General features: G+C 38.9%; 1 protein-coding gene across 1 annotated transcript; it reads left to right on the forward strand.

Moving 5' to 3' along the window:
• The first annotated feature begins 544 nt into the window (after positions 1–544).
• Positions 545–57,099, forward strand: MRPS9 (mitochondrial ribosomal protein S9). Its single transcript, XM_050754208.1, has 11 exons — positions 545–703; positions 10,740–10,919; positions 28,576–28,638; positions 28,722–28,752; positions 36,913–36,992; positions 46,183–46,268; positions 47,119–47,194; positions 49,586–49,754; positions 50,721–50,829; positions 54,307–54,476; positions 56,805–57,099. Exons 1-11 carry the CDS (start codon positions 569–571, stop codon positions 56,894–56,896), a joined length of 1,191 nt encoding a protein of 396 aa, XP_050610165.1. The 5' UTR covers positions 545–568; the 3' UTR covers positions 56,897–57,099.
• Positions 57,100–72,089: the final 14,990 nt, after the last annotated feature.

Raw genomic sequence — 72,089 nt, forward strand, 5'->3', positions numbered from 1 at the left:
AGTTAAGAAACAACGCAGGAAAGTGCCAGTTTGACAGCTGCTGCAGGAGAGTCTTGACTTGGATCCAGAAGAACGTGGAAAGTTAGAGGAGGGGAAAACCCCTACTAGGATAAGACACACAGGAAGCAATGCTTGGAATCCATCTGGGGCCCCGGCCGCCCTGCCAAGGTGGAGGAAGAGCCCGCTCGAGATGCAGCAAGGGGGCTGGGAGGGAAGGGCTGGCTTAAAGTGCCACGTGGAAGTGAGCGCCAAAGAGACTAGGAGAGCGTGGAAGTGAGTTCCAAAGAGACAGAATTCAGGACGTGAAGAGAAAGCGCCCGCGATAAACTACCCACTAGCGCTCCTTGTTGAGGGCGACAGCAGCCAGGGGTGGAGTCGGATACGGCCCGCGCACTCCATGCACCCAATCAGCGACTTGCCGTCTCGGGTCGCGGGACACGCCCCCCGATCCAAAGGCCCTAGAAGCTCTTGCTCAGGACAGCCTCTGGAGCCCCGCGCCCATTAGCGCCTGCGCCGTCTCTAGGCCCCGCCCCGTCACCCCTGCGGCCCTGGATCTCCCACAGCTAACATGGCGGCCCCCTGTGTGTCCTACGGCGGAACAGTTTCCTACTGGTTTCTTCTCTGGGGTAGGGGTACCCTCGTCCGGAAGCAAAGCCTCTGGAAAACCGCGGCAGCTGAGTTGCAACCAAATGTCAGATCCCAGGTAAGGCCTGGGAGGACTGGAAGCGGTTTATCTCTGCCGCGCGAGGATGTGGAGCCAGCGCGGACACCCCCCAGCATCTCGTGCCTTCAGGCAGGGTAGACATTTAGTGGAGATCTGAGGTTGGGGGTGGGGAGGTGGGTGTTGGCTTGCAGCGGCCGCTCTGGAGATTGTTACTTGTTTTTTCGCGGGTTGCAGCCAGGGGAACTTACCTGCAGGTGGAAGTGGAGCGACCTCTTCTTTCATTTGGCGGCTGAGCTAAAGGTCAGTGCCCTAGGTCTGGTGTTGGGTCCAGTCCTACCCTGCCCTGTTGTCCAGAGAGGAGGAGAGCCGCGCCAGAGAAGAATGACGGGAATTGGATTCCTGCAGGGGCCTGGAAGACAATGGAGAAAGTCACGTTCTGTAGAGGACAGTGACTTTTTAGAAGTGCCTTCAATCTGCGCAATTTCTGTCTTCTTAATTTTCCCGAATCTTTCTCTATGGAAAGATGCAGGCCAGAACTTGTACATTTCGTTTAATCCAGAGGGAAGTGGGGAGTCAACAGCTGGTAGGCTGATGATGCCAATTTACTGACATGCGATCTCAGAGGAGGAAAAAGATTTGAGAGGGAAGAAACGAGTTTAGTTTGGGATTATGTTTTAGGCATCTGGGATTTCCAGTAGGTCTATAAATAGGCAAGTCTATAGCTCAGGAGAAGAACTGATTTCGAAGTGCCCTGTTATCTTGTAGATGGTAATTGAGGCCTTGTAAACAAATTAAATTACCTAGGGAGAGTGTACTGAGAAGTAGGCAGAGGGACAGGGCCCTGAAGGACAAATAAGAAATAGGAGGCCCCAAGATTGAGAATGAGGGACCAAACAAGCAGGGGAGAAACCAGCCAGTGTGGTATCATGGAAAACAGGTGAATGTTTCAAGGAGGGAGAGTGATAACCAGTACCAATTATTGCAGGGAAGTCAAACACCATGCTTTAAAAACTATATTGAAAAAAAAAAACCCATCTTTTTTTATGTTCTTTCTTTTATATTTGAACCTAGATCAACCAATCCATTCTATCTATTCATGTGGATATTTGCTTTTACTTTTTTTCTTACTGGAAAATGTGCTAGAAATTTTTATTTTTTCATGCATCTCTTTGAGTATATCTTTGCTGTATACACATGATTATGAGAGGGACTGTGTCATACAGAGTATTTTTATTGTTGACATTTAATGTGTGTATTGGGGGATGGCTAACTTTCTGTCCCTCCTGGTATCTATTCTATGCTTTTTTCGTGTTCTTATAATCGTGTATAAACATACATGCATAGGTGTACTTTACAAAAAATGGACCATATTTGATTGCATTTTACTTTTTTGCTTTTCTCTTCTACATATGCAGTATATTATAAAGTAGAAATTTTTCAGGGTCCCCTATTATGTTTTTAAAAGCATTTTTAACTGCTGCATACTATTCCATGATAAGAATATATCAAAGTTAATGTAACAATTGATGGACTTTTGCTTTGTTTCTACTTTCTTTGCACCAATAAAGTTTCAGTAAACATCTGGTCTAGTTGTTAAGTACTGGTTTAGTAAAATGGATGAAGAATGATTTCTCCTTGTTACTTTAATTTTCATCTCCTTGACCAGTCTTGAAACAACCCCTTTCTCCCATATGGCAGATGTTTACTGAGCACTTTGCCAGGCACTGTGAAGTAAACAATTTAAAGTCGAACAATTACAAGACAGTATCCACCCTTAGCACTCTTAAGGGATGGTCCTGAAATGGCTGAATCCCCAGATTCCTGAATACTACTACAGCATGTGTTTTACCACATGAAGTACAGCTCAGCTATAACTGAAACACTTAGCTGACTCCCCTTTAGATTCTTATGATTGCATACATATACCTAAAGACGTTGATAAAGATTTTTGTTTATCCTGGCGCAGAGCTTATCTGTCTTAAATATTAACATTTTTTCACTTCTGCCTACAACATTAATAGTTAGATTTCTCTTGGTAGCCCAAGAGAAGTTTTTTATTATTTTATAAAATAATAAAAATTTTAATCACTTAATGAGTGACAAAACACTATACCTGGTCTTTTGTTTGTTCAAAGTTTAATTTCCTTAATTAGAAAATCTCTTCAGAGGTTACAGCAAACTTGAAGGGTGTAGGAGAATAGAATAATAATAAAGTGCATTTCCTGCAGAGTATTTTTGCATTTTGTTTATATATGTAAATGTATACTAGGTGGTGATATAAACAGTAGATCTTACTATGGGTCACAGTTTAAAAAGTTTGAGAAACACTGATTCAATAAGGAAAAAGAAGCGAGTTTTCTTAAGCTATTCCTGGGTTCTCAGCTGAGACCTTCACTAGCAGACTACCTCTTGCATACCAGTCTTGTGGTATGCATGTTTTGTGTTAATACCTCAGTACAATTGCAAATGTCTGAGTGTCCCAAATTTGGGGTGGAAGAGGCAGTCTTACTCATGAATGGCCAAACTTTTCAGATTATATATCCATGAATATCAGGGATCTACAGTGTATTGTGATATTTACAGAGGTAAGTACAGAAGAGCACAGAAATGATACGCCTGAGTCAGACTAGAGTTTTTGACCAGGTAGAGGATCGTCATGGGCAGCTTCCCCGAGGAAGCAAAGGAAAATAGCGTCTTTAGCAGCAATTAGAAGTTACATGAAAACAGAAAGCTATTCTCTTCAAGGAAGACATAATAGGTGCACAAGGCTATAGAGATGTACTGAGTGATAGCGGGTTTTGTCAGCAACAATTGGTTATAGCATAGGGTTTTGGTGAGAGAATGGTGAGAGACAGGACTGGAAAGTTTGGCAGGAATCAGTATGGTCTGTTTTGCTATGCTTAGGTAGCTGATTTTTTTATCTGTCACAAATGCAAATAGTGTTAGCATTATTATGAGCAGTTGACAGTTCCCTTCCATGCTGTACTACAAAGTTTACCCATGAATTCATAAATCCTCTATCAATATGGCTAATACAGGAATGCTAATTTGGCTTTCTATAATATTTGTGATTTTTGTAATAAGGAAAAGCAAAAGCAATGCTATTTTGAGAAATATTTCTACAAAACGTTAATAGGGTGCTTCTTAATTATTCTCTACTACTGAACACTTTCTTAGTGCTTAAACATTTAGTTTTTGCCAAGCCAAGATTCCTTTGTTGATTTAGACCGTCTGCTAGAGAAGTGATCAATGGCATTAAATGGCTTGGTCCTTTATATTTCGGTTACACTGTAAACACATTCCTGTCTCTGTCTAAAGTATCTTTTTGTTTTGTTTTGTTTTGTTTTGTTTTTTCATCTCCCATGCTCCTGGAGGTTATAATAACCTGTATTTATCACAGCATTCTGTTGGTCTACTTTAGTAGGGGCTTCATAAATTTTTTTTGACAAATGGCTAAAAAACGCTTTGGAAAACAAATGGTATAATTGACTTGAATTTGTATCAGATGCTCTACACAGCTCTGTAAATTAGTTATGCCCCCGCCCCTGATAATTTTTGAATATATTTATTTTGAATCCCAGTTTATTAGCAACGGAAAAGAAAAGCCCTTTGGTAGGATAAGCTATTGCCTTTGAGATCTAATCCTGTCCTTGTAAGGATAGAATTGAGTGTGTTCCTCATTGTTTTAATTACAAAAAATACCTCTACATTAAAATTTACACTTTCCTTATTTGGCAATTTATAAGTGTCTTATTTAATAAGGGCTTGATAATAAATGCTACTGTCATTCCCACCCCTCTTTCCCTTATAAAACAAGATAAGTAAACTTTCTTGTACTATGCTTCGTTGTTGTAATTAGGATGATGAATGTATCAGTTATTTATTGCTACATAACTAATTATCCTAAAATTTAGCAGCTGAACTAACAGACATTTGTTTTCTACAGTTTATGTGGGTCAGGGTTCTCCAGACACACCTTGCTGGGTCCTCTTGCTCAGGGTCTCTGGTAAGGCAACAGTCCAGGTATTGCCCGGGGCTGCAGTCATCTCAAGGCTCCACTGTGGGTGGGGAGAGTCTGCTTCTAGGCTCACTCAGTGTTGTCATTAGCAGGATTTAGATTCTTGCAGGCTGTCAGACTGAAGGCCCCAGGTCCTTGCTGACTGTTGGCCAGAGCCCTCCCTCAGCTCCTGCCACATGTGCCTCTAGGGCAGCTCAGCACATCTGGCTTCCCTCAGGCTGATGAAGAAAAGGTAAGCAAGAGAGCAGAACAGCAGGCGGCAGATTCACTGGGAGCCATCTTGGAAGCTGCCTACAACAGTGGAAAACCCACATATACTTCTTTTCTTGTTATCTCAGTGTCTCTCTCATGTATTTAGGTCTTTCCTCTACGGTTCTGATGTGCAGGCATATATGAGTGCCTATGTGTGTGCACATGTGGGTACATCTGAACACCTGCTGTGTCATTCTTTCTGTCAGATAGGATTATTAGCTTAAAGAAAATTGCATCTTTACTATGTTTTGTTTTCTTATCTCATTATGGCAACATTCTCATTTTAATATCACTCATTTCTTTACAATTTTTTCTGTTAACACTTAATACAGAGCCTGGTCTATAATAATTGCTCAAATTTGTTAAATGAACTAGTAAAGTAGTTTATTTTTAGAATTTTATTCTGCAAAACCAAGCATATAAAAAATAGAATAATATAATGAACTCCACAGATCTGTCAACCAGCTTCAACAATTATTAGTATTTTCCCAGTCTTGTTTTTATTTCTCCCCTCCCACCCCCCAGAGTCATTTAATGTAAACCCCAAACATTCTGTTATTTTACTTATAGGTACTTGAATATGCATCTCTAACAGAAAGGTTTTTTTTAAAAAAAAAAAAAATAGATTCCTTGCCCCCACCGTATCTAACAGAAGGAACAGTAGTTTCTTATCATCTGTTACCTATTTCATGTTCAAATTTCTCTGAATTGTCCCAATGGTAGCTTTTTATAGTTGGTTTATTTTAATTCGGAGTTAAACAGGGTTTATGCATTTTATTTGATTGATAAGTATATTAAGTGTTTTAATTTATAACAGGTTGTGGAATTAACATAAATGGTAAATTTTGTTTAAATAAGTGGATTTCCTTATTTACTTAACATAGTATCCATTTCCCCTTCATAGTAGCATCCCGATTTCCCCAGGAGGAATTAGTTCTTTTTCATTGGTTATAGTTGAGAAGATCTGGCTATAGTCCGGAATAAATCTGGGACACCTGACTCAAAGTAATCCTATCAGATGTTCCTCCTCCTGAGATCCTGAGCATACAGGCAGGACAGCTGGAATGCCATTTTGTCTTAATGGACACATTCTGATTGAACCTGCATGGATAACTTTTAGTTGATAGACATCCATTGGACCCTGCCTGCTTTCTTTTCTCTTCTCTTTTCTTTTTTAAATTTTTATTTATTTTTATTTTTAATTTTTTGAGAGAGTCTCACTCTGTCACCCAGGCTGGAGTGTGCAGTGGCGCTCTCTCGGCTCACTGCAACCTCCACCTCCCGGGTTCAAGCCATTCTCCTGCCTCAGCCTCCCAAGGAGCTGGGATTACAAGTGCCCACCAGCTTACCTGGCTAATTTTTGTATTTTTATTAGAGACAAGGTTTCACTCTGTTGGCCAGGCCGGTCTCAAACTCCTGAACTCGTGATCTCCTTGGCCTCCCTAAGTGCTGGGATTACAGGTGTGAGCCACTGCACCTGGCTGCAAATTGTTCTTAACAGTGGCAAAGCAAATTCCCTTCAAGAATTCTTGGTGTTTTTAGGTAAAGATCTGTTTTTTTCACACTCTTAACCTCACCTTGTTTAATGGATTATACCAATGAACAATGGACTCCTTTGAATGTAAATATTTTTGTGTGAATTCATTGCTGGAATAATTCTGGACATTTAATAAACATATTCAATATCCAGATACTGATGCTGTGATAACTTTGTAAATTTAATGTTATAAGTTTCCAGAATGTCATACTCTTAAGCAATATGTAGAAATGTCTTTGAAAAAGATCTTAAAGACTTTTTATGAAAAATAGCAAATTAGGGCAATTTTTTAAACCTTTTCTAAATGAACAACAGTGAAAATGTTTATATATATGTTTAAACCTCAATCATGTTAAAAGTAGGAAAGCCACCACCTTATGTCACAAACTCTGGAGACTATAGACAGATGCAATTTTAAATCATGTGAAAAACCAAGTCTTCAATAATCAACTCTTTTGCTTGAGAAGATGCTAAACCATTGTAGGAGCAAAAGGAACAGTGTGGAAGAGACAGCTGAAGAAAATACAAAGGGATATTTACCTAGCAAAATGGAAGAATTATTTTACCACAGCTACTTCACACTGTCAAGAACATTTAAAAATCAGTTGAGTGAGGAAGAGCTCTATGAGATAGGATAAGACAAGAAGATGTGATTAAAAGAAACTGTTGAGGCGAGAATTTTGAGGATAGACCAATGATATAAAAAGCTAAAAATGCATAGTGGCTGCAGTAAGCAGAATTGACACTGCAGAAAGAGGGAAAAAACCATAGAGTCAAGATTTCAAAATCATACGGAATGCACAAACAAGGGATAAGAAATAAGACTAAGAGAAGCTGATCTAAACTGTAGAGAACAGAAGAACAGATAATTGCTGTGGCTGAAAAAGAGAGCTGAATAAGTCAGTCAGAATTCATTGGATATTTATTTTTGAAGTTGATAGGAGTACATTTAAACATTTTATTCAGAGACACATGTATTGTCACTGGTAAAATGAGAGCAAGCTCTATATGGTCCAAATTGCCAGCTCAAAAGCCATAAAAAAGAAAACGCAATTTTTTTTTCCTATAGCAAAATAGAGAAAATAGGAAGGAAGCATAAAAAATATAAAGATTAAATAAGATGAATGACAAGACAGAATAGCTGTTAAACCCCATGTGACTTGGGTATTCTCATCTACTAAAATCTCAGATTGGGTTAAAAAAACAAAACCTAAAATTGTCTAAAACTTAAATGAAAAAGATGGGCAGTGATATTCCAGGGAAATGTAAATAGGAGGTAGAAAGGGTTACAATATTATGACCCAACAGAGTTGAAGAAAAAAAAATATTACATAGGAGTAGAAAACTTTGTAATGCTGAACGGTACAATCTACCCTAAGATATAACTCTCTGGAACTAAATAGCACATTGAATAGACCACTGAAACATACAAAAGAAACCAACCATAGGGAAAGAAAATTGACAAAAGATTACAGACATTGTATGAATATAGATTCCTGTCTGTTTGGAATTATTCTCCTGGCTCACTAGTAATGAGAATTTTCTTAGTATGAATGGATACTTAAAATTTTTTTCTCTAGTTCCTTTCTTTCTTTCTTTCTTTCTTTTTCTTTTTTTTTTTTTTTTTTTTTTTTGGGAGACAGAGTCTCCCTCTGTTGCCCAGGCTGGAGTGCAGTGGCGTGATCTTGGCTCACTGCAACCTCTGCCTCCCTGGTTCAAGCAATTCTACTGCCTCAGCTTCCTGGGTAGCTGGGATAACAGGCACCCACCACCATACCCTGCTAATTTTTGTGATTTTTTGTAGAGATGGGGGTCTCACAATGTTGGCCAGGCTGGTCTCAAACTCCTGACCTCAAGTGATCCACCCACCTCGGCCTCCCAAAGTGCTAGAATTACAGGCATGAGCCACTGTATCTAGCCATCTCTAATTTCTTTCTTACAGTTTTTCTGTCTTTACAACCACTGCATCACAGTTCTTTGAATATGTGGTATTCCATCTGTTAAACCTACCACCTTTTGGTCTCAGCAGACCATCTTCTATTTCACGGAGAAAATAGTGGGCGTAAGACATAAGTAACCTTGCCTTTCTGCCTACCTTCCCTCACCTACAAACAATTTGTTTCATTACTAGTAGAAGACTGTTTTTTGTCCTAGCACTAATGCTTGCCATTTTTTCTGCTTCTCTTTGAGTGTCAACCTCATGTCTCAGGTATGGATTATTAACAGACCTGTATCTGAAGCTCAGGTCTGTCCATGCTCACACCCACAAGGCCACCTGCCTCCTGGACATCTGTCTTCCTGGGATGTCCATCAACATCTCACACACATTCTCAAATCTGAACGCATCACTTTCCTCCCTGATCTTGCTCCTCGTCTGGAATCCCTTCAGTGAGAGGAGCCATATGCTCCAGGAGGCACACTTCTCCTCCTCAGGGCTGTGGTTGGTGATTGGCAGGGAGTGTGGTTGTAGTGACCTGAAAGAAAGTCTTTGTGGGTTCACCTGTATTAGGATTGTTTTAGCTGTGAACAAAAACATTTTGTCATGTTATGTATAAAAACCAGCAATATAATCATCCTTTTGGCAATGGAACATTTGGGAGAATTATCTCTACTATGTGATTGCTACTTTTCGGCCCCCTAATCACACCTTTGCTATGATTCTTGAGGTAGAAAGATAATTTCTCTTCACTTTGAATATGTGAAGCAACATTCTGCATTGCCTAAAGAAGACGTAGACTCATAAAGAACACATTTTAAAATCCCCTGGAAAACAGTAAAAACGTAAGATGGGAACCACTATGGTGGGGAGTTGGTGCTGGTGGTGCTGGCCTGTGGCAAGGGGAGCAGGGGTGTACAGACAGGCTGTGCCTGTAAAAGAAGGGACCATGCATTAGCCAGTTGTGGTCATGCTTTTACTCATTGATGGCAACACTGTATCTTCACAAAGCATTGTAAGAAACGATAATGATTGGCTAGTAGTATGTTTTAGAAGGATGTGATCTCCTAAGTAAAAATAAACTCAAGTTTCAGGTAATTTTGAATTGCCCTTTTCTTACTCATTAAAGAGTAAGAAGAAACTATATTTTTACTATCTTAATTCGGAAGAGTTTAAAAACATACATTTTTTTCATTAATTGGGTATTGTTACATTTCTCCTGTATTTTTTCTTGTATTTTCTAGTGTAACTTTAGTGACAAATTACTGTAGAGGCATCTGAATTTAGGATTCTCGGAAGGGAAGGGGATGGAGATAGGAGGGATGGTGCCAGTGAATGATGTCTGTCTGAGTGAGATTTATGTTTATGAAAAAGGAAGTGAGTGGATTGCTAAGATTGTGGTTTTAAAGCCTGAATATTGCTTTAAGAGTGTTTAGAATTGTTGGGGCCAGGATGAAGGTTGAGAACTACAGGTTTAAGATCTTAAGAAAAGCCAGGACCAGAAAGATCTGTTCTAGTTATTTCCAGCTACCGGATGCAGCTGAATGGCATTTGAAAACATTTTTCTCGTTCTTTAGCATCTTTGATTGAAGGCGAAGTCTTAATGCCTTTGAGGGAAATTCCTAGTACCACAGCATAAAAGGACCAGCAGCAGCAAGTGTGATATAATTACTGATGCCTTTAAAAGATATGCGAGCCCTTATTTCTGCAGTTAGCATGTTGAACCAAATTAATAATAATAAATCTTCCCAATGTTTAGTCAAGCAATTTTTTCTTTTTATCATTTTAATATAAGGACCATGGAATAAAGTCTTAAGCTAAGCCAAAAGATGGTTAAAGATAGGCCGGATTTTTACCCACAAGTAAGGTGAATACCCGCAGTGTAAGGTGCTCTTCCCCAGGCCATGCCATTTGCTCTCATGTTTTCTGCCTGCTGGTTTCTGGTGCATCGGTATTTGCTTTTTTAAGGGAGTGGCCTTTTACTCTTTATCCCATGTGCCAAATATCAAAACTCACTGACATTGACCAATCATTATCAAAAGTGGATGTTTAAAAGAGATCAGGAGGTAGCATACCACTTACAGGTATTTTTGGTTTTAATGTATTGAAATGCTAGTAGCTTAAACTACATTGTAAGCAAGCTTTTGAGCAGGGGACAGATTCTAACAACTTTTTTAGCAGACCTTTTAAACTTTTTTTTTGGACTCTTGTCACTTGAATACCATAATAAAAGAAGACAATTACTCGCATATATTATTTTATTTAAGGACGGTGCCCTAGAAGATCACAGTCTAATTTATTTCCTTTTCTTTCCATCTGTATTTTCTGTTAGATATTAAGGCTAAGACATACTGCAGTTAGAACAACAAAGAAAAATGTTCCCTCCTCAAAACGTGAAACTTACACAGAGGATTTTATTAAAAAGCAGATTGAAGAGTTCAACATAGGAAAGAGACATTTAGCCAACATGATGGGAGAAGATCCAGAGACTTTCACTCAAGAAGATATTGATGTAAGTACAGTTACTCTGTTGGAAAAGTAATTGCTGTAGAGTTTTAGATATTAAAAGCACTTTTCTTCATGAGCCCCTTAGCTCTGTGTTTTAATCAAGCTGTCAGAATAAAGAAAAATGCTGCTATCCATTGCAAGTTGGGGCCACAGTTTCAAAGACAAATGTGCAGGATTTACATAGTGTGGTGAGTTTTAGGTGTTACCTAGAAATGAGTCTATAAATGCTCATACACTATTGGGAAATGTTTAACCTATTGTGTAGTCTTAGACTCAGCTTTCTTACAAAATGATAAAACAGATGATAATGAAAATAGAGTCAAATTTATATCAAGTCCCATAAGTAAACCTTGGCCCAGTGTTTTTGTCAACTTAAATATATATCTGAATTTTCAAAATGGGGGCATAGTCTAAGTGATTTGAAAATTAGGATCAGAATTCTATTCACTCTTGAATTATTATATTCCTGATAAGAGCAATAATTGTTGATAGTATTTTTGCTGGACATCCTAGAGTAGCTAGCAAAGGAAGTTGAATTTAACAACTTTGAATCTTGTCCTTATTTTAAAAAAGTAACATCTAATATCCCATGATGTTTTATATTTAACAGAAGAACAACATCTTTGTATAGATAATAACATTCTTACATGATTTTAATATTATTTTTAGTCATTTTGTGCATGTTAGTTTAATTTCAATCTTTTTGTATTCCTTTCCTATTTATAAATGGTACTGAAGTATCACTTTCAGGCCCCAGAGCAACATTTTTTATTCAACCAGAAGGATTTCTTTCTTTTTTTTTTTTTTTTTTTTTTTTTGGAGACGGAGTCTTGCTCTGTTGCCCAGGCTAGAGTGCAATGGCACAATCTTGGCTCACTGCAACCTTTGCCTCCCGGGTTCAAGCAATTCTCCTGCCTCAGCCTCCTGAGTAGCTGGGCTTACGGGCATGTGCCACCACACCCAGCTAATTTTTGTATTTTTAGTACAGATGGGGTTTCAATATGTTGGTCAGGCTGGTCTTGAACTCCTGACCTCTGGTGATCCACCCACGTCAGCCTCCCAAAGTGTTGGGATTACAGGCGTTAGCCACTGGGCCTGGTCCAGAAGGATTTCTTATTGCTCTTCTAGGTTAGGTGATTTGTAGTTAGGGATTTTGTAGCTGCTGTCCTCTTTTTGAATTTTATGGTAATCTGGACAGTATTGGGGGATATTATCTATGAAGAGATGCTATTCTTCAGTTATGTATAAAATATCATGAGATGTTAGATATTACTTTTTAAAAATTAGAACAAGGTTCAAAGTTCTTAAATTTAAATTTGATATTACTTTTTAAAAATTAGAACAAAGTTCAAAGTTCTTAAATTTAAGTTCCTTTGCTAGCTATCCTGGGACGTTTAGCAAAAAAAAAAATTATTGACCGTTATTGCTTTTATCAGGAATGTAATAATTGAAGAGTGCAACAGGAATAGAATTCAGGTCCTAATTTTCAAATCACCTAGAACATAGACTCTCTAGACTCTAGGTTTGCCTACCCCGGACTTTCATATAAGTAGAATCATATAGTATTTGGTCTTTAGTAACTGGCTTCTTTCACTTAGCACAATGTTTTCATGTTTATCTGCATTGTGGCATGTGTCAGTACTTCATTCCTTTTTAATACTGAATAGTTTTCGGTTGTATGGATATACCACATTTTACGAATTCAGTCATCAGTTGATGGGCATTTGGGTTTCCACTTTTGGTTATGAATAATGCTACCATGAATGTGCATGCTGTAAAGTTCTTGTGCAGACGTATGTTTTTATTTCTCTTATGTATATACCTTAGAAACCATTGCTAATCCAAGGTCATGAAAATTCACCCCTGTATTTTCTTCTACTAGTTTTGTAGTTTTAGCTCTTACATTTAGGTGTTTGATCCATTTTAAGGTTATTTTTGTGTGTGATATGAGGCAGGGGTCTAGCTTTGTTCTTTTCCATGTGGACATTCAGTTGTTCCAGCATCATTTGTTGGAAAGACTATTTTTTCCCATTGAATTATTTTGTCACTCGTATTGAATATCAGTGTAACTGTAAGGGTTTAATTCTGGACCTTATTTTATTCCATTGATCTATACATTTATCCTTATGCCAGTACCCCTTTGTCTTGATTACTGTAGCTTTATAGTAAGTTTTGAAATTGGGAAGTGTAAGTTCTCTTCTTTCCTTCTTGCTTTTCAAGATTATTTTGGTTGTTCTTTGCTCCTTGAATTTTCATATGAAATTTTAGGATCAGCTTGTCAGTTCCTGCAAGGAGCCACCTAAGATTTGGATAGGGATTGTACTGAATCTCTAGATTGATTTTGAGAGTATTCCCATCTTTATGTTAATTAAGTCTTCTGATCGCTGAACATGGAGTGTCCTTCTATAGATACAGATCCTCTTTAATTTCTCAGTGATGTTTTGTAGTTTTCAGAGTCTAAATTTGGCACTTTTTTGTTAAATTTATTCCTAAGTATTAATGCCTTAGAAACTTCTCTATTGTAAATAGATTTGTTCTCTTTTATAATATTTTTGGGTTTCTTATTGCAACTGAATACAGTTGATTTTTGTTTATTTTTTATTTTGAATCTACATCCTTGCTGAACGTACTAATTCTCATAGTTCTTAGTGAATTCCTTGGGATTTTCTAAATATAGGATATAGCAAGATAGCGCATATATAGAAGGGTGTAGCAGGATATCCCATATATTTATGAATCCCAAAGAATCCACTAAAAACTACGAGAATTAGTAGGATATTTCAACTGCAAATGGAAATAGTTTTACTTCATTTTTCCTAATCTGGATACCTCTATTTCTTTTTCTTACCTACTTTCCTTGGCTTAGAACCTCTAACAATGTTGAGTAGAAATGGCAAGAGTGGGCGTCCTAATTTTGTTCCTGATCTTGGGGGAAAGCATTCAGTCATTCACCATTAAATATGATGTTGGCTGTGGGTTTTTCATGGATGCTCTATCAGATTCAGTAAGTTTTTTTCCATACCTAGTTTGTTGAACTTTTTTGTTGTGGTGGTTAGTGTTTTTGTCACGAAATGGTATTGGATATTGTCAGATTCTCTTCCATTTTGATGATTTGGTTTTGTCTTTTGTTCTGTTGGTATGATGTATCACACAAATTGATTTTTGTATGTTGAATCAAACTTGTGTTCATGAAATAAATCCCACTACTTCGGTGCATATACTCTTTTTTGTGTGTTTCTGGATTTGGTTTGCTAGCATTTTCTTGAGGATTTTTATGTCTAATTGATATTGGTCTGTAGTTTTCTTAAAGTGTTTGTCTAGTTTTGATATCGGTAATACTGGCCTCATCGAATGAGTTGGGAAGTGTTCTCTCCTCTTCTATTTTTGGAAGTTTGTCAAGAATTTGTATTGATTCCTCTTGAAGTATTTGGTTGAATTCCCCAGTGAAGCTGTCTGGGCCTGGGCTTTTCTTTGTGCGTTGTTGTTGTTGTTGTTGTTGTTGTTGTTGTTGGGTTTTTTTAACTGCTTGCTTTTTAAAATGGTCCTACCTCTCTCCTTGTGGTTTATGTGTCCCTGAGTAACTGTTCTCAGCAGTAGGATTTCATTACCCAACTAAGTTTACCACTAACATGTTTTTGAGCAACTCTTAACTACCTTTTTGGTTTGTCTGTTTGTTTGATTGATAAAGGCAAGGTCTTGCTATTTTGTTCACAGCCTGGTTTGGAACTCTTGGCATCAAGTCATCCTCTGACCTTGGCCTCCCAAAGTGCTGGGAGATTAAAGGCATGAGCCACCATGCCCAGCCCCACTTAACTACCTTTTTGGATGTACATTGGGCATATGTAGCTTATTGAAAACAGAATCATTCAACAATTTTGTAATTTTGTCTGAGGGGATAAGTATTTTCACAGTGTAAGTATTAAACATGAATTTTGTTGTTTGGAGTAGTTTGTTCATTGCTTGGATGTTTACCCAGAATATTAGTTTGGGATGTTAATATTATTTTCATGAGGACTTAATTTATATAGAGTAGCCATGGTCTATAATTTAATTCAAGTACATAGTTAAAAGTCTAGGCTCACTATAATTTTCACATAGACAAATTATGCACCATTGTATTCAGATTAAGCTATTAGTTATATATTTTAGAAACTAGTTTTTTCATACTAGTTACCCAATTACTAAATGATCATGAAGACCATTTTTTAATTGCATTTGAGCAAAATATTTAAGATTTAAAACAATTATTTCATATATTAAAATATCTTTTAAAAATTTTATTTGAGTATTTACAAAAGATAAAAGATAAAAACTGGTGATTCCATCTAGAGTACATTTTTAATAGTTAGAGAAATCTAAAAGGATAGCTTAGTGAATACATTATCATTCAATCAGGTAGAAACAAATTTTAAACAATGTATTTAGTTCCGGTTCTCAAAATATAGAATTATTTTCAGAGTCTAAATTTGGCACTTTTTTGTGATAGAGAAGAGATATTTAACATCACTATGTAAAGATAAGTGGTGGCAGCTATTCTATACTTTTAAAACTGTGCGTGTGTATATATGATAAAAGCAACTTAATGTCATCTTGTGTGATTGTGTTAACCGAATATTATAAAAATCTACCTTTAGATTTAGCCAATTAAGTAATCAAATCATGAATTAATAGGAAAAAACATCCAATTGCTTCTTTAAAATATATAGACTCTTCTAAAATGAAGTTGAATTTCTTGTGAGGAATGTAAATGCAGAACACATAGACAGCTTTATTAGATTGATTTTTTTCTGTCTTTTTATTAAAAATTCACTGTAGTTGGAATGGTCTTGTAGAAAAATACAGGACTGGGATTAGGAGATTCCTTGCGATGTCACTAACTAGTGTTGTTGAGCAAGTCAGCACTCTCTGTCACTTGATTTTCTTATTATTTTCTTATCTCTAAAATAATAATACCAACTTGCCTACCTCAGAATATATCTAAAAGGCATGAGATTAATGCAATGTGTTGTTATTCCTGTTACTATTAACAGTAATAAATACCATCTGCCATAACTGGAATCGTTCCCTAGTTCTCTGCTTTGTCGCACAAGTCTTCCATGCCACCTGAGAATGAGTGCTGGGGAGAATCATCTGAAACACTGTTGGGTACATTGATTTATCACTGATTGACTAAAGGGGAGATTGCTTTATCTCCTGTAGGTTGACATTGTCTCACCTAGCTTGGTATCTAAAAAGCCCTTATGGAAGTTAGCGTTAACCATTTTCCTTGACACCAGTGACATAATTCTGCTGTGCTAGACTTTGCTGCAGGTGATTGATCGGCTTCACTGACTCTTGTGGCATTTTATTAAATGTAGTGCACCCCTTTTGGTATTGCATTTTATTAAATTTAGTGGACCCCCTCCACCTTTGTGGCACCTGAGTAGATGTAAAAGCAAAAGAGGACTGTGACAACCGTTACCAAAGAATTAAAATTAAGTACTCATATGGTTTTCTGTTTTCATTTATGTTTTTTAAACTATTGTTTTTATAAGTGGCTCAACAGTGTATATCAACTGAAAGAGACATTATGGCTGATAAGTCAGCATTTCCAGGCTGCAACAATCGGTTATTTCTGAAAACAAAAATAATTTATCTAAAATCAAGAAAATATTCTAAGCTTCCGTTGCAATTGCTGTTACATATTTAGAAGTTATAATGCTTGGCCGGGCACGGTGGCTCAAGCCTGTAATCCCAGCACTTTGGGAGGCCGAGACGGGTGGATCACGAGGTCAGGAGATCGAGACCATCCTGGCTAACACGGTGAAACCCCGTCTCTACTAAAAAAATACAAAAAAATAGCCGGGCGAGGTGGTGGGCGCCTGTAGTCCCAGCTACTTGGGAGGCTGAGGCAGGAGAATGGCGTGAACCCGGGAGGCGGAGCTTGCAGTGAGCTGAGATCCGGCCACTGCACTCCAGCCTGGGCGACAGAGCGAGACTCCGTCTCAAAAAAAAAAAAAAAAAAAAAAAAAAAAAAAAAGTTATAATGCTTTTAAAATATTTGGCTTTTAACATATTAATTAAGACTAGGTGCAGTAACTTTTCTCTAATTATTTAGTTTGATCAGGAAATTAGATATTCCACAAAAGTGAATTTTCCAGATAAGGGAAACCTATTTTTAAGTGTTATTTGTAATGAAAATTACTACCATATACTAAAAACCCTCTGTGTTATGTGTGAAATGCCATCTGGGAGCCTGATATACATTGCCACATTTTATCTTTGTAAAAACCTTATAGGGCAGGTATCTTTTTTTTTTTTTTTTTTTTTTTTTTTTAGCAATACTAAGACTACAAGATCTTTCTGTATCCAAAGACTGTTCTTTCTACACTTTCAGATTAATCTTTTAGGTGACATTTTCTAAAATAAATTTCAGTCTCCCCAACCTTATTTAGTAGGATATAGTGAGTATAATTTAACCTTACAGTGCTTTAGGATTTTCCTTTTTAGTATGGCTGTTAGCCCCTGACTGTGGCTCGTAGAGCACGACTGTCCCTGCGATGAATGGCCTGGCTATGCTGTATTACTGATTCTTGTCATCTCCCTTGCTGTCAAGATGTCTTAGTCTATGTGTCTGCCTCTAGCCACCCTCACCTGTCTTCCAACCTTCTGGCATAACTAAACTTGTTAAGTGTGTGAATGAAAACTAAAAGCCTTTGGACTCTGAATGAGGACCTATGTGCCCTCCTAGTAAGTAAATCCATGAATTTATGTCAGCTCTTGCAATTCTTTATAGGTCGTTTTCATTGATTTCTAGTTTTACAACTTTACTTCAGAGGGTTAAGTTTGAATAGAAATCTGGCCTCACCGAATACAGCATATATAATTTATGTGTGTAAATTACACCTAGCTAATCTAATATGCTAATGCTTCCTTAATAAGGTTTATTAAAGAGTACAATGTGAGTTAGTAAAAAGGAATATGACGGATAAAACTTTTGAATGAAAATAATTCTGCTTGTCACTGGTGGTACTTATTTTAAAGTTTTATCACTTAGAAGATTTATCATTATTAGGGCTACAGGATTCTATATATTTTGGATTTTTTTTTTCCAGGATTACTTAGCTTAAATTGGTGCTCAATCTTTTTATTAAATTTACAAGAAAAATATTATTTTTATTGGTGAAAAAGTAAAGTGCTATAACTAAAAAGGAAGTAGTCATTGGCAGGTATAGAATTTCATTTCAAAGTAGTTTAATTTTTGCCCAGTTTCTTAAATTATATTGAAACAAAATAAACTACCTATTGTTCTTACTCACTGAACCATGATGGTGCTACTGATAACCTTGGAAGATCTAACAGGAGGAAAAGCAGGTAGCCTCTAACAAAATTAGTAGTGTATATGGTGTTATGCTGAAAGGACTTTAAATGCAGACTAAATATTTAGCAAATAGACCTTAATGCTGTTACCCTCAACTCCTGTTTCATAAATCTTTCACAGGTTACTGCCAAATGTTGATCAGTGTGTACAAATTACTTTTGGCTGTAAGAGTATACATAACTGTTAGGAGGAATCTGTCAGATGGAAACTTGAGCTGAGTGAGTCTTGTTTTTTAGTGTAAAGAAAATTTGGTGTGTATGGAAACTGAAGCACTAAGCCCATGAGTGAGTAACAGAGGCAGCAGAAACAGTTTTCCTTATTGACCCCAAGACTAAAGAACAACCAGGTGAGGAGGGCAGCAAGTGCCATCTAACTTTATAGACCTTGTAACACCTCCTTGTGCTAGAGTGGCCGTGGGGTAGCAGTGATTGCTAACCTGTTTAGTGAAGTCTCTTAATCCTGTCATGTGCACCATCAAAAATTCTTTTACTCCAAATCATACTGTAAACACCAAAAAGTTGAGGACCAGTGATATTTGCATTTTCCTTTTCCAATGAAGCATGTAGTTGTTATAAAGTTTAGTTTGGAGACCTTTCAGTTATATTAAATATTATGAATACGGACTTGCACTTGCATTTCCTAATGTCTTTATTTGGGAATTAAAAGTTAAGTTCTACATTACTATACAATTTCAGGAAAAATGCCAGCAAATTGATATATAGCACTGCTGAAGTCTACCAATTACTTTTTAATTGGTATTATAGACCTCATTCTGAAACCAGAATGTTTTATTCTCCTAAGTGTGAATATGCTATATGAAGTTTCTCTAATTGATTTGCTGTGCCCATTCCATTTGATGTATCATTTTTCACAATATTTCATAATTTGTGCTCACTTCTAATGAACAGAGTCGTTAGGACAGGCATGTCTAAGTACAACTGACAGCTAACATTAGGTGCCAGATGCAGTTTATAAAGCTATGTAGAACTGTAGAGAACAGTTTAAATAAATTAGCACCTGTACATTAGTCTCACTTGCTGGTAATTTATAAGCGAATCAGTAGAGATGACATTTAGGTAAGTCATTGATCAAGTTAACAGCTGCAAACCCACTGCCCAGCTGGGATGCCTAATTAATAGAGATTGCATTCCTGACCCAGTGCTGCTGGGTTGAGTCTGCAATCCCTTTATACTTTGACTGAAGCCTAAGAATATACTCAAATACTTTGCTTTCATTTTAGGGAACTGTTGAATATCAGTATTCTAGTTAAAACCTAAAAATGGAAGAAATGTGTTTACTAATGAGGATTACCTTACTCCATTTCTTATTTGGATTAAATTTTTAAAATTTACATTCTTACCTTTTCTGTCTTTTCTCTCAGCACTTTTTTGTTTTGGATTCACATTAAGTATAGATGACATGCTGTAGTTCAATGGCCATTATTACCAGCTTTGTTGTAGAAATCCCCTATTCGGAGACCACTTGGTTGTTAATATTCTGTCTTGTAACAATAGATATGTTTGTTAATTTAGATCAATAACAATACAATACAGACTTTAACCTTGTAACCATTTAATGAAGTTTAAAAAACCTTGCTGAAATACATCTCAGTAACGTTAGTACAGTGCTGAGTGGCACGATTAAAATTAATTGACAGTAAATAAAATGAAATTGATAGTAAACAAAATGAAAATTTACTTCCTCAGTTGCACCAACCACATGACACTGGGCATAGTATCCACGTAGGCTACTGGCTATCATTTTGGACAGCACAGGTTACAGAGTATTTCCATTATCAGAGGAAGTTCTGCTGGACGTGTTAGGATTGCTCCTTCATTTCTTCCCATATAAGAATTTGTAATTTTTGCCTTGTGTTACTTACAGGAAAGAGAATACTTGGAAGTGTAAGTAATATTGGTTTACAGTTTCTCTTTTGTCTTTCATTGAAACAGTTAAAAACATCTGAAGAATTGGCTTTGAAAACAGTTCAAAAATACTACAAAAGAGAAAAAAGAAATTTAGAAGTATAGAACATGGTTGCTTTTATCTGAATAAAACAGCAATGGACAAGGTGCCATGGCACATGCTGTAGTCTCAGCTTCTTGGGAGTCTGAGGCAGGAGGATTTCTTGAGCCCAGGAGTCAAGGCTGTAGTGCGCCATGATCACTTCTGTGAATAGCCACTGCTCTTCTGGTCAACATAGTAAGACCCAATCTCTAAAAAACAAACAAAAATTTATTAAAATAGGCACAAATTATAGAAGAACAAAAGGTTTATATGACTTTCATATGTATATATATGTATTTATGTATTAATATGTATATTGCATGGATGTTGGAACCAGAATTGAGAAACATCAAAACACCCTAGTCTAATAGCAACAGCAGTCAATGCTAATTTGTGTACTTTTTCTTATGAAAAATTTCATTCAGACAGAAAAAGAGAAATTCTACAATGCGTACCCATATGACTGTCACCTGGATTAACTTCTTAACATTTTGCTGTATTTGCTTCAACTTTATGTTTTTTTGGCTGCACTATTTTATTTTAAAGTAAAATACAATTACAAACATCATGATGCTTCCCTCCTAAATATATCTTCAAAAAATTAGGACATTTGCCTGTATAACCACAATATCACTATCACATCTAAGAAAATTAATCTGAATATAGTCTGTAGCAGGAGGTGGAAAATGTTGTCTATGAGTTTGTATTTACATTTCCCTAGTTGTCTATAAAAGAGTTTTTATAGTTGGTTCTCTCAAGCACCCTGCAATCCATTTGGTTGTTGATTTATTCTTTGAGTATCTGCTATGTTCTAATTCTGGAGTGAGAAATTATTGACTAAGACAAGGTCTTTTGCCTTCAAAAACACACCTGCAGACATGACCAAGGTAAAATCAAAGATTTGGTAACAGCGCATGGGAGAAAAAAGAACTGGTAGAAAGCAAAATAAGTTTTTTGAGGAACAGTTTTGGATGTGCTGTTTGGATACGTAAATGGAAAAATCCCTAAGGAAGTTGACAAATAGTTTAGAACTACAGAAATAGATTTGGTCTCTCTCCCTACATAAATTTGCTTGAAAGGAAGAGAATCAAAGATGGAACTCTGAGGAAACAGCACTTAAGGGATGAGCAGAGGTGTGTTTAGGAGACATCAAGAGGAAACTTGCAGAGACGTCAGAGGGGAACGTGGCTACAAGAAGGAAGGGAGCCAGCAGCCTCCTGCGGATGAGACCTGAAAGGAGGCCACAGGATTTGAAAAAAGGCCTCAGTGACCCCTGACAAAGTAATTGCAGGACCAGAATTATGGTTAGGCCAGATTGAAATCTGGGGAGGAAAGCAGTGGGTACTTAGGGGAGTGGGTGATTGCTTCTCAGGACAGGAATGCGAGTGAGAATTGAGTTGTTTATGGGCCTGGATGCCACCAGGAGCACAGTCTTGTTTAGATGGGTGCTTCACATGATCCTTGAGGTTGTTCACAAATGTGGCATCATTGGTATGGAAGGGAGAAAGGTGGGCCTCACCCCTTCATGAGTGCTGTGAGCAATGTGGAGGCTGAAGGCAGTGACAAGGATGGGGAGGGAATGGAATGGCCAGATGGTGTGGACCTTGAAAGAGGCTCGTTCTCTGTTTGACTGAGGTGGCACCAAGAAGAGTAATGGAGAGCCCAGTGGAATAGGGAGGACTTCCAGATAAGGCTGCATTTGATCTATGATCTTGAAAGATCTTGAAAGACAAACAGCGATATGTTAAGTGGAGAAGAACAACAGCAGTATTCCAGGCAGACAAAACAATTTGCAAAGGCATTTGTTTAGAAAGCAATAAATGACTGGATGACTGGTAAAAAGAGACAGATGCAAAGTATCACTGGAAAGAGTAGATGACCACTCTCCTTTGTACGCTCTGTGTAACCTGTAAAGATTTCTCTCATAGGTCCTGTGTGGATTATTTTATCATGCCGTGTTGTTTTTCTGTGTACTATTACAGCAGCCCCTGTATTTGAGACTATGTGTGCATCTGTCTCCACTGATAGAATGAGGTCAGGAGCCATATCTTAATATGTATCTTTCTAAACTAGCAGAGTACCTAGAACTCAGGTGGGATAAATATTTGTTGAGTAAAATTTATTTAGGTAAATAATCTATTTCTTTAAGCACATTTGGCTTTTTCTCCTAATTTTACTACTAAATAGCTGGATGTCCTTGATGTCAGTGAAAAAGCGAATCTGTTACCTGAGAGAAGATTGGTTCCCTGGTATGAACAAAGGAGCGTATGTTATGAAATTAAATTTCAGGAGGTTCAGGTTCTGGCTTTGCCATTTATTTCAGTGTAAGCTACTTAACTGCTACTTCTTGCTCTGTAAAATAGAGCTCATGAATGCATGCTATTTTATGTCATAAAATAATATGGGAAATAATGTGTTTTACATAAACTGAACATTTTTGTATAGTTAATTAATATGTATTGAATGACTACTGTGTTGTATTTTTACAAATACCTTTGTAAATCCTCACAACAACTAGATAAAGTTGATATCCTCGCACATCAGAATCACTGGGAGCGGTAGTATTTGAAAAGTCTTATTATGGTTATAATAAGACACAATGAGGATTATGTTATTACTTACATTTTCATCATGTTTTCATGTTCACCGCTTCCTTTCTTTTGAACTCTGCAGTGTTTAATGAAAGTAAAGATTTTCCTGTTTTATAGCACATAATACTCTGCCCAAAACATATCTGTAAGGCTGTTCAACTCAGTACTAACACTCAAGATTGTCTTGTTATGTGTATTTGCTGTTTATCTCAAAAGGATATTCATCTACTTGTGTTTTAACAACTGTGGTAACTGAAAGTTAAGCAGACACAGAAAGCAACACAGTTTCTTTTTCATAATAGCCAGGTAGTCCTTTGTTTGCTTCAGAATTTGTTAAAAAAAAAAAAAAAAAAAAAAAACAGAAAAAGAAAAAGAAAAAATTCTGCATAGAATGCCCATAGGAGATAAATGGAAGTAATAGGTTAGGTTGTGTTAGTACTGTTCCACACATACTAAACAGATGGCAGATCGCGTGCCGGGAATATGCCTTTTCTGTTTTGTGTGTTTTGTTATTTGGTTTAAAACCAACTGGCCTATTTTATTTCCTATTCCCTCTTTTGTTCGTTTTTCTTTCATCTTTTGTTTTTCATTGTTTTCACCGAATGTGCAATATTGCTTTTTATCTGACATATCTTTTGCTCTGTGGACCTCTTCACAGTATTTGGTATAGTACCTAATATAGTGAGGGATTGTAATTTAATAAGTGTGTATTAATTTCCTTTTAGCTGAGAAAAATTTTTAAAGGTAAAACCACATTTTCTGATACTTTCAAAAGACTTCTAGCAAATTCTTTGTTGGCTTATTTCGTCTTTTTAAAAGAGAGATTGCCCATAAGCCCTAGACATCCTTTGCAATCTATGCTTTCTTTTCAGTTTCCACCCATTAGCTTCCTCCTGACTTTTCTGTCTTGGTCTTCGTGACAAATCCAGCTGTAGGTTGCAATTCTTCAATTTTCGTTTCCCTCTAGGATTCTATTCATTGGTCACGTAAATTAACAGTAATTTTCATATTTGGAAATGATGCCAATGACAGTTTGAAACTTGATTGAATTGTCTCCTTTGTGATTACAGTGTGTTCACTCTAAGTTGAAGAATTGTGCTTAGTCTTCCACGCCGTCTAGTGTTCTGATCCAGGCCCTGGCTTCAGTGGTCTCTTTGCTAAGATGCCAGCCAGCCTTGGGCTGCCCTGTACGACTGAGAACGAGGCCTGAGGTCTAGATAGGCCACAAGTGCTATAGGCTAGTGTTGGCTTTACTGAGACAGGTTGCGTTTGGGAAAATCTTATTTATTTTTAAATTTTTAACATTTTTTTCCCACCTTTTTATTTTGAAACTTTTCAAATTTCCAGAAAACTTCAATATGCATTGAATAAAAATAAACACATACCCCCATCACCTAGATTTGCCAGATTTTAACATTTCGCCACATTTTCTTTGTCTCTTTGTATATGTAAAACATTTTTTATTGAAAATTGCACATAAACTGAGCCCCGAAATATATCAATATGTATAGGTACATTCTTCATACCATTCTAAATGTGTACATTCTTCATACCATTATCTCCCACAATATCATTATCACATCTGATACAATTATAATAATTCTATATGCCATATATATAATCTTCCTGAACATTTCCTCAGTTTTCCCCAGAATGTCTTTATAGCTGACTAGTTGTTTTGTAGAATCCAGGCCACTTGTCTTGTACAATTGTGTCACATCCTGGCTTTCTGCTTGCTTTCTCATGATCAGATTTAGAATGTATAAAGGATACTACTTAGGTGATATCGTATACTTCTCATTGCATCCACAAAGTCTAAGAGGTACATAGTCAGTTTGTCCTGCTGTGACCACCACTAGACCTCTTTATTGTAGAAGTAGCCTTTTCCCTTTGTAACCAATCCATAGGGTAATATTTTGAGTTCATGTGAATTTGCCATTCTTCAGTAACCTTTCAGCCAGTGGCTTTAGCATTTGTTGGTGATCCTTGCCTGAAATTGATGGTTAATTTGGAAGTTGTAAAATGGTGATTTTCTACTTCTGTCATTACTTTTATTTTTATAACATATTGTTCTGTAAAGTAGTTTTCTTTTTCTTCTTGCCCCTCCTCCCAAGTGTGTGTGTGTGTGTATGTGTAGGTATGTGCATGCACATGAATGTGCATGTCACATATTGAGTGTGTTGTGAAGCATTATCATTATTCTTTTATTTTTAGAGACAGGGTCTTGCTCTACCACCCAGGCTGTAGTGTAGTGACGCTGTCATAGCTCACTGCAGACTTGAACCCCTGGGCTCAAGCATTCCTCTCGCTTCAGCTTCCTAAGTAGCTGGGACTACAGTCATGTGCCACCACACTTCTAAAAATTTTTTTTTTAGAGCTGGGATCTCACTATCTCTAAAAAGGGATCAGACTCATTTTGTGCTTTGTCTGCCTTATGCCTAGAATCAGCCATTTCTCCAAGGTACTTGGTTCCTTATACTGGGATATATGTAGAAACCAGTTGATCCTCCCACTGCTCCTAAAGTTCCATTGCTTTATGCTTTTTCAGGGAACAGAACTAGGAAATAATATTTTTTGAATATTACAAGAAACAGTTTTTAAGATAAGAGTTTATATTACTTAACATTATAGGGTTTTCCCTTTTACATTTGGATCTCTTCTATAATAAAATATTGGTCTCCATAAAATTAATATATTTATTTATTTATGCTGCAGTATACATAAAATATTTCAGAATTATAATATCCATGTTCTGACTGGCCATAAGCCTGCCAAGTAAAGATGAAGATTTCTTTGCAATTATTTTGTTGTTGTTATTTGTTTCTGGTTATATTTTTAATTTCTTTATAGACATGATTCTTTAATATATAAAACATTTACATGCTTCAGAGCTTAACTATACGAGGGATGCCCACAGGAGTTTGCCCTCATCCCTGTGCCCCTCCCTCTACTCTCACCCAGCCCTTGAGAAATGATTTTTATTGGTTTCTACTTATCTTTTTTTGTGTTTATGTTGCAAAAAGAAGCTTATGCGTATTTTCCCCCTATACTTTACATGCCTTTTCTTTTTCTATTTTTTACACCAAAGCAGCGTTCTAGGTACATTTCTTTTGTATCTTGGCTTTTCTCTGTTTTACAGCTCTATAGTACTAGATTGCACAGATGTGCCCTCATTTATTCAACCAACCTCTTATGTATGGGGATTTGTTTTTTTTCAGTATTTTGTTCTCATAAATCAGTGAATAACGCGTGCTTATGTTCTTTTGTATTCATAGGGGTGTATCTTCTGGGTAAATTCATCGAGTCAGATGGCTAGGGAAATATGTATGTCGTTTTGTTAGAAAGCTCCCACCTTCCCCCTGAAGAGGTTACAGCACTTGGTTGGCATTCCCACCAGCAAGGTGGCAGGGTGTTTTTTATAGCCTCACCAACGGTGTGCTGTCAGACTTTTGAACTTTTGCTAGTCCTGTTAGATAAAAAGTGTTCTCTCAGTAGTTTTAATTGCACTTATCTTGTTATGAGCCATATATTTCTTTTAAAAATATAATTTAATTGGTCAATCTTTTTTTTTTTTTTTTTTTTTTTTTTTTGAGACCAAGTTTTGCCCTGTAGCCCAGGCTGGAGTGCAATGGGGTGATCTTGGCTCACTGCAACCTCCGCCTTCCAGGTTCAAATGATTCTCGTGCCTCAGCCTCCTAAGTAGCTGGGATTACAGGTGCCCGCCACCATGCCCAGCTAATTTTTGTATTTTTAGTAGAGACGGGGTTTCACCATGTTGGCTAGGCTGGTCTTGAATTCCTGACCTGGTGATACACTCGCCTCGGCCTCCCAAAGTGCTGGGATTACAGACGTGAGCCACCGAGCCTGGCCTGTCAATCTTTTTTTAAAAATTACTTATAAATTTTGAGTCATAGTTATGAAAGACTTTCCCGTTTCTTAGTTATAAAGGAATTCGCCCGTGTCGTATGTATTTGTTTTTATTTTGTATGTGTAGCCCTCTCACTCATTTGGAGTTTACTCTGCTATGTGATGTGAGGTTTGGATTTCAGTTGTATCTTTTTTTCCCAAATGGCAATCAGTCGCAGTATCACTTATTAAGGCTTATGTGCGTAATCCCAATACTGGTAGGCCAAGGCCAGAGGATCATTTGAGCTCAGGAGTTCAAGACCAGCCTGAGCAACATGGTAAGACCCTCGTCTCTAAAAAAAAAAAAAAAAAAAAAAAAAGAAAAAGAAAAAAAAATTTAGCTGGGTGTGGTAGTGCAAGCCTATAGCCCCAGCTACTCCTGAGGCTGGGGTGGGAGGACTGCTTGAGCCTGGGAGGTCAAGGCTGCAGTGAGCATGATTGTGCCACTGCACTCCAGCCTCAGCGACAGAGTGAGGTCCTGTCTCTAATAAAAGAAAAAGTCTACCTTTTTTCCCTGCAGCGAAGGAAGGGGGTGGCTGGAGAGGGACCTAGTTAAAACAAAAAAGTTTGCTAAAGGGGCACACTGATGTTTGATCAGAGTTTTTTATTTGTTTGTTTATTTTGCACTTGAGCCTGCGTGACAAAGCTTGTTGCCCAGGCTGGTTTATAACACCTGGCCTCATCCACCCACGTCAGTCTCCCTCAGCACTGGGATTACCGGCGTGAGCCACCGTGCCTGACCTAGGTTTTTTGTTTTGTTTGAAGTGTAATTTTGTTCTGAAAAAAGCTGAATGAGAGAATGAAGCTTGACCCAGAGACACAATTAGGCTTCCTAATATGACTGAATTTATACCTCCAAATTATAGACCTCTCCTTTCGGGGGCAAAGTCTGGTCCAACACATTTACTATGTGGGCGGGCAGAGAAGGCCCACTCAGAACAGGCTCTCTAAACGAGCAGAAGTGTATTTAAATGCATTACCGGGTCCCAGGCCGTGGACTCTTCCTCTGGCACTGTTCAACAAGAAGGAAAGTGTACATTTTGTTGTTAATGGTGAGGCAGGGTATTGGAGAAGACACTATACAGGCTTAAGCTATTGTTCTCAGCTGGGAGGCAGTGCTGCTCCCTAGGATGTAGGGGCATTTGGAAAGGTGTGGGGATGAGATTTATCACGAGCACTGGGTATTACTGGTGTCGACTGGAAAAAAGCCAGGAATATTCAATGACCTACAGTATGGGAGAAGGGTGCCTGTGATGGAGCTGTCACACCCACAATGCCAGCAGCATCCCTATTGAAAAACAGACATGGAAGAAGAACTTGTTTGGGAAGAGTGTAGTTTAAAAACTCTGGAAAAAGTTGAAAGACCATCTGAAGACATCAGGGGTGTCATAGTGGGTGAGACTTAGAGCCTGCTCTTTGCAGCCTGCTCTTTGATATGTGCACGACCAGCTGGGAGCTGGAACAATTGCTCTTAAGCACATTTCCACAGAAGCTGGACAGGCACATCTCTAAGTGATCCTTTAAAAATAAAAGAGAGATTATTTGTGCTTTCATATTCAAGGAATGACACATTTAAAGCTCACACATGAAAATTGTCAATAACCAGTTTAATAGTTAAAATTTTTTATTTTTGGATGAGTGTGTAGTAATTTTATCATCCCATTGAAACAATTATGCAATAAGATAATGCTTTGAAACTCTAATTCAATGTTCAGCCTTTAGAAAGCACTCTATAACTATTAGTTCCAACCTTTTTTGTATAACAGTTGTTAACTAACCTTTGTGTATATTTTCAGAGAGCTATTGCTTACCTTTTCCCAAGTGGTTTGTTTGAGAAACGAGCCAGGCCAATAATGAAGGTAGTTATTTTAATTACTATTTTAAAAATTTCACTTTTATATGTTACGATAATTATCTAATACATTATTAATTTATTTTACAGCATCCTGAACAGATTTTTCCAAAACAAAGAGGTAAGTTTGTTCGAGAATGAGATCAACAGTTTTTTCTTTACCGTATTTCCGTGTCAGGTTATGTATCAGCAGTTGCTCACATATTGTAGGGTGGCCCCCCTGTGTCACGGTAGTTGTGAAGTAGGTCAAAAAATTTTGTAACTAACAATGAATGAGTGAAGTTTGCAAACCTTATCTTTTAAATTAAATACTAAAATTAGAGGGGGTTAGAGCTTGTGACTATACGAATGTCACTAATTATTTGCATTCCAACATGTCCTTTTGAGGGAGAGTTTGGTACAGAGCTGCTGGCAACTAATTCAACTTCTGTTTATAAGAAAATTTAAAACTTTCCTTGATTTCAGAAGCACATTTTCACTGACTATAGATTTTCTTTTTTGTTCTCTCAATACTTTAATGATGTAATTCCATTGGCTTGTCTTACATGCGTCTAGTGAGCAGTTAGCCATCTTCTAATCGTGTCTCCTGTTTTCTCTGGCTTCTATTAAGATGTTCTCTTTGTCTTTTAAGTGTGTAAAAAAAAAATCTTGAAGAAAATACACAACAAGCTTTAAGGTTGCCAAGAAAATGAATAATATATTTACTATACATTAGAAGCCTCTTATCCAGTGAGGACCAGTAGTTCTCTGTTAACTTAAAAAGTATTAAAGCTAGAAATCATTTCTTTAAAAAAACACTCCAAATGTAACTTGAACTTACCCATCAAGCTTTTGCTGTGACCCTAGAGGTTTGGTGGTTGTGAGTGTGTCTGCTCCTCCCCACAGCTTTTGTATAACCATGCCGCTGATGCATCATCGCAGTCTTTCACTTTTGATTTTCTTGCAGTGGAGCAGTGAACTTACACTTCCTAAGAAATCTGAGTGCAGAGTATTTTTGTATTTCTATAAATTCTTCCCATCAACCTCACTGAAGTTGGCATGACTTTTTTTTTTTTAGCAACTTGCCTTTCTAGAGCATTCAACCTAGTTTTCCTAGAAGTAGGAACTTTATGTTTGCACTCATATTTCATTTATTTATGTAATACTTAATTCATGTATTTATAGAAATAAGTACAACTGCAATAAAGTAGGCTTGGGAGTAAACACAACTACCAGTAAGCATGAAACTCAGCAGCAAAAATGTGTGGATCTACTTGAGAACAGCTGGGTGGCCACAGGTGCTCAATGTGCAGGCCGCTTTATCAGTGTGTTTAGAATTAAATAAAAATTGGTAAGATAGCAGATATTTCCATAGAAGACTTATTTATTTTTCAGTGGTATTTCTGCTAAGTCCTATTTTCATTCAAAGCTAGGAATTTATTCTCTCCAGTTCACTCTTGGAAATGATAACTTTTAGTTTGAATCTTGTTATAAATGTTTTGAATCTTTTTATAAGTATGCTCTATCATTGGTATTTGCTCGATTCTTAGACATGGTTGATTATAAATTATACCATCAATCTAACAATAGCTTTTGGGAAAATAATAAATGAAGACTATGTTAAAAGTGCACATCACTTTTGCAGATACAACTCAAGTGTTACAGAAGTAAAACTATGCACAGGGCACAGTAACTTATATTAAACACCTAGTAACTTTTCAGTAAATGTTTGTAATGACAGTGATTTTTTTCTTCTTCTTCTTTACTAACTCTTCTATTTTTTTAACCTCTCAGGCTCCCCACCTATTTCTCTGTCTCTCTCTTCGTTCTTTATATCTCTGCTAGTTGCATCTCTTCTTATACATCTGCCCCCTAAGACTGGTTTGTTCTTTCAAATTGTACCAGCTTCTCAGTATTAGAAGTTTATTGTTATCAGCAGCCAGGTTGTATCAACTGAAACTTCTATATATCCCTGCAAAATGCCCATGTGTTATTTTGAAAATATGTCACTTCTGGTAGGATTATCTTAAGTTGTCGTTTACTATATGTAGCTATATGTAAACAGTACTCCTTGAGAATTAGTAAAATATTTTTTGTTGCTTACGTACCTACCTCCCAATTTTGTTGTATTTCGTAAATAAAGGATAAACTGATTTTTTTGTATGCTAAAAAAGTACCAGTGAATTTTAGATTTGGGTAGATTATGACATTTATAGCGTACTAATACTTTCCTTATTAAAAGATGGAAGCTTCTAGATTGAGTTAACATAAAAGTCTTGCTCTTTATGGTTTAAAGCAAGTGATAAAAATATTAGGTGAAACAAAGATAACTACTGGGTCAACAGAAGCAAAGAGTAGCACCTCATATTAGACAAAATGGAATTCAAGGAGTGTGAATAATACTTCAATGAAACAAGAATGTTAATTTATGTTGATAAAACCTTATCTCCATTGAGTAGATTTGATGACCACAAACCTTTTTGCACCAACATTTAGCATTGAAATATTTAAAGCAAAAGCTGTTAACTAAGGCTCTAACGAATTTGAATAACACAGCATGATTTTATAGTTACAGATACAAAGAATACATTTTCTATGCAGAGGCCTATGGACTATTACTAGAATTATGATGTAATTGGCCATAAAGAAAACCTAACGAATTCCAAGTAGTAAAAATCATATCGTTAGATTTTTCTGAGTTAAAATCAGTAAAACCATATTACTGTTGAATTAAAGAGAAAATCAAAATTGAGGTTACAGACATGACAATGAAAACAGTTCCTATTAAATCCTATGGAATATGGACATTGTATTATACAGAGACAAGCATATATTTGTTAGAAATTAAGAAAGAATGAATATAAATGAACTAAATTTTCAGTTCAGGAAGCCAGAAAAAGAAAAATCGAATAGAGGAGCATAGCGAAGAAATTTAAAAGAAGGGGTATGATAAACAAAACCATGTCATTCTTTGAAAAAGCTAGTGAAGTCAATCAACATCTGGCAAATCTGGCCAGGGAAAAAAAGAGAAAACATAAGAGGGCAATATTAAGAATTGTAAATAATAATATTCAGAGGGTAATTTTAAAGTATACAATTGTTATGGGTAACTTTCTTCTAACTTGAAAAATCTCTCAAGTAAGAATTGTTAGCGTTTATTGAAACAGAGTAGACCAGGCATAATTCTAAGTGCTTCCTATGTGTTAACTTACACTCTTCACAATAGGTTTATTAAGTAGATACTGTAATTTCCCCCACTGCACAAATGTAGGAATGAAAAGCACATGGAGTTTAACTTACCAAGGACATAACAGCTAGGAAATAGTTGAGCCAGAATGGAAAGAGGCCCAGGCAGTTGTGGCACACACATATATATATGACCACCAGACTCAACTGACTCTCAGACATGTAGTTGAAAGAATAATATAATTGCCACAGATGTCTTAATCAGGAGAGTATTGGTTAAACTGGTGGTCCCCAACCTTTTTGGCACTGGGGACCAGTTTTGTGAAGGACGATTTCACGGACCAGGGGTTGGGGGATGGCTTCGGGATGATTCAAGCTCATTACATTTATTGTGAGCTTTATTTCTATTATTACATTGTAAGATACAATGAAATAATTATACAACTCACTATAATGTAGAATCAGCGTGAGGCCTGGGCTTGTTTTTATGCAACTACATGGCCCCATGTGGGGGTGATGGGAGACAGTGACAGATCATCAGGCATTAGATTCTCATAAGGAGCACGCAACATAGATCTCTTGCGTGTGCTGTTCACAATAGGGTTTGCGCTCCTATGAGAATCTAATGGCACCGTTGATCTGACAGGATGTGGCGCTCAGGCGGTAATATGAGCAATGGGGAACGTCTATAAATACAGATGAAGCTGTGCTGGTCTGTGGCCTAGGGGCTGGGGACCCCTGCTATAGAACCAAGTGCTCTTATTGTGAAACACCCACTCTGGTCCCAGTTGACCAGTCATGACAGCAAATAAAAATCAGTAGAACCTGGTACCTGTCCGTGGTCCAGGGATTGGGTACCCCGTGTTAATCTAAAAGCCGCAGAAGTTATCAAAGGGCACCAAAGGTCTAATGAAAGAAGCCCAGGCCCAGAAGGTTTTGTCAGGAAGTTCTGACATACCTTGAAGGAGGATGTAACTATTGTTATTTAAACTGTTACAGAGCAGAAGAAAAGAATGAAACTTCCAAATTCCCTTCCGAGGCTCACACAATTATCAAATCTGGTCACAAATTTCATGAAAAAGGAACCTATAGTCTATTGTCACCAAATAAAACACTAGCAAACCAAGTAAACTTTATATTAAGAGAATATACCAGAGGGCCTTTTTTCTCTCCGGGAAAATAAGGATGATTTATGTAATTCTCTGTGTTAATTGAGTCAAGGTTAAAACATTTCAATAAATAAAAGTTAATTAACAAAATTGAGCATTAATTTTTTTGGTAAAAACACAAACTAGAAATAAAAAGAAACTTTCTAAGTTTGAGAAAGCCTATCATGACAAACAGAAACACATCAAATTTAAAATATATCAATAGATCCTGGTTCAGGAATAAGACAGGTACGTGCATACTCACCTCTGTTATTTGGCATTGTTTTGGAAGTTTTAACTAGCGTGGTTAAAAAAAAGTGTGGCTTAAAAAGGTAAAAAGTATGAATTAGAAAACTGAAAGAAATTAGGAAAATTGATGATTATTCACAGATGTTATGACTGCCTGCTTAGAAAATGGAAAACATACACTAAAAACTGTATTAGAATTTCACTAGACTACCATTATTTGGGTCCCTGAATTCCAAGCATTTAAACCATGAATTGTTCTGAAAATTTACAAAATGATACCCTCTTATACAAGCAGGCCACAGTATAGTTACAGGGTGAAATGCTGATCCTGCAGAGATCATATGAGCATCCTGTCAGTTGATGACTCTGTGGCGGCCACATCTACACACAAAGAAATCAGTATGGGATGGCATGTAATGATGATCTAAGTAACATGATGGTCTTATTGGTAGCAAATGAATTGCAATCTTTCACTTCCTTTATGTATTTTGGCAGACAAGAACTGTTTTAAAAACACTGAATTCCAACTATACGAATACATACCTACATATTCATACAGACACATTCGTATGTATATGCATGCATGTGCCTCCTTTTCTCAATTCATTTAATGGTATGCTGAAAAATAGGCTGTATGCAGAAGATAACAGAGTTTGGTCAAGACTTTAAAAATTATTGTGTGTTTTTGGAGTTAAGAAATTCAAACTCTAGAACAGAAATAAAGTGGCTAGTTGAAGAATATACATACAGCTTTCAATACTTTTAAAGTAACAGATATTATGTCCTTAAATCACAAAAACTAAAGGACAAAGATGATAAATTATTTATGTTGAAGTTAAAAATTTCTGTTTGACGAAGACACCAGAAAATTTGAAATGTGCCGGAGGCCTGATACCTAGAATAAATTACTCACAAATTAACAAAAACAGCTTACTAGAGAAATGAGCAAAGGAAAATAAGCAATTCATAAATGGAAAAAATTAAACTACCAGTAAACATTTGAAAATATCAGAGGTCAGAAATAACATCTTGTAAAACAATAATGAGAGGCAATTATCACCCATCAGATCGGAAATTGTAAATATTGTATCAGCAAGAAATTGGAAAGAGTCTAAATGTTCATCACAGGGTGGCTAAATAAACTCATGCTGTGGAATAATATACAGGCCGTAAAAAGAGTGAGATACAGCTAGTTGTGCTAGTAGAGGTGCAACATTGTTGAGTTAAAAAAGCAAGTAAAAATGGTGTATGTAGCATAAATACAGTTTAATACCACTTTTATCTTTAAAAGACCCACACAGACAATCCTATTTCATGCAGGCATACATACGTAAATGCACAGAGAGTCCAGAGCAATAAACTCCCGCCTTGCTCTGACAAAAGAATTTTAACATATGATCTGGAAAGTATGTGTTACTTGTGTAAAGTTACTTTTATATTATAGATAACTGAATAGGGGAGGGCAGTATCAAGAGAAACAGAAACTAAAATACACAAATAAGACTTGCAAAATATATGAGATTTATATAGAGAATTATGATACTCAGTTAAAGATCAGAAGTGAAAATCTGAATAGTTGGAAAAATTCTATGGTTCTCTAAGGGAAGACAATATTCCAAAATTGCTGCTTTCTAAATTATTGATAAATTGAATATAATTTTACTTAAAGTTTTGGTACAGCTTTTGGGAGAAACTTGTCAAGTCTAATTGTGCAAGAAGCAGTGGTTAAAAAATTTTTTTTAAGTAATGAAGGGAGCTCATCATACCTGGTATCAAAACCCAGCAAAAAGCTCTGCTAATTAAATTGGCAGTTACTGACGCAGAGTAGACAGACCAATGAGCAACGTACTGGCGGCATATGTTTGTGCCTTACTTAGTTAATTCTAAGACTTTTTTTTTTTCCTCAAATTTTAATGTCTGACAGCAGGAAACACTTTACAGTTTTTGTGAGCTATGATACATATCGTGGTTTGACCGTATTTTTTCCTCTTTCTTTGTGATATATAAGATACATGATGCGGCATCTTAAAATCTGTGATACCTTAGGTTCAGTGAAGTCAAGAGAGAGAGAGTGTGTGTGTGTGTGTGTGTGTGTGTGTGTGTGTGTGTGTGTATACACATTCACATATGTAATAAAATCAATCCCATGATATGAGACTCAACTCAAACATATCTCCAAGCTTACCAGTAGAGTCTTGTCTGCAACCATGTTTGTCCTTTTTTTAATCACTTTCTGACAGACTAACCATACAGTGAAAATCAATTGCATAAGAAAAGAAAAATATTAGAAGATATGCTGGATTTGATTCATGAAGTCTATGAAAATGATTTTGGAAAAGTGCTGAAATCATCCATAAGCCATTAGCAAATAAGAATTTGGTTTTTCAAGCTAAGTAGCCAAGCAAGACTTTCTTTTCAACATTTATTATGAAAATGTGGTCTTTGTTTCAGAAGAAAGACATCCTCCTATATAATACAGGTGGTATTTCAATAGAAAAGCCTGTCCTATTCAAAAAACTGTGGAGAGATAATGACTCTTTGCTGGACAAAATAGTTATTGGATTTCTGCCTCACAAACATAAATTCCAATAGATTAAATATTTGAACATGAAAATAAATAAAAATTCCAGAAGAAATACAAGAAAATAATTTTAGAGAGCCCAAAGCCTTAAAGCATGTTTCCTCAGTGGGGGCAAAGATTGGTTCACGGGGGTGGGGAAACCTAGCTGTTACAATGGTTTGTGGCCCTCCGGTGGGCCACACTATACATCAGCAGATGTGTAGTGTGCCTGTGGTATTAACATTTCATGGGGGGGCTGCAATTAGGGAGAAAATGCCTATAAAGGATTCCTTCATGGGCTGAATCATGAAAAAAACAAGTCACACTGCCATAGAGGAAAAGCGACAGATTTGACTATTTACATATTTCAAACTTCTCAATTATGAAAGGTAACGTAAGTAAAAGTAAAAGGCAAGTGACGGCCTGGGGGAAAATAGTTTACAACTTCTGTAATGGACCAAGGAGGATAATCTGCTTCAGAGAAGCATCTCAACAGAGATAGCATGGGCAGAGGACACAGAGTTAGCATTTGTCTTGTTTCTTAGACTAACGCCACTTCTCAGTTTGCTTGGTGGTGGTTAGTTAGATGTGAATGGTCATGTGTATTCCAGAAGGAATTGCACCCAACACCTTTTTGAGGCCCTTCTGTTGTCGATGTTTTACACTCGGAGGTGGATGACCACAGGGTTGAAACAAATGATGTAGCATAGAAAAATACATTCGTTAGTTTTCATCTTTGTTTACCTGTTTTAGATTCTTTGAATGTACTGCATTGTTTACTTTATCAGTTTTCCCTTTTAAAAATATGGGAGGGCATTATGTATGTAGCCAAGCCTAAATTTTTTTATTCAAACAAGATGATTTTGGCTATTTTATAAGCTTTTATTTGAAACAAATTATAGAAATTCTCATAATTAATATTTAGTAATTTTTTAATTAAATGTAAACATTGTTTTATGTTAATGGTATGAAATATTAAATATCCTAAATAATTGCATATAAATATGCTAAACTAAATATCCAAATTTATCTAAATGTTGGTGATTTTTGTATTTTTTGTTACTCAATTATAAATGTGTCTCCTAACTGTGGTTAAATGCAGCTATTTGCTCTGTCTCTGTGTATATTTTTATTTGTTTTCATCTGGCTTTTTTATCAGCAATCCAGTGGGGAGAAGATGGCCGTCCATTTCACTATCTCTTCTATACTGGCAAACAGTCATACTATTCATTAATGCATGTAAGTATATTGCATTTATGATAAATAATACGAGCTGTAAGCTACAAAACTAGTTATACTGGATACTGTTCTCAGCTTCAGAATTTACCTAGTATTTTATAATGGGCAAAAATAAGACTTCTAGAGGTAAGACAGTGTGTTGATGAAATGATTTATATTAATTCATTTTGCTAAAGGTAAACTTTATAGAATTTATATCAGAATGGTTTGTCTTTAAAATGCTTTTACTTACAAATTGAAATCATGTTCGAAGATAGATGTTCAGCTCAATTATATAGTGTGTGCATGTGCTTCCAGGGTATGGAAGGAGGAGGCCAAGTGTATGATGCTGTCAGGGGCTCTGAGGCATTTGCCTTGAAAAAGAATCAAATGGTTACTTCTCATTTGTTTTTTGTTATTTATATACAATTTTTGCCTTTCATAGATTAATGCAGTGGACGAGCCTAGAATTTGGGCCCCGAAACAACCTAAGAAATGATTTTATTACAGTTTGACTTCCAACTGCATTTAGGGTGCTGTGAACAATTTTTGTTTTGTTTTCAGAGCTATAAGTATCTGATAGTGTGCAAATTTGGAAGAGTTCCCCAGAATTGCTGTGGAAAAAAAGGCCGGATGCCAATATTCTGTTTTTATTTTTAGAACATGATATCAAGTTCTATTTTACTCGTTATATGATTTTTTTAAAGTTTCAGAAATATTTATTGGGCTTCCCCCATCTACAGTCAGATTGCAGTGGCTTGAATCAGTGCACACATTTACTCTGCTTTTTAGAATTATCTGCTGTTTATTTGTGCTCCACAAACCCAAAGGACAAAATTCCCACTTGTCAGGTACATTTATTTCTTGGGGAAAAAAAAGAAAACCTTCTTTTCGCTTTTTGTTGACCTTGGGCAAATGAGCTTCTTGCCCTGGCAGAAATGAAATGAATGATAAATGTAGAGTGTGTCTTTGCTGAGTAATGGAGCTGCGGCTGGGCTCGTAGAGGTTCTCTCCCGCACAGCCTGAGGCTGCCCGAGGACCCCTGCTGTTCATTTAAATAGGTATGTCAAATCTGCCTCCAAACGCCGCCGGTTTGATCTGTGGTAATATTTGTGAAGGTTCCATATGGACTTGAGCCCCCTGCAGTGCTAAGAAATAATGTACAACGCTTCATGGTGCAGACGCAAATTTTCTCTGAAAAGGGATGCAATGCTGCGTTTTAGCTGTCGGAGGGGATGATGGAGCTGACGCGCTAGGCCTGTCAACTTGTTACACGGATGGGTTGCACGCAGCGAAGCTGTGGAAAATCTGTGCCTTTTAACTTTTCTACTTAATCACGGTTGTAGCATTGCCTTTAGACTGTATGCTACATTAATTCTCTTCCTGCCTTCTGCCTTTCATCCCAAGTTTCACGGAAAAAAGTAAAGCATGCAGGTCTTGTAGAGGAGCCTTATCAAACAGCTGTCATCTGACATGCCATTTGCATTTGTTTTGGCTGAAACTGAGCAACCCAAGGGCAAGATATTTTGTTGCATTCCATCATAATGAGGAAATTACACATCCTATAAGAGACCTAACTTTTTTTTTTAAGTTTGTTTTTATGTTTTAAAAAATATTGTTCAAGAAACTGATCAGTTTCTAAGTGGATAAAATGTTACCATACTCTCTGACTAAAATGTCAAATGATATCTGATTAATAAACATTCTTTGTTTTTGAGTAATTTAAGTTTTGTTATGGATCAATAGAAGAGTCCTTTGGACTTTTCTATTTTAGTGCAATGCAGTAATTTCTAAATGTATGCCCTATGCATACATTTCAGCATTATGTATAGCAGGTGTTATTAATTACAGCTGCAGTCACACCAGCCTAGTTTCCCAGATAACACATATCACGATCACCTGCTGGAGATACTGAGACTTTGAAATAGTGACAAAATGTTCATCATTCACCCTACAGAAGCGTTTTTGTAGCGGCCAGGCACTGCGTAGAAAGTCCAGCTATAACACTAGGAGCCATCTCGCCTGCCTGCACTCTCTTTGTTCTGCCTGGTCTTGATGGTGAGGGGAGCCGTCCCCTTCCCACCGTGAGTGATCACAGGACGGCCGTCCCCACTGCGGCACGGGAGGTCGCCCCTGAAGACTGTGGCAAGCTCTAAAGACTTGGAAATGAATCCTTGTTGCTACCATTTATTTTCGTTGATAGAATTTTTTCCCTATGTGACAGGGTAACAGACACTAAGCCAAACTGTTTTTCCCACGTCGTTGCCCAACTGTAATTGTGTGAGGCCCGGATGCCATTGGCCAGGAGTTGTGACAGGAAAACACATCTAGAGCCTGCGTGCAGTCGGCGTGAGGAGACCCTTCTGATGCCGATTAACCTTTCTTATCCTCCTTCAAGATGCCAGATCTTCTTTTGAGTATTTGGTGACTGTTTGCATACGAAGCATATCTATTACGTTATAGCAGTTAATAAAAGATGGCGCTGATGCACCTTGCAGTTAAGATCAGTGTATGAGGCTTTAGTGGATCCTGTTTCCAGTTGACCTGTATTTAGTCTGTCCACTTTCTGTGGAGAAATGGGGAGGTTTTTGAGGAAAAATGGCCATGAAATATAAGATACAGTTTATTGTTCCTGCCCAGAAACGAAGCGTGATAGGAAAGTATAAAGTGAAGGGGGATGTGCTGATCCGTGATGTTCTCACGTTTTGGAAACGTGCCACACTCCACAGGTTCACTTGCAGGGCACTTGGGCCCCCATTTTCCTATGGATATAATGATCCGCGTGTCTTCAGGTTCCTGGGAAAGTCGATTAAAAACTCATTTATTTTACACTAATAAGATGTATGTATATAATGAAAAAAGTATAAAACCATAGTAACAAATAATTTCTTAATAAAAAGTAATTTAAGAAGAATTAAGAAACTTCCTGAGTTTCTGAAAGCATCATTGAGTACCATGAAGGGATCCCCTGCATGGTGGCTTTTTCGCCAAAAATGGATGGCTTCCCATTTCCTTAATGTCCATTGAACTAGTAGAACTTGTTTGCTTTTCTGACATGATTTAGGGTTTTAGGTTTCAAGAAAGAGAGAGAGAATAAAGTTTCCTGAAACAATTGAGCAAAGGTGTAAAGGAGAGGGAAGAATGTTAAAGAGGATATAGATGTCTGTGTAAAAAATAAAATGCTATACAGCAAGATAACCGAGTTGTGGCTAGCCTAGGTGAAGACTGTGGGGAGTGGAGAAAGGACTAGGCTAGAGAGTGGGCTGCCCGTTGGATCCAAGGCTGTAAACCCCACCAGGGTTACCCCCTTTCCCACAGCAGCTTGGGCCTGTCCAGGACAACCAAGCTGGTGACAAAGGCCGCAGCCTTGGTGGTCATGGTTCAGTTTCTGAAGGTCCTTTAATTTGAAGAAAAAAACATTTACCAATATGTATGTTTCTGGAAAAAAAAAAAAAAAATTAAAATTCACTCACTAAAAGTAAGTTGAAAATCCTTTAAAACTCATAATGCGAGGGGATTATTTAACTCTGAAGTGGTAACCCTTTTGTAAAACATGACCCATTAAGTCAAGGCATGTCTGTAACCCAGCTCTTCCCAAAGTGCTTTCTGCAGAATACAAACTGTGAAATATTCTTCAAGAAAGCTCTGAAGTGTTCATTTAGGAATGTTACATATTGTGTACTGGGGAACTCTAACAAGGAGACACTTAGTAGAATCCAAGCTCTGTGAAGTCCTTAAGTAAAGAAACACGTTGCTTTCACACTCTGCTGCTCAAACCGAGTGGACTGTAGAACACTTTCTACTCCAAACCCCTTTTGATGTCCCACAAAACCAGTGCTTGGGAAGGACCGTAGTACAGAATATTGAAAACTCTATACATTGTCATTGTAGGCATTACTCGCCTTAGATAAATACATTTTCTCAAAAGAGAGGTTAATAAAGTCCCAGTTTTAAGACTGATATCAGCCCCAATACCTTAAGCATTTATTGAAGTTTTACAAAAGCTTCCCTCATCTCAGTCTTTAAGATAGGAAGGTATGCAACTCTAAACACTGCACTAGGAATTTAGCATTGTGTAGAAACTTCATTTATGTTTTAGAACCAGTTTTACAGTAAGCAATTCAATATTTTCAAACTTTTTCTTTAAACTGAAGGAGTTACATGGCCACAGATGAAATTTATACTGAAAAAAATAGATATGTATATGTAAAATGAAGGGATAAGTAGTAAAGTTTAAAATGTGAGAGAAAACCAGGTAATTCTAATCCTTATAACTTATGTGTAAAGAGGGTTCATTTGCCTTGTGAAAGAAGCTCCTGGCGTATTTGGAGAATCTCCAATTCATTTTAAAGGACTTCAGTAACCTACTCAGTTCTTTTTTTTTTTTTTTTTTTTTTTTTTTTTTTTGAGACGGAGTCTCGCGCTGTCGCCCAGGCTGGAGTGCAGTGGCCGGATCTCAGCTCACTGCAAGCTCCGCCTCCCGGGTTCACGCCATTCTCCTGCCTCAGCCTCCCGAGTAGCTGGGACTACAGGCGCCCGCCACCTCGCCCGGCTATTTTTTTGTATTTTTTAGTAGAGACGGGGTTTCACCATGTTAGCCGGGATGGTCTCGATCTCCTGACCTCGTGATCCGCCCGTCTCGGCCTCCCAAAGTGCTGGGATTACAGGCTTGAGCCACCGCGCCCAGCCACCTACTCAGTTCTTAAAGCCTGGAAGCAGCCCCAGAAGTGTGCTGCTTCGTTATGTGAAGATTCCTGACTCTTAGCAGAAGTCCTGGGCACTGAGTATCACAGAATTCTTACTTAGTTCAGATGTCTCTAGATCGTCTTTGTGACCTTGTTGAAAACTCTTGGATGTAGTGCTGTCTTTTACAATGGAATTAAAATAGTGACCCTTCTCACAGTGAGGTATTGCGGAATAACTACGACTATGTAAAGTGCTTATTTTTTAAAAAGCTACAAACTGGTGCTAAAACATATTTGCATGCTGTTTTAAGACTTTCCTTGACAGCAGGAGTTAATTCAGTAATTAATTCAGCAGTCGAAATTGCTGTTCTAGAGGTATCTTTAATGTACATTTTCCTCCCATATGAATAATTACCATTGTATATCTGGTATGCTCCAAGTGTACCAATTAAGAAAATTAATTTTTTAGAAAAGGATTCAGCATATTATTGTCTCTATGTTGGTTTTAATTAGATTATCTCTTTGTAATGGTATAATTATTATAATATATGATGGGGCTTTAATTTGAATAGTAAAAATATATGCTGTCTGAGTTACAAGAACTTTTCAGGTCATCACTCCTGCGTGTGGACTTCCCCAGAGTCCTTTTTCATATGATCCATCTTGAGATGACTTTCTTTGTATGTTGAATGGCATTTACATGATGTGCAATCTATATAGTATATTGTATTGTATTCACAAAGTAATACCAAGAGTCTACAACAGAAGTATGTCACTTGGAACTTGAGATATATAGTGTAAACCTCTCTTAGTTAATGATAAGTGGATTATATTTACATTTGTTGATTTGATTTTGTATATGCCAGTGGCCAAAAAATTGAGGAGATTATTTAAGAAATTGATTTTCTGTGATTTCTTTAACACACACAAATTTTAAGTCAGTTATTTTACTGTTACTGTATAGTATCTAAGATAATTACTATTAGTTACTATTTATGTTATGTACCAAAATACAACAGACTTTTTCTGTATCACTTTCCCGTGAAATGTTACTTGTTTACACTTCCTAAAATTGGAATTTCCACATGATTTAATAGAACCAAAACAGATTTCAGAAGGATACTAAAAATCATAGTGCTCATGCTCTCAGAAGGGTTTAGATTAAGCATTTCTTTTCTGTAACCTGAGCATCTGGTATTTTCAAATTAGGCACCTTCTAAATTTGACTCATACATTATGGAAATCTGATGACACGAGGGGTGGATAGGCTTGCTTTGATTTTATGAAATATTAATCATAGCTGTGATTAATGATTCAGCATTTCACATCTGGGTTATTCCTGTCATATTTGAAAATTACACTGTTAAATACAGTATATAAACTTAGTGTAGGTGGGTCATACTAATTCTCTAGTGTCCCTTAAAAATTAAGTGGAAACTTAACAATATACCAGAAGCTACCAGTGGTAATCTGTGATGTTGACAGTTCTTGGCATATTTTATACCCTTAAGGATTTTTTTGATGTAAATTAGTACACCTCCCTTCAGGGAGTTGAAGCTATAGAATCTACTTTCCAGAGAACTGTTGCCTCTAACTAACCAAGGTAGAATCTTAAGAGTGGTTTTATTATGCAAAATAGAATAAATGGAAATGGTGCACCAGTAAAATTGTTTATTTGACTCTTGAAAGCCATACCTCACCCCCGCTATCATTCTTGACCATTACTATAGGTCAGGCACTGTGCTAAGTACGTACTTTACATATATTTTCCTATTTAAAGAAGTGTATGGAGTGGTTTAATGGGCATTATGTGATTTGATGGGTTACAATCATCAAATTGTAAGCATTTGCCGCAAATGAATCGAATTCACCGTGTTTGAAATCTGACATGTCCTTTTCATGGGTTGTTTTCTCCTGTTCTACATTTTTTTCTGACGGTTTTATTTGTACCATTTATACATTGTTGTGGATCTCAGTACAACATTAGGAGGAAATGGCATCATGGAAGAATACTTTAAGAAAAATAAGGATTTAGAGTAAAAATTGCTCAAAAGTCTTTGGGAGATGACAGCCTATCCTTTGACTTAAAACTTACGTACAAGATAGGTTGATTGTTGTTATTTTAGTTGACTTAATTATTTCAGAAAATTAAGTAAGCCCTTGTAAGCAGAGGAGGGTAGTAAATTACTCAGCAGTTTACTACTATTGCTGGCATTCTTTTAAGTTCATATATTCTTCACTAGTTTGAAAAATAGACTTGCACTCTCTGAATCTCCGGACTCTGAACCCGGCAGCTGAGAGGCTCACTGCAGTGTCCTTACCAGAGCGCCCCGATGGAGCCACAGTCTGCCTGTGGTCCAGCCTGCTGTCAGGCTGTGCTGGGTGCACAGTGGCGTGCTGTTTGCCTGAGTCTGTCCATTTCATATAAGTGGGGAGCATTCATTTTTTTGGGGGGTGGTGGGGGAGTTCTTTATTTGTTCAGCTCATTTGAGAATTGCTTCTAGAAACAGGTGCATTGAAATTTTTCTGATATACTATCCATTTGAAGTCCCAAACCATTATTTTAGCCTTTAAAAGTGAGTTAAAAGTACCCTAACCACAATCAACAAGGCTTACCAATTCTTGGGAGATAAATTGTAAACTTTTACTTTCAGTTGAGTGACAGGGATATATGTATGTGGATATATACCCCTGTTTTTCTATATGTGGATGGTTTGTGGTTTTGCTTTAGGGTGGACAGTTGGCTTTTGTTTGCTTTTTAATTGTCAAATACATTCCTCTGCTGCTGCAGGTGATGGGTGTGTACTTGGAATGTAGTTGTAGGGACAGTTACACTTAATATGAATACTAGGATTAAATTAACTTCATTTGTCCCTTTGCTATTGTGTTGAACTAGATTCTCTATAGTTCTTAGAATGTATATTTCTAGCCAGTCTAGGCTTGGATGCTGCTGCTGCTGCTGCTGCTGCTGATCTAGGGACTGCACTTTTAGAATTGCTGAGCTAGAGTGATGGATTTACTTTCAATTTGAGATACTCACGTCCACTGGTAATGTCTAGCTCACCACCAGTTTTGTAGCTTCTAAGTGCTGTTTCTTCTTTTTGTCTCTGCTTCTTTTTTTCTTTTCTCTTCTAAACTATCAATTCTACTACCCTTAATGAAAAACAAAGCCAAAAACACTTACCTGAATCTCCCCAGCCAAAAGGAATGAATTTTTACGTCCTTATTCACTGAGGAGTCCTACCCATTGAGTATTATATCAGCTTTTCTCACCTATGCTACAAAAATTCAAAGGCTTAGTCTGTCCTCCTCCCTCCCTCCCTCCCTCCCTCCCTCCCTCCTTCCTTCCCTCCTTCCTTCCTTTCATTCCTTCCTTCAGTTCCTGAAAACAGGTTGCAGAGTGAAGACCGTGCTGAAATGCAAGCACTAGTAAATATGATGACGGGGCAAAGGGACGTTTCTCCTACACTTAGATAAAACTTTATCAGCAACATTATGAGGTAATATGGCAGTCTAATCAGAGCCCACAAGAAGTTGCCCCTGAAAACTTGAAATTATTAAGACTGTTTGAGATATGGATTGACATCTCTTATCAGTAACAAGGTGTATCTTCTGAGATTTGCTGATACTGGAAGGTATCATGATTAGCAAAAAAAAACAAAAACAAAAAGTAAATTTATGTCATCTCTAGCTCATTCTTTTAAAATGCCTATCTGCTCATTGGGTATTAGTATGGTAGGTTATGTGTAAATTATAAATGAATAAATACAAATGTATTGAGTGTTTCAAAAAGTTAAGTTTGCTCAGGCAAAAGCTGTACTGTTTTGCTTATTGTAAACTCATTGCCTAGAAAATACATTTCATTGATGATCCTTATTGCTGGATTATTGCTTTTTGCAAGTTCTAACAAAATGGCAAACTTCTACTTCCATTGTAATTTAACAAGTGACATACATTCACAGATTTTTTTAGGAAGTAAATTAATAGGAAGAAATCAAATAAATATAATAGAAGCTCTTTTTAAGATAAAAACTATATGATAAGGACTTAAATATTATTTAAATATTAAATAAGTAGTAAGTTGTATTAAATAATACATAAGTACCTGTAAATACCATATATTTTACTGGATAATTCTCTAAGTTTAACGTACACATTGCCATATAAATTAATGATTTTTCCGAAGGAAAGGGAAAATCGTTTAAGGTTTTTGGTTTTTTTTTAACCAACCTCACTGAAGTAGAGTTGTAAAATTTTTATAGAGTTATTTTAAAATCAGCTAAAGTTAAGTGTGCTGTGATGTATGACACTAAATTCTCATTGAAATTACTCTATCATCCTTTAGTTTAAATGAGAAATAGTGTTATTAAAAGCATTTTCAGTTTTATTTACTCTGCAGCTTGATTCTCTGAAGAGGAGGACACCTTAGGAAGTACTTACAGGAGAAAACTATAAAATATATCAGAAGCTATAATGTGTCATTGCTCTTAATTTTTAGTATGTACTGTATATTTTATTTGTCATAGGATGTATATGGAATGTTACTCAATTTAGAAAAACATCAAAGTCAGTTGCAAGCCAAAGATCTGCTTCCAGAAAAAACTAAAACCAGGTAAGCTCTTTTCTTGTGTTAAAATATAAATAAAATTTGAACTAAAAACATGCCACTCATTGGTATTTTTTTAGACATACCTGAAGCCTAAAATTTGTTCAGTATTTTATCATTAAGCATTAAGGTTAGGGTTCAAAATAATAGGTGGTTTTTATTTAGGAGAAAGCATGACTTGAAGTTATTTTTATGTCATTTTTATCCCAGATTTATATATGATAGGATATTTAATTACTATACCTGGATATGATGCCCTCAGAATTTTTATGTATATAGCTACACATTTATTTAGCATTTGCATGCTTTAATTTTTTACATTTTATTTTTATGTTTTGGTATATCAAGGTTTCTGCTTCCATTTGGCAAACAGCAATAGATCAGATCCATCAAACTGATCAGCCAGTGTTAAATTTTGGCCTATCTATTCAAGATTTCTTCCATAAAGGAAGAACACCTTGTTTAAGTTAAGTTAAATGCACTCCTGTCCCTTTAGTTGGACTTGCTACCACATTAGTCTATTGACAGGTTAACGTTGTATCCATAACATCTTCTTTGAAGTAAGTTATACGGGCACAATTTTAATCTTTAAGAAATCTGGTGGGCTTTTAATACCAAATGAGTTCCATAGTGGCATATTTAACTCTTAAAACATTTGCTAGAGTAGATACCTTTTCTAAAGTAGATTGAGGAAATGGAACGTATGTCAAAAATAGTTTAGTTGGGTAAAATTACTGCTGTATAACATAAAAACTTATTTCCAAATCACAAAATTGCTACTATATGTGGGATCTTTTGTGATATAACTCTAATTGCATGGCTGATTAAAAAAAGAATATATGTGATATTTTAACAGAAACCTGATTGGCAGCAGATGGCTGATTAAGGAGGAACTAGAAGAAATGTTAGTGGAAAACCTGTCAGATCAAGATGTAAGTAATTAATCTTTTTAATTTAAGGGGACCTGTGCCATAAGAATGTAGACAATTGCTGTATTTAGGATCCTAATAGTAATGTTCCTCAAAGCAGGTGTTCCTAAGATGATTTTTCTTTCTATCTTTAAAAAAAAAAAAAAAAATTCATCACTGATTTCTGCCTTGGGATGACCTTATCTGTGGTCAGGAGGTGCCTTGTCGAGTCTCCAGGTCCTCCTCTCATAAGTGCCCTCATGTCCTGTGCCAGTTGTTTTAGGGAAGCACAGCAGATGTTGTTTGATCTCCTTCTGTAAGGCCAGTAGCTAATTTTACAAGCTGATAATAGTGTAAGGAGTCATTATTGGTTAAGTTGAAAAGGGATGCAGCACATGGTTACCTTCATGCAATTTACTGTTTACCTTGTGTGCCATATCTGTAAGGTCAGTGGTTTTTATCTTGGGATCTGCAAACCACCTCTATCGGAATCCCTTGAAATGCTGGTTACAAACTACAGAGTCCTAAGCCTCACCCCAGATCTAGCGCAGTCTCTAAGGGGTTACCCAGGAATCTTTTTAACAAACTTTCCAGATGAATCTTATACCCTATAAAGTTTGTGACCCCCTGCTTTAGGTCTTATTTTGTTAAATGTTCTAATATATCAACATTATCACAGGACAGTTGATGTCTTAAACATTTCGATGTTCCAAATTTATTACTTTCTGGAAGATTGGGTAAATCTTCCAGAAATTTTTCAATTTCATAAATTTTTCCAAGATGGAGTTTTTCTTTGATGGTGGTGGCTAACATTGTTAGTACTTTGCCACCATATATAGATTTTAAGTCATGTACTTGAATTGTTCTTTTTCTCATTTAATGTATTATAGAAATTAATGATTTGGAGAAGTTGCAGTTTGCTTAAACAAAGTGTTGGACATTTGGTTAGTGGTGGATCCAGCGTTAATTTCTAATATCCTAACTTCCAAGTACTGCTGTACTTGAATTCAACTGAAAAATCTCATTTTTCGTTACGGAGTAATTTCATTATTTCCTCTGTTTCTGGCTGCTTTGATTTTTTTTTTTTTTTTTTTAAATAACTTAGGTATTCTTTTTTCTGCTTTGTAATATCCCAAGAACTTTAATGCAGGTGTACAAGTATGAAAACAAAGGAAACAAGTTATATATGATACTTTGTACTTTGGGGTACTGGATATCAGAAGAAATCCTGATGTTTATGGCTGGTATCGAGATGAGGGATGTGGAGGTGGTCAGTGACTTCTTAACCTAGTTCAGAAGCAAGGCTGAGTTCCACCCGTAGTGCCCCTTTGTAGGTGCAAAAGTAGTCATTGAGAGTCTGTGAGATGGAATCGAGAGAGTAGCTAAGCACAGAACGTCCAGACGGGTGACTGGAGAAGAGCATGGAGCTCCGTCCACCCAATATCCTAGGTAGCTAAATGTTTCACCCTTACTAGAAGAGTGCCTTCTCTTTCATTACGTCATAGGAAGCTGGAGTCGAAGTAGTTCTTTTAATATTAATCTTACTGGTGAGATTTTTAAAAATTTCAAACTATTAATGGCAGATTTTTACAATAAAGGCAATAGTGACAAAGATGAGTATGATATTTAAGGCTGACAAAAAACATAAAGAAGGCTATCAAAGACTGAGTTTCACAATCCATATTAACTAAGAATCTCAAGCATTAGTTGTTTCCTTCTCCATAAACACTTTAGAGTGATTATTCTGGCTTCTAATTTTAAGGGGTTAATTCCAAGTTGTTTACTTTCTAATCACATGTTCAAGAACTATTAAAAAAAATGCACACAGGAGCAAGGATAATTTATTTCAAGAGGTTGCCCTTTAAGTCAAGTATCTCTTGAATTTTTAAATAGCTTGATTGTTCGGTTTTAAAGGAAATCATAAACATTAAAGTAACACAGCTTGAACAGCCAAAGATATATTTGCCAAATGTATTATGAAATATAATTTAAGAGGTACATTTTCTCAAAATCAAACTCTTTCCATATTACTATACATAACTTACTTGAAATTATTTATAAAGCTCCACTTGATACAGTTCTAATAAAAGAGTGGAAATTACACTTGAAGATCATCTAAATACTTTTTGAAAGTGAATTTAAATCTAAATTTCATAATCATAATACAGAGAAACTGATTTTTCTTTGAATGATAAATCTCTTTGTTTCTTGAAAGAAAAGATTTGGCACTGAAGATACGCAGGAAAAGTGATGCATCTGCATGCTGTTTTAAAAGCAGCGGGAAGATGCAGAAGTGTCATCCTGTCAAAATTCATCAGGGAAAGCAACATTGGAAAGATCAAGGATGCAAAAATAGAAAAAATTTAGCAAATGCAATTACACTTGCACCTTCTAATGAATTTTTATTGTCTGCAGTATGTGAAACTCATTCAGCTGCTAGAAAAGTTATTGACATCGCGGTGCGGCGCTGCTGAGGAAGAATTTGTGCAGAGGTTTCGAAGAAAGATAGCTATTGCATCAAAAACACAGCTGATTGAACCTGTACAGTATGACGAGCAAGGAATGGCCTTTAGCAAAAGCGAAGGTAATGACGTTCTGTGGAGAGAAAATAAATTCAGTGAAGGTTGAAAAACTACAATTATTTTTTATTTGCTGTTGCTCTCTGTTATCCGTTAGATTTTTTATTTATTTATTTTTGCTACTGTTACATTGGATTTCCCAATTTTTAAGATTCTATTGAAGTTTTTCAAAACTGAACTTTATAATATCCCAAGAAAAAAAATGTGGATGCATACCTATACAGTCATATTAACACTTTTTATTTTCACACATTTATATTATTAAATCTTTTAATTTTCACATTTTAAGCTGCTAGAATTGGCACAATATTTATAATAAAGTTTTCCTTGCAAAAAATGAAAATGCTCAGTGAATCTGCATATCAAATGCCGAAACTATGTAATATGAAAACTTCACATCCCTAACTCACATTATTCTTGTTCAGAGCCGTTAGACGTAGTCCAGCTTTGAAGACTTGACCTATTAAAATGTTTACAACTCTTAAAAGATTTATCATCATTGTCATTTTTAACTACTGTGGTGTTTTCAAAGAAATGTGACCTTTCCTGAGTATTTTTTTATTTCTACTAGTAATATTTCATCGTACTATTTATATATTTCTAAAACTTATGTTGTTAGATATATTCTTACTGTTTATGAAAGAAGAACGCTGTGTAAATTGGTTGTGGATTCTCGTAAGTAAGCGAAATGAATATAAATTACTTTCTTGGTTGTTCAAACTAATTTAAAATCATTGTAGTGTTTCTAAAATGGAATTGAAGAACAAAATTACCCCACAGTGAGCTTTATTGCATCTGTTGTGGTGTAGTTTACCTGCTTTATTTTGGTTTGACTTGAAATAATAGTTATAGGACCTGCTTATATACAGTGTTGTATATTATTTTGGGGAAACAAATTCTAATGTAGTTTTACCTGTCTCAAAGCACAGGTCTTCAAGATATTTACTAATAGGAATTTTATATTTTTGAAGGTAAAAGAAAGACTGCAAAAGCAGAAGCAATTGTTTATGAACATGGAAGTGGGAGAATAAAAGTAAATGGAATTGATTACCAGCATTACTTCCCCGTCACACAGGACAGGTTCGTTTTGGGTTTTGGTTTTTTTGTTTTTAAAGGAAACATGCTTTATGATACATCATGATCATTTAAGAACGCTTGTGATCTTCTAATTCTGTTTATCTGAATGATTATTTCTCTTTACCAGTGTAACATATCAAACTAGCTAATTGAAGCTATTTTTTAAAGCAGCTTCCTGATTTTTTAAAAAGCATCTCTAGAATTCCTCATTAATTGACTCTTACTCCCCTTTTCATCAGATCCTAGTGCAGTTTGAGTAGTCTTATATGTAGCTTATGTTCTGAAGTGCAGACTGTGCCAAAACATAAGAAAGGTAGATTTCCACCTTCTAGTTTGGGGACCGGTGTGCACAAAACAATCACCACAAAAACCAGCCTTGGCACTTAAAACTGACCTAACCCACTAGGCAAGGAAAAGTGCGAGTAATTTCTTGTGGCTTGTGTTTGTTTTTCTGATCATAAATATTGGAAAAATTCTGCTTTATCATTTTGGATTTTTTTCCTATTCAGAGGAATGTGATTATATGTATTGAGCAAGCAAAGAAACCTGGCATTTATGGGTTAAAGTAAGAACTCATCAGGCTTTTCTTAGTGCTGGGTGCTAAATATGGCAGTTTTAATTTTTAAACTTTGTATCCTATGGAGAAATAGGCATTAATCATAAATAGATACTACAGCTCTTCTAATCTAAATATACTCATCTCAGAACTCTCTCTGACTTGCTATATAAAGGCCTCTTCTTGATATGGTTATTATTTTCCCAGTAGTTACTGTCATTATCCACGAGTAACAGAAGTTTGGTATGATTAGTTCCTCCTTTCCTAATCCTTCTCCTGTTTCCTGCATGTCTTACGGTATTTAAGGTCAAAAGGGCTAAAGCTCTTTTGATACCAATGCTGATGTAGGCAAAAGAGGAACCTCCTAATACAGTGTAAGCTTCTGGACGCAATCATTACTTCAGGATGTGTATGTTTATTTTATTTGTGTGTGCCTGTGTCAACAAGCAGTGGATTCTTAACTCCATTTAAGATGAATTAGTTCTGCTATTATCCTCACAGGGCAGGGGATGGAGGAAGCTTTTGTTTCCCTTAGGAAAAGCCAGAGAGAAACCCATACTCCGGGGGCTGATAACTTTAGCATTGGGAACTGTAGAAGGAATGTCCTTTAACCAATAACCTGTCTGTTGATTTGTATTCAGACATAACTCCTGATGATTTAACAGCAAGTCTCAGTTATGGCTTGATCTCATAATGAAATTACATTCTTAGATCTTATTCTTTGATTTGAATTCAGCAGCTATTTACTAAGGATCATCTGTTTCTCCAGTCTTGTTCTGGGCATTGTGAAGATATCAGAGATATTTGAGATATGATTCCTATTGGCAAGAAACTTCCTACATGGTTGGGAAGCCTAAGGCTAGTCTTGGTGGGAATGGGCACCTACAACTATTTTAAAGTAGTTGTTGGGATTTAGGGCAGCCACGTCAGGAACTTACAAATTAGCAGTGAGTTGACCACTGACTAATAGGAAGACTTGCGAACCTAGAATCAGGGATCTTGATCGGAGTTCTCTCATCACCTAACACACAGTTAAGTGGGTTAGCCATGTAAGTGAAGTTATAAGGGAGGCTTCTGGACAGCCAGTTGTTTGGGAGGTTAAACTCTTACTTGGCTTCATTTTTAAAATTTTATGATTCTTTAACAAATGCTTATGTAAATAAAGATAAATAAAGAGACTTCAATTAAAATCTAGAAAAATAGATTTCATGATGTAATTACTAGGTATATAACTGAGTCATGGACCCAGATGGTTACATAAATGCAATAGTGGAATTAGATTTTCGGTCTGTAAATTCTCTTTTTTTTTTTTCTTTGAGACGGAGTTTCACTCTTGTTGCCCAGGCTGGAGTGCAATGGCGCAATCTTGGCTCACCACAACCTCTGTCTCCCAGGTTCAAGCGATTCTCCTGCCTCGGCCTCCTGAGTAGCTGGACAGGCATGCACCACTATGCCCAGCTAATTTTGTATTTTTAGTAGAGACGGCATTTCTCCATGTTGGTCAGACTGGTCTCAAACTCCCAACCTCAGGTGATCCGCCCGCCTCGGCCTCCCAAAGTGCTGGGATTACAGGCATGAGCCACCGCGCTCAACCTAAATTTTCTTTTATATTCACTTTTTTTTTTTTTTTTAAGAGACAAGTCTCTTTATGTCACCCAGGCTGGACTCAAGCTCCTGGGCTCAAGCAGTCCTCCCACCTCAGCCTCTTGACAGCTTGGACTGCAGGTCCCCAGCTGAAATTTTCTTTAGTTATCATAGTATATTAATAGCTACTAATAATACTGTTTTTATAACTTATGGCTACTTTTTTTTGGTTTCTTGGAAGCATTTGTTCAAAAAGACAGTATAGGTTTATGGGTTTTTTTGTTGTTGTGGGAGTTATGTCATCCCTAGATCGTATTGTTATTAATTCCGATTTGCTGTGGCTTTTGAAAGTCATCTTTTACCCATCTGCATGTGATTATTTTACTAGTGTGGTATAAAGAATAGCACTTGCATGTCCTATCCACACCTGTCTCTCAGCTTAACTGTGTTATATAAACTTTATTTTGGGTCCAGAAGCTACAGTGTCAAAGAAAGCAAATACAATATAAGTGAGCTTTTCTGAATAAAAGTGTAGCAAGATATTAAGGCAAAATAGCAAAATCAAAGTGCTTGACAAAGGTAATGGTGAACATCTTCCCTAGCGTGAAAATGGTATTCAACAAATACTTGTTGAGTTGAGCAAGAGCAAGTCCAGGGCCATGTTCTGTCTGTGGTGCCTGCCCCAGGGTCTTGTGGGCCCTGACCAACCCTGAGAGAGCAGGCCTGCCAGGGGTTGTGTAGAATGTCAGCCTGGCCCCAGGAAGGTAGCAGGACCCTGCGCTTTAGAGAACTGTAAGAATATTGGGAATATGCGTTTGGTATCAGGGAAGTGCAAGGTCGAATACAGTTTTAGAAACTTTAAAAACTAACCATATCAAGATGAGCATTATACATTATACAGATATATTTATAGTATATTTAGGGAATCCAAATGACATTTGATAATTGTTTGGGAAGGCCTATTGATTTTATATCTGATCATTCAGTCCAGAGACATTAAATTCAGTTGATTAATGGAGTTCCCCAACTGTAAGACATCTTTACGAAGTTATTTTCAAGCTTTGCAAAGATCTTCTGAGATAAAGGGGATCAGCAAACAGTAAGATAGAGTGTACTGCTATACCCAAGAAAAAGAAATAAACCTTACAACTCTCAGCAAATCATTCAAAATGTCAGAAATGTGTTTCTATATCTTGGTAAAATGGATTGATTGAGAAGTATGGAAAGTATAACAGTGGCATGCAGAATATTGTTTTTATGAATATTCAGAATTTCAGTTGTTTACATAATTATGTATCTTTATAGTAAATGTAACCACATTTACTTGTGCTGTGCTTTAGAGAACAGCTGATGTTCCCTTTCCACTTTGTGGACCGGCTGGGAAAGCACGATGTGACCTGCACAGTCTCAGGGGGCGGGAGGTCGGCGCAGGCTGGAGCGATACGATTGGCAATGGCAAAAGCTTTGTGCAGCTTTGTCACCGAGGACGAGGTCGAGTGGATGAGACAAGGTATGAGTCTGGGTGGGATGGGCATAGTGGCCCAATACTGGCTATACATGTTCATCTGCTTCTTGTACTAGTGCCTGAAGTTCGTGAGAAAATACATAGTTACATATGTAATATTTCCCTTCGCTATCTTCTTTCTTGCTGAACCAACAGTATTTCTCAGGTTTGATTTCTACAAGGTGAGCTTGAATTAGAAAAAGGGGAGAACTGCCCGCACTGATTATTTGAGCCCTGCTAAAATGTTCAGTTCCAAGCTCAGGGAAAAGTTAATTTTGTCCTTAATGCATAACCTTTTGTCCAGCTTAACAAAGTGCTTAGCTTAGTTATATTTAAGAGACAAATTGCTTGTTTTTGTTTTGTCAAGAAATGTGTGGGTGTTTTGTTTTTGAAACAGTCTCTCTGTGTCACCCAGGCTGGAGTACAGTGGTATAATCATAGCTAGCTGCAGCCTCAAGCTTCTGGGCTCGAGCAGTCCTCCTGCCTCGGCCTCCCAGGTAGTTAGGACTATGACGTGCACTAGCAAACCCGGATAATTTTTGTGTATTTTGTAGAGACTGCGTTTTGCTATGTTGCCCAGGCTGTTCTCGAACTCCTGGCCTCAAGCAATCCTGCCTTGGCCTCCCAAAGCACTGACATTACGTAGCATGAGCTACCACACCTGGTCTGTCATCGAAATTTGTAATAATTGTTTGGTTAATGATAAAGTTCTTTGAGTATTTTGTTTTTGTAAGTTATTGGAGGTTTCAATTTTTTCCCATTGCGGTGTTTGAATTTTCTTTTACCCTACTCTGTGTAACCCTGTTACCTGAGCATGAATACAAGAGTCGCTGTGTAATGTGAAAAAGGATGGGCAGTTGATTCTTTAATTAGGGTACTGCTTTAGCAGTTAGAATAAATCAGGGAAGTTTGAGCTGAAGACTATCTTCGCACTGTTTATGAGAAGAGGAAAGCACCATGTGTGCTGTCAGCCAGCTGCATGGTCCTGAGCAAGTCACTTAGCACCGAAGTTCATAAGCTCCTCCTCTGGGCAAGAAGGATGGTCTCTGGGCACCAGACCTGCTAGTACAAGCCACTGGGGTTCAATAAAAACACTACCTATGGCTTAGGCTACTTAATTGCTTAAGGTTCTTAAAAATCCATTTGCTTATAAGCAATTTGTCATCATATGGGATTCATATCTAGTCATTGAAGTAATTTGCTAGAACCTTAACAATTTGATTAGTTTAAGCTCCTGTGCATATCTGAAAGTAATAAAGCATTCTTACTTACAACTGAAGCTAGAACTTAGGTCTTGTCTGTATTTTGTCAAATACCGCTGTTTTATTCCATGTATGTCCTTTAAGTACAAGCAAGTGTAAAATCTTACGGGCATGTAATAAATAATTGAAGTGTTGCTATATGTACATTAAATGGTCCTTAATAAAATACCCAATCCTTTTATACAGTAAGAGGAGTGCTAATGTTGGAAGAGTGAAAAAGACAAGGAAAAAGTACATTTACGTATTTATAAAAGCAATGTAAGAGCTTTCCCATCAGTGGTATTCTTGGAATCTGTGGTCTTTACTAACTTACTATAGCTGCTGCCACTGCTGGGCTCTTCCGTGTGGACCATAGCTAGGAGTCACCCCAGCAGTTGCCTAGAAACATACTCACTCCTGATGACTGGGAGAATGACAGTTTCCTGTTTCAACTGACTTTATTCTTCTAGAAGAAACTGCCTGTGCTGAGAATACAACTCTAAAACTTATCTTTTAGATTCTAAAACAAACAAACAAAAAAACAGGGAATATTATGGCATAAATTAAAATAATAAGTTTCCTTTTTTAAATGTTTGACAAGTCATATTTGTATGTATATGCATATTCATGTAAACTGTTAATAGATGATATCTAAGTACTTTCTCATACTTCACCTTTACAGTAAGTTTTTCTTCTCTGCCTCTTGTCTCCATTAAAACTCTGGCCTCTGCAATAGTAAGTGTGCAGGTTAAGTTCCTTTACAGTGAATAGTGACCGCCCCCACAAGAGCAGCTTTATCTCGCTTAGATGAGACCAGCTGAAAAGCCAAAAGGGAACCATGATTCTTATGAGATAAGGAAAGCAGGTTTAAATAACGGAACTGGTGTTTGTCTCAGAGGTTGGAAGAATATCCTCAAAGAGTGGAAGCAAACTGCCGTCACGAGGTTGATACTGGGCTGGTAAATTACTGGTCTGGTTGCTTTCCTCGAATTTTTTTTCTCAGACAACAGTACGCATAAATTCACGAACCTGCTTTTCTTCCTGGCAGCGTGCATATTAATGGTTCCTAAAGGCTTCTGTTTTTATGCTGCAGCTGGACTCCTCACTACTGATCCACGTGTGAGAGAACGGAAGAAGCCAGGCCAAGAGGGATCCCGCAGAAAGTTTACCTGGAAGAAGCGCTAAGGGTTTGTTTGCTCCCAGGAAAGAAGAGGAAGAGCTGTGTATGTGCGCTGGCACGTGGCACACACAGAGGAAACAGTGACTGCCCAGCATGAGGGCAGTACTGTCAGAAATTTCTTTGAGTTGTGAGATAGATTTATTTTTAAATGCTACTTTGTAAAGGTGACCTTTAAAAAATAAAAGGAAAAAGAAGAATGTTAGTCTCATTCTGCCACTTTATTTTTCTTAACTTTTTCAGAAGATAGTTTTAAGAAGCATAATTCATAGAATCTGGCATATTAGACCTGAAAGGAATATTCAGCAATATATAGTTGAGTTACCTCATTTTGCAGACAAGAAGGCTAAGCCCCCAAAATTAAGCAACCAACCAGAGCCATACTGTTGGGACTTTTCGTGCTAGAGCTAGACTAGCACTCACTTCCCCTGATTCTGTTGCTTTCCCACTTGGCAATTGTCACCGCATGTTCTTCAAAATGAGAGGTGAGAGTGCTCGCTCAGAAGAATGAAGTAACTGGAGTCGGTCAGGAGCTCAGCAGGGGGGAGCTGAGCTGCCAGGTGTGGGAGGTGCCGGTGCAGACAACAGCCAAGTGAAAGGCACAGCCGAGCCTGTCCGTGCTCACTCGCTGCAGGAATACGAGCAAGGCTACAGCAAAGAAGGCACCCCTGCCCCCTATTTTGGATCAGTTTTGTTTTGGGGGTATTTAAAAGTTGTTTTATTGTGTATATTTAAGGTACACAACAGGATGTTTTGATACACATTTACAGAGTGAAGCGATTACTGCAGTCAAGCAAACTAGCATAGCCCTCATACAGTTTCCTATGTGTGGGTGTGTGGAAAGAGCACCTAAGGTCTCATTTCCAGCATACAATAGAGTGTGATTCACTGTCGTCCTCATGTTGTACGTTACGTCTCTAGACTCACTCGTCTTACGTAACTGCAGCTTCGTACCTTTTAACCTGCATCTCGCCCTCCTCCACCCCCTGCCTCTGGTAATTACAGTGCTACCCTGTGCTTCTATACATTTGACTTTTTAAGACCCCACAGCTAAGCGAGATCTTGCACTACTTATCTTTCTGTTCCTGGCTTACATCCTAGTGTCCTCTAGGTTCATCCATGTTGTGGCAAATGGCTGGATCTCCTTTTTCAAGGTTGAATAGTATTCCATTGTGTATCTATATGCCACAGTTTCTTTATTGAAACAATTGTGGATTCCATTTTGGATCAGCACAGATGTGGAGAAAAGTGGCTTCAAGCTCCCGTTCCCCAGGAAGTCTCAGCTGAGGTGAGCTGAGGGAGGACTTGGCTGAAGGGAACAGATCCCTCTGAAGAAGGCACCCAGCCAGGAGTGCACATAGCTCTGGAAGAGCATGGACTGCGGGAGGTGGGCTGAGTCCCTGACTGCAGCCCCCAGAACCTGTCATGCACTGGCTGTGCACAAGTCAGGGCTGGGGAGTGTAGCTTGCCCCCGTGAGGCCCACCCGGCAGTCTTTATGATTGACCATGGTTTGGCATGAAGGATCACACATCGGTGTTCAACCAGGAGCTAGACTCCTCCGTCATAGCGAAGCGTTCAACTGCGTTTTGCTCTAGGATTTCTAAAGTACCTTAAAATGAAGAAGCTTTGGCATTTTGACTCTAATGCAATTGTGCAGTAGGTTTTTGAGGGGGGAAAGGGGCAGTTGGTGACGGGTACTTTAAAATCCATTTCAGGCCAGGTTTGGTGACTCACGCCTGTAATCCCAGCACTTTGGGAGGCTGAGGCAGGTGGATCACTTGATGCCAGGAGTTCAAGACCAGCCTGGCTAACATGGCGAAACCCCATCTCTACCAAAAAATACAAAAATTAGCTGGCTGTGGTGGCATGTGCCAATAGTCCCAGCTACTCAGGAGGCTGAGGTGGGAGAATCGCTGGAACCTGGGAGGCAGAGGTTGCAGTGAGCCGAGATTGCACCACTGCACTCCAGCCTGGGTAACAGAGTCAGATCCTGTCTCAAAAAAATTCATTTCAATGCAGTTATTTTAAGTAAAAATATTGCTTCCAGAATTAGACCCCCCTCAATGCTCAATTATCCACTGATTTCTTCATAAGTGTCTATTTTTAAATAATCTTGAATAAGTTCTGAGACCTGTATATACACATCAAATCCTTTATGTGGTAAAATAAAATAACGTGATGATGAACAAGTGAGAGTGAGTACCATCATGCGGTACCCAGTGCCCTTTTCATTCCAGATGAAACTGTAGAAAATACTTTCTGGGGTTCTTTCTGTGTGGCAGTCATTCTCTAGTGAAATTGTCTGTGGCAGGTTTGATCGGTGGTGTTGATTTAGCCTGTATCTGTTGGAGCATACTTTTATCACTTTGACAAGAGAGAAGTGATAAGTGGTTCCCCCACGTCGCGTGGGTGTGCTGAGATGGGATGGCGGGTGGCCCTGTCAGCACCGATCGCCCACTTGCTGAGCTCTTGCCATACCTGGGTGTCCTCCGGGGCAGCCTGGAGTATATGCAGTCTGGTCCTGCATCAGCTACTGTTGGTGACGTGGAAGAGACAAAGTTCTCAAGTCTAATGGGAGACCTGCTCCTACAATGCCACAGGAGGAGAGCTGAGGAAGGGGGCCTTGAGGACAGTAGCACCCTGAGGAGGAGGCGGTGGGGGAAAAAGGCCATGGGAGGAGAGGTGGGGAGTACAGATAGAGGAAATGGCAAGAAAGGAGGAAGGAAAGTTCAGGAAGTGTGCAGGGAGTGAAGGCAAGCAGGCCAGGACATTGCTGGGGAGGGAGGAGAGCCCTGTGGAAACCAGCTGGGAAGGAGGCTGAGGCAGGTTTGTGGAGGGCCTGAAATTCGTGGTGATGTTCCTGCACTGCCAAAGGGGAATCACTTAGTCTTTTTTTCTCCTTTGAGAGTACGGATGAGGGTTGAAATTAGAACTATGTTTTCAAACTGTATTTTAGCAACCCTTTAAAAATATATATATTAATTAGAGTCATAGTACATAATATAACAACAAAATCAGACCCTTAAGTCTCACCTTCTTCTGGGTCTCAGGAACCCCGAACTCCTGGGAAAAGGCTTTGAGGATGTCCCCATCAGGAAGGTTAACGGAGGGATTGCAGGAGCAGGGAGTCACTAGAAGGAGACCTGCCAGGCAACCGTTGTACACGGAGGGGATGGGACCCAGCACCGGCAACAGAAAGGAGGTAGGTGTGAGAAACGTCGCCACTCTCGCCTGGATGGAGTGTGATAGCTGATTGGCTGCGGGAGAGCTGGGGGCGGGCATTTGGTATGAGATCCACAGACTGTGGGAATGCAAAGAGCCAGGAAGACTGGAAGAAAAGTTGCTGGGAGTAGGAGGAGACACCAGAGGGGGTTGGCTTGGGTGTCCTTGAGTTTCAGGTGTTTGGGGCCACCTCAGATGAAACGCTTGAAACACAGTTGGAAACGAGGGCTGTGACTCAGGCGATGTGTCAGCCTGCTGACAGATTTGGGAGGCTGCTGTATGGAAGGGGAATTTGAAACATGGGCTGGATCAGCAGGGAGGATTGGGCAGGGAAAAGGCCAAGGCTCAACTAGAGAAAGAACCATCAAGTTTAAAGTAGGAAGGAGGGAAGAGCCAGCAAAGGGAGTGGTGGGCGGTGATAGGAAGACAGCAAGCCAAGCACAGCGGTCAGGGTCGTCAGTGACGACCCGGAAGCAGCCTCCAGGAGAGGCGGATGTTACCGGTGCCTTTCCCGGTGATGTCGGGAGGAAACACTGGCTTGTAACCTCGCAGGCCACTGTACCCCTTGAGTCTCAATTTCTTTGAGTCAAATTGGGATCATTCTCTGCCCTACCAGCCCCATCTGCCCTTGTGTGACGATCAAGTAAGATAAGTGTAAAACCACCGGCCATCTGCTCCATTCCAGCTGTCACAGGAACTAGACTGTGGACAGTGTTGATGTGAAGCCGCCAGGGAAGAGGATTAAAGTATATCGGAGCCCTTGTTCCTTTGTTCGGACTTGACACAGGCTCCTTTGTCACCAGGTTTGTTACCACAGGAGCACTTAGCTTCTCAGACATCCCATACCTTTGTGGGAAATACCTGTTGGGAAGTATTTTTGACACACACTGTGTGCATACGTTGGGAAGGGCTCTCTAGGGGCTGTTTTTTTTAAACAGGCATTTGACAATATTATTGCCTTAAGGTGACAGTGAGAGCTAATGCTTCTATGGCTCCTATTCTGTTCCAGATACTGTTCTAAATACAAGTAACACATTCGATCCTCTCAGCCAACCCTATGAGGTAGATATTGAAAAAATTAGTGCTCAAAGAGGTTCAATAACTTGCCCAAAGTCCTAAAGCTAGTGAATGCCCAAGCCAGGTTGGAACCTAGAATCCCGGCTCCAGAGCCAGTGCTCTGAACCACTGTGGAGGAATGCCAGGCCGGCTATGATAGCACACAAGCCAGGCACACAGCCTGTGCTCAAACCATCTGCAAAAGGAGAGAATACGGCATTGATACAGTCAGAAGACTTGATGGGAGAGGTGGATGTCAGCCAGATCCTAATGGGTGGGTGTTGATTAGTAAGCATTATACATACTATGCTCTCCAACCAAGCTAGAACCCTCATCTTATTTAGGAAGGCGACGTCATAACCACTCCATCAAGCCGGGATCATTACGAGGACAGTCAGTGGGCCATATGTTTGGAGGAGAGCATTCCGGGCACTGTGATGGAAGAACTACGAGAGTCCAGGGATGAAGTAAAGGTGACTGTGCCACTTGTTTGCCCAGGAGGGCCCCACCATCCTGCTATCCCAGTGTGACTACTAGATAGTTCCCCCTTTTACTTCCAAGCGTCCCAGTTTGAATGATAAATCATGAGTTTGAAGAAGTCTGCCAAACATTGAAGTCATTTCCAGAGTGTCATAGACATGTGCGTTGTTTCTCGGCATAGGTCCTTTGTTCAGAACCTGCCCTAAGGGGGCCATGTCCATGGCCTAAGGAGTTCGGTTTTTGTTTTTGTTGTTGTTGTTGTTTTTAAGGACAATGAGCCTAGCCTTTGCAGCACTGAATCCAGTGGGGGAAGTGCAGCAGGGGTTGGTAGGAGGCTCTGGAGATAAGACCTGTACCAGGTGGGAGTGGAAGGCGGGCCCGCAAGACTGCAGAGGTATTGGTGGTGATGTTTATCTGAAGCTGGTAGGTGGTTACCTTAGTGTCCACTTTATTATACCTTCCAAATATGACTCACGTCCTTATTGTGCACTACGGTATCAGATGAAAGCCCACCTGAAGAAGCACGTACATGGTTCAGAACACGGGCTCTGGAGCTCCTGTGTGACTTTGGACAAGTTGATCACCTTAAACCTCTACTGCTCATTTGTGAAGAAGGGAGAATAGTAGCACCTGTCCAAGGATTTCGAGGATTCGGAGCAATCCACGTGAGCCGCTTAGTCTATAGGAAGAGGTCTATAAACGTTGGTTATGATTCTCTTCCCCCGCAGAAAATCTCTTCTTAACCTCTGTCATAGGGCTGAACCAGGGTGCACAGAGACCCGAGAGTGTGGAAGAGGAAGCCATAGAGTGATGGAATAAATAAGCAGTTTCCTTGAAAATGAATGACAAAGTCACTTGGTACATTTTCCGTCCTTTTTTAGCGCTAAGTTCATTGACCTAACTACTCAGAAAAAATTAAAACGGAATGGTATCAATGTTGGAGAGATTTGATGTTGTAGACCAGGTGTTTTTATGCCAGTTAAAATACCTCAGCTAGTCTCCATTCAGGAAACCCCACAGACGTTAAGTGTGTTCAGCCTCTCACAGAACTATCAGAACCATATTAGGTAGCTCCTGCTAAGAACTTATAAATATTTATAAGAAAGGATCAGTACATCATTTTTATAAATATTGAAGTTTAATAGAAAGGTTGTAATGCATTCTCCAAAATTAAGAGGCAAGGCGTAATAATAATAATCAGGCAAACAATTATTACCACCTTTCCTCAATAACTTTGTAGGCTACAGAAGTGTAGCTTAAGCCTTTCTTCTTATTCTAAGTCTTCGATTAAAACACTTTAAAGGCAATAAACTCGTTACTAAAAATTGAAAGTAATCTTTGAACACTAAGCTATAAAAACTACTGAACCTCAACACAAAATCAAAATGAATACAAAAGCAAAATCGTACATTTATTTTTCTGTCATTTCACAGAAAATACAGATTAATACTGAGGTACAAAATATTAAAATATATTTTAAAAAGAATTCAAGTCATGTTACTGTATGACCTTTCCTTCAACATAGGCCATTAGCCTTTTAAACTAAGTAATCAATAAAATTAATGTCATAGCCAAGAAAAAAGAACAATAGAATTAATAATTATATTAGAATTAGAGGATAATTAAAGAGCATGATTTTTATGGAGCAAAGGCCTGTATTTAGCCATGGTTTTCTGATGCTTTGACAAAATTCTGGGGCCTTGCTGACCCTGGAGGGACTGGCCCTTCCAGAGCTAGCCAATGTTTAAAAATAGTAAATTTTCTAGAGATAGTGAAGGACTAGCCTGCAAGTACACCTTTCCTATACAAACCAGCCAATCCAGAGCCACGCCCAGCCACCTCCTTTATAGGCCGTCACACCCCAGGCAGAAATTCCCCAGCCCTGATCACCCCAGGGCATCGAAGAATTAAGGGCAATCCCCACATGCCAGAGCCTGCTGAAATGAATGCAAGCAGCCAATCCTAAACCCACTGAAATTACTCACAGTAGCCCATCCTAAACCCACTGAATTTAATGCAAAGTAGCCAATTCTAAACCCACTGAAATTATGCAAAACAGTTCATCCTAAACCTGAAGTGATGCATAGTAGCCAATCCTAAATGCACAGAAATGATTCAAAGTAGCCAATCCTAAACCCACTGAAATTACTCAAAGTAGCCAATCCTAAACCCCCTGAATTTAATGCAAAGTAGCCAATTCTAAACCCGCTGAAATTATGCAAAATAGTTCATCCTAAACCTGTTGAAATGATGCATAGTGGCCAATCCTAAACGCACAGAAATGATTCAAAGTAGCCAATCCTCAACCCACTGGAATTACTCGAAGTAGCCAATCCTAAAGCCACTGAAATTATGCAAAGTAGCTAATCCCAAAATCACTGAAATGATTCAAAGTAGCCAATCCTAAACCTACTGAAATTATTCAAAGTAGCTAATTCTACACCCCCTGGAATTATTCAACATAGCTAATCATAAACCAAATGAAATGATTCGAAGTAGCCGATCCTAAAAGGAAAAACCACAGTCAAGGCTCTTGCCCATGTGTACCCTCACTCCTGCCTCCCCACGTGGTCCTGCACGGCGTGGCTGCCCCCTCCTGGGGTCTGTGAAAAATAAGCTGTCTTTTCAATAGCAGTCGTCTCCTGATGGGTTGACCTCCCCATACAAATAATAATAATAATGTCTGGCACTGTTACTATAGCAGTAAAATAGATCAGAGTATAACTTGCCTGTGTTTGTGTCTTTTTGTATTTGATTTTCATTCACTCATCAAATATTTATCTACTAAGGTGATAAGCATCAGCCAGCCAAAGTTCCTTCTAGAAAACTTTTTGAAAAGGAAGAAGGAAGACCCCTTTATTAGAGTGATGAGTTCATAGCACTTTTCATTAAATCACTGCCATGGAAGCTTTAACAAAAGTTACAGCCGCTGTTGGATCTTCTATGAAAACTGTTCAGGAGAACTTCAAATGTATTCCTTTTTCATTTTCCCAGGACTTGATTGTACTTTCTGAGAAAGATTGAAACCTCTCCAGGGGAGCCAGCCTCGCAGTGAGAGGTCTCTCCCTCCATGGCAGGAATGAGAGATTCAGCCGAACTCTCCATAATTGTATCTAACCTCACGGCAAACCTTCTCCACCGAGGTTGCCATCATTACTTTTGCGGAGTAAACTGTTCCCTCACAGCGTCCCCCTCTATTAAGTTGAATGTCTTTCTTGTAATTTCAGAATATTGCTTCTTTGAAGTGAGGGGAGGAAGTGGTGGAGGGAAGGTGTTTTTTCATAGTGGTGTTTAATAGATAAAATAAAGGACGCTGAGGACTGTATTTCAGTCAGGGGTTGTATTCGGTGATATTAGGACACTCTTGGTTGCAGGCTGCAGAAGTCCAACTTGTTCTATCTTTTAATTGAAAGGAGGAAGCTCTTTCAGTTTATTGAGAAGGTCTTGGGGTGTCTAGTGTTCTTGAGAGAAGAGTTGAACAGCCGACCCGCAGGCAGGGTAGCAGCAGCTGGGTCTCACAGCTGAAATGCCCCCGAAGAGCCCGTCGCCACCGTGTCTGCATTCTTCCCTCCTAGGCAGAACTGCTTCTCAGGATTCTTCCAAAAGATGTCAGGAAATCAGCCACTGGCTTATCTTGAGCTGGCTCTAGGGAGCTGGGATCACGCTGGAATGATGGCAGCTCCCGTTGAAGTTCGTGGTTGGAGCAGAAGGAATAATTCCTAGCAGACAGCGGGTCCGCTTCCCAGAAGGCAGTGAGTCGCACAGACAAAAGAACCATCTTGAAGTAGAAGTTGTCATTTCAGCTTGTAGAATGCAGTCTGAAGCCTCTCTCTACCACAGGGTATTGGGGGCCCCTCACGAAATGTCTTTCTGCCCCATCTTTCATTCCGGCTTGTTTCCTCCTCCCCACAGTACCCTCCCACCCGCCATCCCAGATGGCTGAGCCCACACAGGCCCTAGCACCTCCCTCTGCCTCTGCCCACAGGGGAGGCCTGGTCCCTTCCCACCTCCACCCCGCATCTCCTCATGCCCTGCAGCACCTACCTGGGGCACTTATGAGGGTGCTTCTGGGGTTCAGTCATGTGTGTGTTCTCCTCCCCCCAGACACACAGGGATCCTGTTCCACCCATCCTTGGTCCCCAGGGCCTGGCACGCAGAAGGCACAGAAATCAGTATTTGCCTAGTAGTTGGAGGACCTCATGACCAATGCCTCATAATGGTGTTCAGGTAATTTGGACGGTGGCCATCTGCCCACCCGTCTGCCTTGTGCAGTCTGGATTCTTCTGTCAGTCAATCCATATTTACTAATAACGCCTTTGGGTCCAGCAGTCAGGGTTACAAAATACAGTCAAGTCAGAGTTTTTGTCCTGAGAGCTTCGAGTCTAATTACAGAAAAACAACAAACAGAGAAAACAATTAGAAAGCAATTAAATCCTGGCTGTGAGGTGCTGACTGTGAGTGCCAGGGTAATGACTCAATGCTGAGGGCTTGTCCCCACATGGTGGGGACGCGACCTCACCTGTCAGATCAGACTGGGAACAGGTAACAGCCTTGTGGGGTCTTGGGCTCTCGCTGGGAGAGGCCTGGCATGGTGCCGGGCACATCTTAGGTGCTCAGGTGCCACGCCTCTCTTTGAGTCTCTGTGAGCCTCCGTTTTCCTGCCTAAAAAATGTTGACAAAACCATACCCTCCAGGGCTCTGGGCCACTCGAGGACTTAGACGCAACACCAGCAGAGTTTCTGACACAGGATGGGCCCTGGGTAAGCAGATGTGATCGCATCGACAGCAAAAGCAAGGCTGTCCCAAGGGGAAAGTGAAGCCCGAGTCACAGGGAGCGTTTAGAGAGGCAGAGCTTTTCTCCCTGAGAAAAGAATTCATCGGAAAACGATACTCACTTGCTGTTGTACTGGGTCTGGGAGTCCCAGGCCATGGTTGTTTCTCCGTCTGTGAGTTGGTTTGGCTTGCACTGGCTGGTCTGGAGTTCGCGGTGATGTTCTTTCTTCCGGGGGCCCTGCTTGGTCCTCACATCTCTCCCTGCACCTTGCCTGCTCCACCACGGTAGTCACAGGGTGAGCAGCTGCAGCCGGCTCAAAGGTTAGGAGGGCTTTCTCCATAGACATCTTTGCACACAAAGAACATCAAAGCTAGAGGCCATTGTGCACACGGTCAGCACTTTGGCCTTCTGTCGGAATAAGCTGAATTTAAACGACCCCAGAATTCCCATAAGCCACGTTGGGGTAATGGAGTCAGATGAAAGCAAAGGACTCTCACCCCGGCCAGCAGCATGGACAAGCCGTGCTGAACGGCAGCGAGGGACTCTCAGTGCCCCTGACACACACCATGGGCTGGGGTCCACATCCCACCAGCTTCAGAGCTCCTGTTCAGTTCATTACTATGATGGCACACATTCACAATTTTTATTTATTTTGAGATGTGGTCTCACTCTGTTGCCCAGGCTGGAGTGCAGTGATGCAATCCTAAAGCACCAAACTCCTGGGCTCACTGCAGCATCAAACTCCTGGGCTCAAGTGATCCCCCACCTCAGCCTCCCGAGTGGCTGGGACTCTAGGTGTGTGCCACCATGCCCAGCTAACTTTTTAAATGTTTTATTGCGATGAGGTCTCTCTATGTTGCCCAGGCTGGTCTCAGACTCCTGGCATCAAGTGATCCTCCTACCTTGGCCTCTTAATTATAATTGGGATTACAGACGTGAGCCACCGTGCCCAGCCTTCAACATTTTGTGGTCAAATTTGATCACAATGTATTTAGTTTCCAATGTTCTTGCTCCTGCCATTAAAATAATTGTTGTTTAAAAAGCATTGTGGATTAATTTTGATTGATTTTGTACATAATTTCTCTAAACATAAGCCCCGAGTATCGTGTGGTGTGTGACGGGTGTTTCTAGCTGCCTGTGGGGCCTCTCCATGTGGGTACTCTCCCTGCTCAGACTGACTCTCGTTCCCTCCCTTCTCTCTGCTCCCAGCCTTCCTGCCTCGGCATGTGGGACCTGCAGGGCAGCAGGGGGCTATGCTGGGCGGGCGGGGGCAGCCCATCATCACAGAGCTGCCTGGGTCTCCACTCGCCACTGCTGAGGCTGCCCTGCTTATCGGGAGAAACCTTTGTGGGTTTCTTGGGTCGAGGAAGCAGCAGGAGAATTTGGTAATCTCTAATAAGCCACCCCAAACTCCAATCAGATCTTGAACTTGCAAACTCAGCTCCCCTGAGAGAATGGAACCACTCCTGGGTCACTTAGAAGGAGAGCCACGATATCCTGTTGTCCAGGGAGCATGCCTCAATGCTTGTGAGGCTGCAAGGATAACAAGACAAAAGTGGCTCTGAAGAAAGTATTGAGTATTTCTCGTTTCTTTTTTTTCTTTTCCTTTTTTTTTTTTTTTTTTTTTTTTTTTTTTTTTTTTTTTTTTTTTTTGAGACAGTATCTCACTCTGTTGCCCAGACTGGAGTGCAGTGGCACAATCTCAGCTCACTGCAACCCCTGCCTCCCGGGTTCAAGCGATTCTCCTGCCTCAGCCTCCTGAGTAGCTAGGATTGCAGGTGCGCACCACCACGCCTGGCTAATTTTTGTATTTTTGGTTGAGACTGGGTTTCACCATGTTGGCCAGGCTGATCTCGAACTCCTGACCTCAAGTGATCCACCCACCTCAGCCTCCCAAAGTGCTGGGATTACAGGCATGAGCCATTGTGCCCGGCCTGGTATTTCTCATTTCTAACACACTTAGTATGTGGCTGTGACCCATTTCATTATATTAATAGCTCTAAAGTCTTTTAGAATAATCTTAAGCTATTTGATTAACTTCTGAGCTCAATAAGCACACAGTAACTGTTAGATCTGAGTCTCCTTCATATTCTATATTTTAAATCTAACCTCAAAATAGATTCCTAGCCTCCCTGTGAAGGTGTTGGGAGCCTCCAGAAAGGAGCGCAGCCTGCCCACACCTGCTGTTAGCCCAGCAAGGCTGCACCTACGGTGTCATCAGATCAGAACATCGTGCTGGTTTCAGCCACTAAGCCTGGGGTAATCTATCACAGCAGCCATAGAAGCTGCTACAGGTGTTTATAGAGTACCGGTTTTTACTTTTACACCAGAGAGAATGGAGACTGGTGGTTTTATGTTTCAGAACAGATAAAAAGAATGACGAGATCAGGCTGGTGCGACAACTCAAGGTGCCTGGGAGATAGATGTTCCAGATACAAACCAAATAATAAAATTTCTTTTCCTCTACGTATGACGAAGCCTCTCACTGGCCAAGTCTTGGGCCTTGCCCATGGATGGGTTAACCGGGTGTGGTAGCCTGGAGCCCGTGCTGGGACAACTCAGAATGTGAGTTTCACTGGACCGGAAAGAGCCCTGTGGGACTTGAGGTAACCTCAGTGGGGCAGGGGCTCTGAGAGCGTCTCCCGTGCCCTCCTGGGTGATCCAAGCATACACAGGTGGTGAAGCAAGATGCAAGCTGGCCAAAGCATGGGAGTGGGGTTGCCCTCAGTCACGGGCCCCCCACGTCAGGGCGCACATGCCCCTAATAAGCATCTGTTTCATTCATCTAGCAAATGCTTATTGATCACTGCCCCACGCAGCCCTGTGCTAGGCACTGAGGATGTCCCTGGAGCAGACCAAAAGCCTAGTCCTTATGGGGCTCACGTGCCAGCTGGGGAAATAAGCCTTAAACGGAGCCAAGTGCCTGATGTTCCCCCTGGTAGGAAGCACCAGGAAGGAGGGAAGGGGGTGCTAGTCCAGGGACCCCATTTTGAGAACCACTTCTCTAGTTTATTAAGAGTTCTCAAGATAGAAGAGGTTGCAACTTAAATAGGATGATCACGGGGGCCTCGACACCGCAGTGGTGTTTGAGCAGAGATGTGAAGGCAGCGAGAGGGCAAGCGACACACACATATGAGACCTGAAGGCTCTCTGTGGGGAGCTCGGCTAATGCAAAGGCCCTGTGGTGGGATGAGGACAAAGCAAATGCATCTCAAGCAGAGAGAACAGGGAAATAGTAGGAGATGAGGTCAGAGAGGCCAAAGGGCAGCCGATAAGGCCCTGACATGATTTAAGGCAGCCGTGTTTCCTGGGCTAAGAGGGAAGCCATGGGAGCGTTCTGAGTGGAGCTAACTGCAGCGGGTGCGAATGGAAGCAGAAGCCCAGGGTGGTGGCTGTTGCGAGTCCGGTGACAGATGGCAGTGGCTTGGCCCACAGTGCTAACAGTGGAGCTGGAGGAAAGGAGCCCGCCTCTGAATTTATTGTATTGTGGTCAGTTGCATTGCAGTAGCCTCATCTGTGTAGAGATAAGATGGTGAAAATCAGTAGTGAGAGGGTGAAAGATACATGAATAAGAAAGGGGTGATCTCATTGATGTTCTGCATCCGTGGTTCTGGAAGTTACCTGTGCACCACAATCACCTGGAGGGCCCAAGACGCATGGCTGGTCCCACCCCCAGGTCATTCAGGACACCCGAGAGAAAGCCTGAGAATCTGCATTTCTCACTACTTTCCAGTTGATGCTGATCCTGCTGGTCCCGGGACCCCACTTTGAGAATCACTTCTCTAGTTTATTAAATGTTCTCAGGACAAAAACAGCATCAACTGAATGTCTCAAGTGGCGGGGAATTTAGGGATCATTTAATGCCACTGTTGCAAGCCAAATGCTTCCCCAGGCAGGCAACAAATGCAGGGAGCACTGTAAGATCCTGGGCACCTTGGAGGCCAGAAGGTGTGCGGGGGGGATTTGGGGTCCACTGGTGTGCAATCTCTGACACCCGCCCCTCATCCCCTTTAACAGATCAGGAGGCCCAGGCCCAAGGAGACTGTAGTTAACCCTAACTGCTATGAACATATGTATAGTGAGAATTAAAAATAAAACCCTAAGCCCCCCAGCCAGCTGAATAACTTCCTCTTGGCCAAGGGGACCCCAGAGGAACCTTAATGAAAATTCTGGGCCATAACAGGACAGGAGGACAGACGTGTCATTATATAATACCTTCCCCCTTTTGCAGTTTAGACACAACGGACCGGCATTAATATTATAACAGAGACCATAAGACTGAAAGAACAAACTCTTTGTGGCAATAAGGTACAAAATTATAAACAAGACCTAAGGCCATGGCAGGGAAGGGTTAAGCCACGCACCCAACATTTAAAGAATAAACTAGGTTCTAACTGCCAGAGGTTGTTCTCTCTAGCAGCTGAACAAGCACTGGCCTTGACATAAGCAGTGTTCAACTAGTTGCAGTTCATCCACCGCCAGACACTGACTAACTCACCCCCTTTCCACCAGCTGCAACTACAGCTTTGATTGGACAAGAGACTGACTTCTGTAACTTTCTCCTGATAAGAGACCACAGGCCATGGACTGGTTCTGGCTGGTTTACAGAGGCTGCCCACTTGAGTGTGTTGACGCCCTGCTTCACCTTTCGACATATAAGGCCTAATTATAATTCATTTAAATGTTACATCTCCAACCCAAGGAGAACCTGGGATGTACACAACATGCATGTTTGCTTATTACACATGTGCAAGACCCCCTTTCATGAATATTCATGGTTCCTCCTACATCCTGTTGAATATGTATACCTGGCCAAACCCTTCAGCTGACATTCCTGTCTTACCCTTCCCTCTCTCCAAGTGCCTTCCTTTATGGCTTTGGCTGGAGGCTACACTTCCCAGCGTATTGGAATGTGTACCTTACAGTCTGTAACCCTTTATAAGAAATAAAGCTCTCCTGCCCAAAGTTACACATTTCCTGATTGTTCCGTTTACCATAGCAACTAGAAAGTTCAACCTGTTAATTTTAATCAAATACTGACCAGCCCTCATTCCTGAATTGTATTAACATAATGATTCATTTGAAGTGAAAAAAAGACAAATTGTAACTAGTTCTCATGTAAAGCAGTATGCATGTTATGTGCCTGTATTTGCCTAAAAATATATGCCTGTGTGGATAAGTCTAGATAACGAGATTTTGGATTATGTTTACTTTCTGCATTTATATATGCTTGGAATTTTTTAAAGCTCGTTCATATTTCTTAAATGGCTTGGATTTCTTAAAGTCTATGCATAACTTTTAAGAGGGGAAAACGGATTTTCAGTGTGAAAATAAGAGCACCTCGATCTCGATTAGTACCCTTGTTTAGCCACAAGATGGAGTAGTTTACAACCGAATAAGCAACTAGGCGCACAGAGACCAGGAGGAAGAGAATGTAATTCCTGCCCCACTCCTGGATGTAATCTAGTGATTCATGCGCATTTTAATGCCTCTTGAAAACATCAGGCGTATTAATTATCCTTTTTAATCCATCTTTTGCAGATGAATCTCTAAATTCTGATTTTTTCTTATGCTTACATTGAGCCTACAATTATCTTACCTATTAAATTGATTCCTTTCAATGAAAGAGGTAAATTATTAGACTAGAAGCCAGAGCTAGGGTACTTAG

Source organism: Macaca thibetana, chromosome 13 (assembly GCF_024542745.1).
Source record: "Macaca thibetana thibetana isolate TM-01 chromosome 13, ASM2454274v1, whole genome shotgun sequence".
NCBI lineage: Eukaryota > Metazoa > Chordata > Mammalia > Primates > Cercopithecidae > Macaca > Macaca thibetana.

Bases quoted from the DNA above. Each gene is read 5' to 3' on its own strand.
- MRPS9 (XM_050754208.1), top strand. From the start codon at position 569: ATGGCGGCCCCCTGTGTGTCCTACGGCGGAACAGTTTCCTACTGGTTT. The intron at 49,755-50,720 runs GTAATGACGTTC...ATATTTTTGAAG, and splicing joins GGCCTTTAGCAAAAGCGAAG to GTAAAAGAAAGACTGCAAAA. The intron at 50,830-54,306 runs GTTCGTTTTGGG...GCTGTGCTTTAG, and splicing joins TTCCCCGTCACACAGGACAG to AGAACAGCTGATGTTCCCTT.